Below are 72089 nucleotides of genomic sequence, written 5' to 3'. Positions count from 1 at the left end.
TATTGATGGGACCAGATATTACATTAAAACCGCAAGCAGTTTTAAATGAATTTTTTCCCTGTTAGAAATGTCATTTTGTGCAGGTACTCTTCTAAACACGGGAAACATGTGCCACTTCACAGGCATACTACAGACACCCCCCAGGCACGATAGTTAAAGGAATATTTCACTTTTTTCTACTTTAAACATCATTAAAATCAGTGCTCCTGAAAAAACAGCCGTTTTTAAAACTTTTTTTTGCATTGATACATGTCCCCTGGGGCAGGACCCGGGTACCCAAACCCTTTTTAGAACAATAACTTGCATATTAGCCTTTAAAATTAGCACTTTTGATTTTGAACGTTCGAGTCCTATTGATTTTAAAGGGGTTCTAAAGTTTGTGCAAATTTTCAGTCTGTTCGCAGGTTCTGGTGCGAACTGAACCTAGGGGTGTTCGGCTCATCCCTACTTAGCAGGTACACCATTCAGCTGCAGCACGGGTTTATTCTGACAGCAACAGAGTTTGCTCCCATGATATGTATAGCCGTGACTCCAGCGTTGTCAGAGGGGATTTCACCACCACAGTTAAAAAAAGAGCATATATGTTGAATTTGAGCTTGTTGTCGGAAAGTCCGACTGTGTGTATGCTCTATCGAACATTTGCTGTCGGACTTCCCACCAACAAATGCTTGTTAGCAGGTTCTCAAATTTTCCGCCAACAAAACTGTGTTTTCAGAAAGTCCGATTGTGTGTACACAAGTCCACGCACAAAAGTTTGAGCATGCTCGGAATCAAGTACGAGCCGGAAGGTCTTGTAAAACTAGCGTTCGTAATCGAGATATCACATTTGCCACGGGGCAAATTTTGATATCTCTCAATGCAGAGCATTTTTCTCAAGTCATCTTCCAGGACGGCACACCTGAGAGATGAGAGGCTCCTCCCTACAGGAAACACAATCAATCGACAGATCCCCTTGATCTTCAGTTTTTGATTGTGTTTCTCCCTACACAGCGAAACTGTTTGTTTTTTTCCAAATTACCCGAAGCCTGGGGTGGGTGGTCTCCCCCTGGGAGCCGGACCACAAGCTTGGGAAGCCTCTGGGTGTCATGTAACTGGTGGCTGAGCCCACGGATGCTAGGAGCGGCAACTCGTATTCCTCTGGCTCAAGAAATCCTGATAGAGAGGACAGATGTTCAAGAGCGCAGAAGGGGCACAAGCGCCTAGCAGGTCACTGATGCAAGGGCTAGTCCGGCTCCAGGAACAGAGGGAAACCAGATGCAGGCTGGAACTGAGGTCAACAAGGAACAGGAGCTGCAGGAACACACACACGGTATAGGAGGGGAAGGTGTTTTGTAATACGGCACACTCTGCGGACCTTCAAGCAGATGGAGTAGGATGCAGGAAGGCAGGAACAACAGCAGGACGGCAAGCTAGTCGTAGACAGGCCGGGTCAAGTACAGGCAGACGGGTATGGCACCAAATCAGCAGGCAGGAGAATCGTCAGACAAGCCAGGGTCATAGGCAGGCAAGGGGTCGTCAGAGGCAAGCCGTGTAACAAGAGTCAAGCAGAAGTCAAACAGGTTCAGGGGGGTCTCTCAGGAACGCTGTAGACCAGACAGCAAGGAGGCAAAGAAACAGGTCCCTTTAAATAACCCCTTTGGCGCCAACAACTGTAATGCTGCGCGCCCGCGTGCACACACCAACCTTTCCATGCACCCGCGTGTGCCCAACATCACTAGCGCACACCCGCATGCACCCGGCAGCAACAGCGCACACCCGCGTGCGCCCACCAGCGTTAATGCGCACCCACGTGCGCCCATCAGAGAAAACGCGCACACGCGTGCGCCCATCCACGTTAGCGCGCACCCGCGTGCGCTGACTGGCACTTTTACAAAAGACTTCACGGATAGAACTTCCGGGGACAGCCGGACGATCAGAACGACCTTCTTGACACTGGGTCTGGTAGGATATTCTTGTCCTTGGGGGTTCCCCTATCTTTTCCTCAGGGGGGGCAGGAGAAATTGGAAGAGCCCCCCTGAGAGCTTAAGGTCCCTGGGTACAGTGGTGTACTCAGAACTTCTTCAGGGGCCATCATCCTGTCTCCCCTCCTTACCTGTCCAGGTGGCTGTTCAGACGGGGTGCTGGCCATCGGTTCTTTCCAGGGGGATCGTGTCCCCGACTCCTGGGCCCCCGGTAGCTCGCGTGGGCTGCCGGAGCGGGCGCGGCAACAAGCACCCGTGTCATTTTCAAACTTCGGGAAAATGGCGGCGGCATTCTTACCCAGGAGGGAAGGCTGAGAGTCAGCAGGAGCAGGCGCCCACATCCTCCTTTCGCTAGAGCGAGGAGGCACCAGTTCACTACGGTGGATGTCTGCCTTAACCACCTGAGATGGGAATGAGGAATGGAAGGCATTGCCCCCCCCCCCATGTGTATATACTGACTGGTACAGTGCAGGACACAGCCTAACCTTGCACCTCCCTATGGGGACAGTAGTTGGGGGGGGCACTTTGGCAGCTCACCTCCTTGCGTGTGGACCATAAGGATGGAAAAGCAAGCCCGCTGGCCGTGGCAAAGGGGGAAGACGACAACGGTGAGTACTTTCCTTTGCCTTGGGAATTTATCTGCAAAATCCCCAATTCCAGACAGAGGGTTTCTGGGCATTTGAGATAATCTCCCCTGGGATCTGGATTCAAATAGCCCTGAAGCTTCTGCTAAAAACACCAGCCACAACTCCTCTTACATCAGAGACGCTGTATGGTGGACAGGTGGTACAGAGGAACAAGTGTGCCTAAACCACCTCAGATGGGAAAGAGGTAGGTAGGCCATTGCTCCCCTTCCCCATGTATATACTGACTGGTGCAGTGCAGAACCTGGGGTCGGGATACAAATAGCCCAGACGGCGCTGCTAAAACCACCAGCCACAGCTCCCTCTTACAGCAGAGACACTGTGGTTATCGCAGCAGTAGGTTGCCAGCCTCTCCCTACATGCCCAGTTGTGGTACATTAGTAGGGATGAATATAGCGTACAGAGGGGACCTGGTAGATACAAAGTTACTTACAGGCCAGGTATACCACTGAATAAGTTATTAAATGGGCAGTGGTTGGTGGATTCAGAAGCTCCCCTGATCAGCAGGTGCACTAGGTTACCGACCCTATTAGCCCAGCTGCTAGGAATCTGAAGTTGCTTCAAGATGCTTAAAAGCTGACCTAACATTCAAGGATGGGCAGGGACCAAGCTTCTGTGTGGCACAGTAGTGGTTCCCTTGTGACAGATCCTCCTTTTGGGGGTTGCTTGCTATAGGTAACTTTGATATACTCCAAACTCCAACTTCACCTTTACAATGTGGTTATATTATAGTGTAGGAGGTAAGAAAAACATTTTTTGTTGGTTTGGGCTACAATCCACCCAGTGGCAGATCTAAAGGCGATTCACCATAGATCGCTTCCTACATCCTTTTAATTGAGGATTTTCTGTGCAAACCTATGCAAGAGCTACATAATTGCTTGTTTGAAGCCTGCAAGTAGCTATTTACCCCCAGGATAAATTGGTAACCACCTCTTCTAGAGGCTGTCTTAAATTGGTCTCTAGGGCTGGGCTCATTGAGACTTTAGTTGCTAATCAGCCCCACCTGGGTATGAGCTGGCTAGCGTTTGCTCTGTCTATGGAGGTAAGGTATGACAACAACTACTATAGTAGGGTGTCCAACCATTTTAGGATTTGTTCCTTCACTGGTGGTGAAGGTTTAGTATCTACAGCCCAGGCTATGCCTATGAAATAAATTGCCTGTTTGGTTATTTCATAAAGGGATAGACCATGGCCCTTCATTGGCTGCACACCAGTAGACCTCAGTAGTGAAGGTTTGTCCTTGCTGGGATGTTTTTGTGGCACAGCAGAAATACACATTGAGATTTGTGACATCTCTGCTCATAAGGGCTATATTGCTGTACATCAGAAATGTACTGCACTGAAGCTTGTTTGCTGTCCTTTATATCCGAAAGGTACTGCTTTGTTTGGCTACAGATCAGAAAAATACAACAGTGAAGGTGGTCTGTACTTTCTGGTTTTGTGCTACACAGCAGAAATGCACATCATCGAGTCTGGTGACATCTCTGCTCATAATGGTTATATTGCTGCACATCAGACATATACAGGATTAAGGTCTGTGGGGTTTTGTGTCCTGTATTACTGCCTTATCAGAAAGGCAGCAGTGAAAATTGATGGTTCGAATTTGTTGGGCTACATAGCAGAAATACAAATTGAACCCCTGCCAGGTGTAGTGGTGTCGTGCCGATTTTAGCCATGCGATTTGACATGTTGAGTCGCAAGGCCAAATCGCTTCAATATGGATGTGCTATCTCCATTCAGAATTGTTATATTGTTGCACATCAGACATATATAAGATTGAAGCTTGTCTGTCCTTTTTTATGTCTTGCATATACTGCCTTATTGGCTGCATATCAGAAAGGACACAGCAGTGAAGGTTGCTTGTCTTTTTCTGATTTTGTTTTTGCTGCTCAGCTGAGACACATTGAGGATGGTGGCATCTCTGCTCAGTAATGGTATATTGCTACACATCAGACACAAAGATTGAATGTTTGTGTCCTGTATGTCCTATATTTACTGCCTTATCGTTTGTATATCAGGCACAGCAGTGAGCAGTGTTTCTCATTAATCTACCTTTCTGCATCTTAGGGATACACAGCAGGGGGTTGTTGGCTGCACTCCTTCAGGGAGTCCCAGCATTGGGGACCCCTCACTTGTTCAACCTGAAAATTGCTATATTTTTTTTACCTGTGACCTGTGTAATCTTGAGGTCTGTGGATCCAGGAATTGGGGACTGCTGGAGTCGCACAGACATAAATGGTACCCATTGGAAGCCATAGTGTATGACTTCTCATGCATCTTGCAGTCCCAAGTCGCAGGTTGGGTCGCACAGGTGTGGGAGCCCTAAGCTTATCTGTCCCTTCTGGTTGAGGTTTTGCTACACAGCAGGAATACTCATCATGGCGTTATTGTCTTATTTTACAGCAGACCAGAAAGATTGCAGCTGTAAAGGCTTTCTGTCTTTTTCCTCAGTGTCTGCTTTTATGTTGTTGCACAGCAGAAATACTCAAGATTGAAGCTTGTTGGTGCTTTCTGTTACATATTGCCTTGCTTTACTGCTCTTCAGAAAAACGCAATGCTGCAGGTTGCTTGTGTCCTTTCTCAGTGTTGGTTCTATCTGAACTACACTACAGAAGTGCATGACAGAAAGGATTGTCTTGTGTTCTATATTTTACCCTGTGGCATAGCAGAAATGCACAACACGGGAGTTAGTGTTCATATTGATCTTATAACTGTATTTGGTGGTTTGTCAGAAATACGCAACATAGAAGTTTGGGTCTTTCTGTCTTTATATTTATAGCCTTGTTTTGCTGTACATCAGTAAAACACAACAGTAAAGGGGGTTCCTGTCCTTTCTGTATTTTATATATCAGTTATGACCTAGCTAGCTGCACTTCAGAAATACGCAGCATTTAGGGTTTGCTTTTGTCTTAATGTTTTACATCTTGGCAGCACATCAGAAAACCAGACTGTGAGGACTGTTTGACTACATTGAGGTTCAGATTTGGGTTTCTTCCCATATTTGATATATCGGTTTAGCTAGTCACACTCAGGTACACAACATTGTTGTCTATGCTTGTGTCCTTTCTGTCTAAATCTATTGTGCCGTGCCAACAATCTATGATCTTTTTATTTGTGATATTAATAATACATGTATCACCTTTTGTATTTCAGCCTTCTTTTCCATGGAGGGGCCAGGAGTTCGGGCTGCAGATGCCACATGTCAGAAAACCTCAACCCCCTTACATTCAGGGATGCCAGAACCATTTCCTAGGGTTGAAGCCCTGTAGGGTTATGGGACACTGGAGGAAGGGGATAATGATTCGCCCTGTTTAGTAAGAACTTGGAGAGCTCTGTTCCGAGGAGTATTAGGGCCTGAGGGGGAAGTATAAAGATGTATACCCGATCGAATAGGTTTCGGCTCGGTGCATGGCCTTCATTTCACCCTTTTAGCAAAACTAGACATAGCAATATGGGTAGCCTACTCCTGCTAGGGACTTTAATCTCCTGAAGTTGGCTCTCAGGAGTAAGTAAAGCCATAGATTGGGCATGCCTTAAACCCAGGGATCAAGCTTCTGTTAATCTATTACCTTTAAGTAGTCTTCCCTTTAGTCTTTGCTGACATAAAGATAAAAAAGAACAAAAAAGGTTGTCTGTCAGGGCCCTCTTATTGATTAACGTAGTGTCCTTGTCTTACAACACAGGTCTCTGATTTATCTTTTTAGTGGTACTAAGTAGCACCTACAGGCACAATAGGCCATGGTTGTTAGATGTGTGAGACAGGCAACATTGCTAACCTACTGTCATGGTTATGCAGTGATCTTCCTGTGTTTGCTTACCTCCCCACATGTGTTCAGACTAAGAGGCCAGCCACGTCCACCGGGTGGTTTTTATAACCTCTCCTCTAAGCATGGCTCCACCCCAGGCCCTATCAGGGAGCCCTATATTAACCTGTGCACTGCAGGCCATCAGTGCTGATCAACCATTGTGTATTCCTTTGTGTGTTTAGCTTCCTGTTACCTGCCGTGTGCTCTTCTCCTGTTTTCCGTTACCGATGTCTTTGACTATCCCTGTTTGCCTGTGATCCTGACCTTTTGGCGTGTCCCCGACTATTCTTGTCTGCTTGTGGCCCCGACCTTGGCTTTGTCCCTCACCATCCCTATCCCCCTGTTGCCTACTGTGGGTGTGAGCTGGGGGACCCTGGGGGTCGCGACCTGGAGCCAGTTGCAGCCAAGTCCATCCTCACCACTTGAGCCTCTGGTGAACCCCTGCTGGCTCTTAGACTCCGCGCCCCAGGGAATCCTACGCTCTAACCCCGGTGGGACCTGTCTCCCGTCCGCAGCAGTCAGCCGTAGGGTCCACAACCTTGCGGTGCACTCCTGATTCCTACGGTGTGCATCTGTCACCTCGACTCAAGGTGACCTGACACCTACAAGTTTAAAATATTTTCTGATTCCATCTTTAAGAGCCCATTCCACCTAGATACTGCATCCGAAGCGGAAAAGGGAGGGACATCTGTGGAGCAGACCTGCAGATCAGCCGCATGATCCAGCTAAGATACCTTCATCAAGCATATGAGCATATGATGTGGAGGTAAAGCTCACTGCAGAACCAAGGTTTGCCAAGAGGGTTTTGCAGTGGCCCCACCCAAAGGTAGGCCTGAGGTACTTGTTTATCCTCTCAGGTGTGCCGTCCTGGAAGATGACTTGAGAAAGGTACCAGTTACTTACCGGTAACTGTCTTTCTGGGAAATCTTCCAGGACGGCAGACCTACTTCCCACCCATTTGGAGGAGAGAAAATTGTAGAACACTAGAAGGTGAGTGCCTATGAGGAATGATTTCCCTTGTGAACCCGGGTTCAGGAGTTACTTCTCAACAAACTGAGGATCAAGGGGAAGGGTGGGGACTTAAAACAGCTGTCGATTGATTGTGCTTCCTGTAGGGAGGAGCCTCTTATCTCTAAGGTGTGCCGTCCTGGAAGATTTCCATGAAAGACAGCTACCGATAAGTAACTGGTACCTTTTTTCTTCTTTATAATGCTATAAAAATGAAGTTGCTTTGCTGCTGATATTCACAGCATCAAAAGCATTTTTTATTATTTCTCCTGATCTCCTGAATGTTTGTTTTTGTTGGTTTTTTTCTTGTGATCTCCAGAATCTTTTTGTCATTTTGTGTGTCAAGTTCCAACTCACACAGGTGGGTTTGAGTTGTTAGTTGGCCTCTTGTCCCCTTGTTTAGGGTCTTCAGAACTATTTCATCGCAGATTGTGTGTTGGCCCTCCATGTATTCGAGCTTGCACAAACACAAGTGCACTTGTAGTGCAAAGTGCCTTTTCCTTTAGTATGTAGTGGCCATAACCCGTTGCAGGGTGGCCTTGACTTTATGGGCTTACCAGTTACCTTCTCCTGGCCTGCTCTTCCATTTCTAGGGGTTCCTAGGGTTGATACCCAATGACTTGAACACTGACACAGATGAAGTCCTCTTTAAAAGGTTTTATTTTGCAGTAAGAACTCTCAATTAACACAGTCTCTTAGGGAACAGAGGGCATGGGTGAAGAACTCAGGCATCTTGAACTGCAGGTCTAGCAAAGTCTCTATTTCCACCCAGAGAGTAGCCACTCGCAGCTGGGCACTTCAAGGCTGAACAGATCTCTAGCCAGAGATCATGGCAGTCAGCACGTTGACTCAAACTTGAACAATCACCTAAAGGTAAACAGGAACCTTTTTCCTCCGTACCTGGAATGTTTCCCGTCTCCCCAATGGTACTGGAAAAGTATGAATTCGTCAATGTCCTTCTCAACTCAGTAAGCAGGCATTTCTCAGGATGCCACTTGCCTGCCCTCCTCCGAAGAGTCCTCCCCCGGTCACCTCCACGAGCTGCGGTGTCCCTCCAATCCGAGAGCACACCCGGACACTTTGAATCCTTTCTCAGTTACTGCGCCTCGGACCAGCAGGTTCCGAGACTAGGGAACGGACGGATCCCTACCCCAGACCAAACAAGTCTATCAGGGGCCTGATACATAAGTACATAAGTACTTGTTCTGACAAGAACAAGTAAATAATTTTATAATAAAAATAATAAATTTGCCCAAATCAGGCCATTTTAGGGACTACAAGCAATTAATTCATGTAGCTGAAAAGGATGATTACTTTTATCATTAATGCATTACATAAATATTACATTACATTACATTACATACAACAAAAACATTGTGTGTGTGTGTAGCAGACCCACAGCACAACATAACATAATAGTTAGCTAAAGAAGAGATTGTCACCTCATGTATCAAATAAGTTACGTTTGCACTATTGAAGAAAACGGGCAAAAATAAAAGGCCACAGGAGAACCTAGGAGGCAGATAATTAAACTCATATTTTATTTTATTTGTTTCTTATCACATACCTGGTAGTAGAGCATAATTAGACGAGGACAGACACCTCTGACTCAGGGCCTCTGATAATGTGAACAAGAAGGCGATGGAGTGCAGAGTCGCACGAGTGCCAAGGAATCTTGCAGGCAGCAGGGTGGATGTCCTGGATAGCTGGAGAAGATACCACAAGGTCTTGGCAGGTGTGCAACTGGTGCAGGTGACAGCAACAGATAGCAAGGTCAGCCACGCTGGGTCATACACGGCAAGACAATCAGATTCAGGGTGCAGGCAAGAACCTAGTCAGGAGGCAAGCCAGGTCTGGAACCAGATGAGTGCAAACAGGAGCCAAGCGAGAAGGCAGAAGAAAGGTCACAGGACAAGCCGAGGTCAATGCAGGTGAAGGTCAAGACAAGCCGGGTTAACACAGAGATCAGGACACAGGTTTCCCAGGTAACAGGGTAACAGGAGCTGAAGAGGAAGCAGCACTGGAGCCAGTCACTGGCTGGGTTTAAATAGACTATTTTGGCACCAGCGTCAATCACAAATGCACGCAAGCGTTGGCACGCACAGGGATGCACGACGGCTTCTGTTTGAGCATTGGTTTGCGCATGTGCGCCAATGCCCCTTTCCTACGAGCAAAGGTAATAAGTGTTCTTCTGCACTTTGAAGTACTTCTAGAGGGGCAAACTTGTCTGCTGGCATGTGCACCCTGACATTGCCCCCTTCCAATGGGCAGCTTCCGGATGCCCAACTGGGCTAGTTTTTCAGGATGATTCTGGCAAAAAGCTTGAATAAGTCTCTCAGCATGAATATTGCCATCAGGTTTCCAAGAGTTCTCCTCAGGTCCGTACACCCTCCATTTGACCAAGCACTGGATTTGATTCAATTTCTTCATGCAGTCCATGATAGCCTCTACTTCATATTCTTCTTCACCATTTACCATTACAGGCTCAGGAGGACCACTATTCTATTCGGGAAATGAGTCCCAACATGCAGGTTTCAGAAGAGAAATATGAAAAACTAGGTTGATCTTAAAGGACTCTGGTAGTGGCAATTGATAGGCCACGTTGTTAATCCTCTTCTTTACTGAGAATGGACCCACAAATTTAGAGCCCAATTTTTTAGATGGGCAAGCTAACTTTAGATTGGTTGTAGCTAATCAAACCTGATCACCAGGTTCCAGGATCAAATCTTCCCATTTATACTTGTCAAAAGACTTCTTCTAGTCTTCCTGGGCTTTGGCCATGGTTATTTGCAACAGTTGGTTGTTAGAACTGAAGAAATTCATTGTATCTTGAACTGCTGAGATGGGACATTCAGGGGCTGTGGTGGTCAGGAATGAAGAGTGAAACCCGTAGTTGGCAAAAAAGGGGGATTGCTTGATGGCATAATGTTCTGAGTTGTATGCAAACTCTGCTAATGTTAGTAGTACCACCTAATCGTCCTGCAAAAAGGAATAAAAACAGCGTAAATACTGTTCCAGCATTTGGTTGGTCCTTTCAGTTTCAGCATTGGTCTGTGAGTGGTACGCTGAAGAAAAGGATCTTTAGGACTTCACACAAGGCTCTCCAAAATCTAGACGTGAACTAGACTCCGTGGTCTGATACTATATTTACAGGAAGTCCATGCAGTCTCACAATTTCTTTAACAACTTCAGCCCGGACCATTTTGCTGGCCAAAGACCAGACCACTTTTTGCGATTCGGCACTGCGTCGCTTTAACTGACAATTGCAAGGTCATGCGACATGGCTCCCAAACAAAATTGACGTCCTTTTTTTTCCCACAAATAGAGCTTTCTTTTGGTGGTATTTGTTTACCCCTGCAATTTTTATTTTTTGCGCTATAAACAAAAATAGAGCGACAATTTTGAAAAAACGCATTATTTTTTACTTTTTGTTATAATAAATATCCCCCAAAAAATATATAAAATTTTTTTTTTCCCTCAGTTTAGGCCGATACGTATTCTTCTACATATTTTTGGTAAAAAAATCGCAATAAGCGATTATTGATTGGTTTATAGCGTTTATAGGTTTAAAGTTATAGCGTTTACAAAATAGGGGATAGTTTTATGGCATTTCTATTAATTTTTTTTACTAGTAATGGTGGCGATCGGCGTTTTTTTTTATTATTGTAACGGCGACATTATGGCGGACACATCGGACATTTTTGACACATTTTTGGGACCATTGTCATTTATACAGCAAGACTCTATGCACTTTTTACAGTCTTCCCTTAAGCTGGGCCACCAAAAGGTGCGTTGTAAGAGTTCGGATATCTTATGGATTCCAAAATGTCCTGTAAGGGCATGGTTGTGGCAGAGACCTAGGGTGGCAACTTGCACCTTTTCAGGTACAAAAATTATGTTATTGTGCCATAACAGTCTATCCCTTGCTTGTAACACCACCCCAGAAGAAGATGATATACCAATAGAGGCTTGTTTAATCTGGGACAGGAAATCTTCTTGTAGCAAGAGAAAATTCGCAGGGGAAAGAATGGTGTCTGGAGGGGCAGGTTCCTCTGACACACCGAACATTTTTTGTTCTTTGACCATGGACTGTAAGTGATGTGGAAGACAAATCTAGTGAAGAATAGTGCCCACCTGGCCTGTCGAGGTTTCAGACATCTTGTGGCTCGTATGTATTCCATGTTTCGGTGGTCAGTAAATATCAAGATTGAAGATACTTGCTGGAAGGGGCAGCTCACCCACTCTTCAAAGGCAGCTTTAATTGCCAAGAGTTCTCTGTCTCCTATATCATAAATTTTTTTCAGCCGGGAGAACTTGTGAGAAAAAAATAGCCACTGGGTATAATAAGGCTTTGGCCCCTTGACGTTGAGACAGAACTGCTCCCACTGCCGTCTCTGAAGCATTTACCTCTAAGCCCTTGTACACACGGTCAGATATTCCGACGGAAAATGTCCAATCGGACCGTGTTGTCGGATAATCCGACCATCTGTGGGCTCCATCGGACTGTTTTCGTCGGAATATCCGACCAACCAAGTTTGAGAGCTTGGCTATAACATTTTCTGACAACATGATCTAATGCGTGTCAGTTCCGATCGTGTGTAGCCTAGTCCGACGGACAAGGTGCCACGCATGCTCAGAATAAATTCTAAGACGGAAGCGCTCGGTCAGGTAAAACTACCACTCATAATCAATATAGCACATTCGTCACGCTCTTTTTCTTTACAATGCTACAAGAATGAAGTTGTTTTGCTGCTCATATTCACACACATTTCTCCCAAACGTATTTCTTTATTCTTTTTCCTCATTTCATGAATACAATATTTTAATTCGTCACATCTCCCCAATCATTTTTTTTTTGGTTTTAAATTTTGTGGTTGGTTTTTTAATCAAGATTTCCTTTTTTGACAGTTTTCTCATCATCGCAATTTTTTTGGTGTGTTTTGTGTGTCAACTTACCACAACACCATTATTATCTTTTTATTTTATTGTTTTCTTTTTTAATCTAGAGGAGGTTGTTTGGTGTTGGTGCCCCTTGTTATTAATTTGACTTTGTATTTTTGAAATGTACCTGCCTACTCACAAATAAACTGTCTTTTTTTAAGTAAAACACATAGGCGAGTATTTCTTGAACCACAAAAAACATTTATTTAGGTGTCAAACAAATAAACAGGAAGGCAACGCTGGAGAAACTGGTCAATTTGGTGAAGCCTTTAGCCCCCAGGGCAGACATGAAATAATTTGAAAATGCTAAATTGGTGGCCTGAGGAGTAAATATCTCAGGGAGAGCAGTCTGGTCCAGAAGTCCAAGAGATCATGAAGAGCAGATGCCATCTATGTCCCCAGGCTGTGGTCCTATAAGAGGCTGCATCTTCTGTCAGACCAGACTGAACCCAGGCCATCACTCTCTGGTCTTCCTTACGCATTTCCCTCCAGGCTTCCTTCCAGGCTGTGGCTCGGCTCCTGTAGTTGTGGCAGGAGGAGGAGGAGGAGGGTGATGGTCGACCTCCCGGTTGCCACTTGCCACAGCCTCCTCCTGGCTGAGGTCTTCCTGTGTATGAAAATGGGACATCGTTTTATTTTTTTGGTCATCAATCACACAATTTTGTGCTCATGACTGTTGCAAATTGAATGTTAACAAATAGAACAGACTATCATTCTGAGCCCAGCATTTTTCATTCTTGTCCCAATCATTTTTGGTCACTACTGTCTATTGATATGTAAACCCCTTTGTTAAATCACAACTTACTGATTAATAATAACATCTAGCTAACATCATTAAATGTACGACAGGAAATATGTTGAACAATGCTATACCTGTCTCAAGCTGGGCCCCTCCACATGTTGCTGCCTGGAAGGCCCAGGTTGGACATGACATTGGAAGCCTCAGCTGGCCTGGGTTCCCCCTGGTCTGCCAGAAAATGAAAACCCTAATAATAATGTCAGGCTAAACTCTCCTAATCTTGTCCCAACATAGGCCTATATAGAAGCAGTATAGGATAGTGATGTACCAAGTTAAAATTGTACCTTCGTGTGAACGATCGACGCGTCAGCTCCTCACTCTGCTCACAGATCGTACGTACGACACACGCGTGTTGCGTTTTATATACAGTGCGCATGCCTGAAACTCCGCCCATTCCTGACGTTCATTCTAGACTATTCCCCACCCCCTTCTCTTTCAGCACAGTGAGGAGAGCACATGGCGGAGACACAGCAGGTGTGCACTAATAATTCCACGAACGAGGAGAAGGACGAGGAAAGCCCAGAGCCTGAAACGTCCCGATCCCGAGAAGATTTAAGGCCTCAAATATGTCTTTTGGAGAGATGTTGGAGATGGTGGACATATTGAAGAGGAACGACTATGATGGGAAGTATGGACCTTACCCAAACCCAAATGTCAGAAAGGCCAAGATCATATCTAACGTGAAGAGTCTTCAGAAGAATTTTGAGGTACGACGATCCAAGGATCAACTAAGAAAACGCCGGTCAGACCTGAAACTGAGGGAGCACGATCAGTACAGAAGGATCAAGTGAGTTCTTCAAAAAAGTAAATAGTTGTGTGTTCATATTATTATTATTGCTTGCATACTGCTCCATGTGCTTTGATTTAATGTTGTACAGTTTAAAATGGCCACTTTCATGTTCATGGGTTCAATCATTTGTAATAAACATCGTTCGTTAGCCCACTCCAAAAATGATGTTTTGCCAACTTGCACTTGACTACATTTGTTCACACAAAAGGTAAGTATTCCAGCTTTAGAAAGTGTCAAAAATAATGTTTTCACCTTTGAACTCTGCCAAAAAACACAATTGTACGACACTTCCAAGCAATGTTTCATATTCCTATTTCTGCCCTCAAATATCTGTGTGCTAAGTATTCCTTTTTACATTCTCATTGGGGAGAGAAGACTCTGGACGTCTGAGGACACCAGGGACCCCACACCTCACAAAGGGGAAATACCAAAAGCACAAACAGAGGAGGAGGAGGAAGGAGAGATTGTCGAAATTGGCGAAATTGTCACCACAACAGGTGAGTGTCAGAGACCACAGCTTCAGGTAAGCTAATCAATGTATGCCTGCATATTTATAATACATGGTGTGGTTTTTTTTGGTTTCTTTTTAGGTGATATGGATGCTGCAGAAGAAGAATCACATTGGGGAGATAATGGGGTCCAATTGTGATTTACAGAATATACAGAAAAACATCAATGATGTTCAACAAAAAATGAAGAACATCGTTGATGTTTTAGGGAGAGTCTGAAACACCCAAAACTAGCTAGCATCCATTTAAAAAACAAAACAAAAAAAACAAACATTTTTATATTTTTAGAAAAGCCAAATTTGAAAGATGCACACAGCACAGTGTGTCAACATGTGCTATCTCCCATCATGGGGGATCAATGTACGCACGTTTTGTGGGTGCAACCCCTTCCTTGCTACTAAAGTGGCTGAGATGAAGGGGTTGCACCCCCAAAACACGTACATTGATACCTCATGATGGGAGATAGCACATGTTGACATTAGGCATAGGAACAGGAGGAAACTGGCCACTTTACGATTCTCAATTTGTGTGCATCTTCCAAATTTGGCTTTTCCAGGGGTGACGCCCCATCTGATGAAGGCAATATCAGCACAGTTTGTACATACTCATGTCTGATATTGTCTTCACTTTTCAAAGTTGAACTTTGTAAGTTCCTGTGTTCTGTATGTTATGCTTTGATACATGCCTGTTTACACAAAAACGCCAAGTTAAAAAAATGTTACCAAAAATAATGTTTTATATACACCAAATATGTTGGTTTGTTGTAAAACCCTTTTCTAAACGCACATGTGAATGTGCTTTGAGTAAAAAGTTAAATTATCAACAATGTGTGGCTTCCTTTTTCAATGTGCAAAAGCAGTATTTGTAGTAAAGTTGTTGTTTTCTGTGGCAATGGGTGGTATTTACTAAAGGCAAATCCACTTTGCACTCCAAGCGCAGTTTCAGTTGCACTTTTGGAGTGCACTTGTAGTGCATAGTGGATTTGCCTTTAGTAAATAACACCCACGGTGATGTTTAAATTTCCCCAATCATGCCATTTTCATGACCCCATATATTTCTGCCATGGTGCTGAAAATGATCAATATTTTTGTCAGTAACGTACTACATACATTATCAACAAAAACAAGGTGTGTGTGTAGCAGACCCTCAACATAATGAGATTATCGGAATATAGGGTTTGCACTGTTGTAGAAAAAGGCCCCAAAAAACACAAATCAAACCTAGGAGACACCTAAAACAAAGCCAAGCAGTAAATGAAAACAAAGATTATTGGAGTTCCAAAGACAAATTTATTTAAAAAATGCCTCTCAGACATTGTCTGGCATATCAATGGCTCCCCTACCCACAAAGTACTCCACATATCTGGATCTGACCTCGCGGGCGCTTTGGGGGGGGCAAGCCAGGACGAGCAGCTTCAAGGGCCGTGAGGTTTACATTTTCCGTCAAGTCTGCATCAGGGCCAACTGAGGCCACATAGTTTGCTGAATGTTTATTCAAAAAATTGTGCAGAACGCAGTAGGCAAGCACAATATGATGAGTTTATATTCCGCCATGTGTATTGGAGTCAAAAATAGGCAGAACCGGCTGGCCATTATCCCGAAAGTGTTCTCCACTACTCTTCTGTCTCTGGCCGGCCGCACATTAAAGATCCTCAGATCCGGGGTGAGGGTCCTCATCGGGAAAGGCCACAACAGATGATTTTCCAGAGCAAATGCCTCATCCACTAAGAAAACGAAGGGGAGTCCTTTTACATTCTCCTCTGGAGGTGGCAAGCCCAGACTGCCACTCTGGAGACACCAGTAGAACTCCTTTCACGCGAACACTCCACCATCCCACATACAGCCATTTTTCCTCACGTCCAATTACAGGAAGTCATACGTCGCTGACACCACCGCCAACATCACAATACTATTATACCGCTTGTAATTATAATAGTAGGACCCCGAGTTGGGGGGCAGGACGATGCGGACGTGTTTCCCATCAATTGCGCCTCCACAATTGGGAAAGTCCCAACGGCTGGCAAAGTGGGAGGCCACAGTCTGCCATTCCTGTGGCGTTGAAGGAAACTGTGGAGTCAAACAAGAAAAAAAAATGGTCATTTTGCACATCAACATTGCAAGGAGGGATGTTTTGGACAGCTAACCCTCTCCACTTCATTGAGAGCTGAATGCATAAATAATGTGTGATACTTTGGCAAGCCCCTCCTTACTTACACTATTGGCAGCCCATCGGACAGGTAAGAAGTGTCATAATACAAAAAAAAAGGAACAAATGGAAGCACATTTTGACATTCTGCTATTACCTATCAAGATAATAATAGAAGAAAAAAAAACTTTAAATTGTAGCATTTGAAAGTATTGAGGCAGGCCCTTGCACTACATGCTTTGGTGAATTCATCCATAAATCGGACCAGAAAAAGGTTGGTATAGTGTGTATTGGGTTTGGCAGTCAGCAGATAGAGGATTGCTATCAACTGACCTAGAAGTTGGGGGGAGGGGGGTTTCTAATGAGTTTGGCCCACCAAAAAAAAATATCTGGCACTCTGCATGAATTTAAGCACACACATAACATTTGTACTCATTTTAGGGGGTGTTTAGGGGAAAACAATACTATGGAGCTGAAAAAATACATTGCTAAGTGACTAGGCTATAGGTTTATGGCCCCAGAAGAGCATGCTGGGGAAGTTAGTGAAGGAAAATATGCATGAAGGACAAAAAAGGAACTTGAAAAGCTTCCAGCATGCAGGAGAACAAAGGGGCATAGCATATCAATTACAGCATATTGCAATCATGGTAATTAGGGAATGAGGAAAGACATCCAATACATTAGCAAACATTAAATACATAGAATGTGATGTTAAAGGAAAAAACTTACCTTAATATAGTCCTTCTGCAGAACCTGAATTATGGCAGAACAGGTCTCTGGAATAATGATTCCCAGAGCCTGGGGGAGATGCCTGTTGAGAACTTGAGGTCCTGAAGACTTCTCCCTGTCGCCAAGTACCGCAACGTGGCGATGAGCCTCTGCTCCAGAGTGATGGCTTGCCGCATGCAGGTATCCTGCCCGCTGATATAAGGGGACAGTAAAGCCAGCAGACGGTGAAAAACGGGGTCTGTCATCCGGAGATAATTCCTGAAATCATCAGGATTATTCTCCCAGATCTCACGAAAGCAAAGGCATGTGCGAGAACTGGTCACACTGGAGCAACCAATTCTTGGTCCAAAAACGTCTCCTCGTCCTGTTCATGGACCAGGCTTGTGTCAAAGCTAAAAGCCCAACACCAAGCCCCTGCACAGCACAAACTCTAAGATGAGTATGTACATGAAACATGGCTTAAAACGGTCAGCTGGTCAGAACGGACAACAGAAGGCACCGATAAACAGCAAGGCCTGAAAGAACGAACTGAAAACAAGAAACGAGTGGACCATAAGCACTGCAAATCAAAGCGTACTATATACCAAGATATAGTCCACAATGACCAACAATGCTAACTGACTACACACACTGATAAGCAGATACGCACCGACTAGAAAAAACTGAAGAGCATTAACGATCTGAAGCACAAGTCTGAAAAGCGCGAATCGTCTCTAACCAAACTTCTACTAACACGCAATAAACACAAGATCAGCAGAAGGAGCCCAAAGGATGCCGAACGTGGTGCTGAACTTCCCTTTTCTAGTCCCGTCGTACACGGCTAACGTCACCGCGTTCTTGGCGGTCGGAAATTCCGACAACTTAGTCTGACCGTGTGTATGCAACACCACTTCCGGACTAAATCCGTCAGAATTTATCCGACAGATTTTGTTGTCGGAATGTCCGACCGTGTGTACAAGGGCTAAGACAAATGGTAGAACAGGATCTGGATGCCAGAGTATAGGTGCAGATGTAAAAAGTCCTTTCAGAGTTTCAAATGCAGACTGTGCTTCTGAAGACCACTGAAAATGCTTGCATTGTCTTGTCAACTGAGTAATGGGGGAAATTATTGCAGAGAATCACTTAATAAATTTCCTATAGAAATGTATGAATCCTATAAAGCGTTGTACCCACTTCTTGTCTATGGGAGCTGGCCAATCCAGGATGGCAGAGACTTTCTGGGGATCCATCTTGATGCTGTCTGTGAACAAGATAAGGCCCAGGAACTGGATATTATCAAAAGGTGTGTACTAATGCGCTAACAAAGCAATCTTTGCTGACTATGAGGTATATACAAATAAATAGATAAAGTGCTAAATGGAAATAAAAAGCAGATAAACTTCTAAAGTGTTACCAACACCCATAAAAACAGTGTATAAAAAATAAAGTAGCACTAATTAAACCAATCTAGTAAACAGGTGAATACATATCTCACCAATTATTCACAAGGGATATACGTATCCATAAACAGTGATAAGTACGTTCAAAAAATACTAATTATCCCACAACACACGATCTAAATCAATATAAATATAAATGCAATAAAGGCTGATGTGAGGGAAAAAAATCCATTTGTGATGGGATAGCCTTTTCCTGATTGTTTTTTAAATCTATATATGATCAGGCCAAAAATGCATAAAGCGATCATTAGTCTTTGCTTTATATATCTATTTGTTGCCATATTCTTTACTTATTTATCTATTATTTGACATTCCTTTTTCCCCTTAACTTAGTTATTTAAAATCGTGAGATTTTAGTCCGTGTATTTAGTAAAGTCAATTAGTGGAAAGGAAACAAGAATATATATATATATATATATATATATATATATATATATATATATATATATATATATATATAATTGGATACATGATGGACTATTATACATTTTTAATTAATTTATTGAATAGGGAATTTTCATCTTTGTCCTGTTTTATGGATCATATATTGATCTAGAGATAGGAGATATTAAAAATCTAGTGCATTATCCTTCTTTTTCCCTTTTTTTTGTATGTTTCAGCAAAACCCACCTATCTAGCTTGGATATTTATTGTCCTATATGCAGGTGCCATCTTGTGTTCATTTTGTATACTTCTCTCCAAGTAAGTAAATCCCATGCACATTTAAAGAACATCAGGGTTGTCTTCTACGCACCTATGCTATATGGATTATGGCGCCGTTGTACCCAATCATTTTTTCATCATTACATTTTTTTTTATATATTTCTATGCAGTAGCTTTCTGCCTTTCTAAATTATTTCTCTTTATTGTTAGCCTGGTCATTGTGTGTCCTCTATGGGCGCATGGTACCTGCTCTCTTCGGTGGTGCTGTTCCAAATGGTGACTGCCTGGGGGCTTGCTGGGGTAAGCTGTGGGATGGATGGACAATGGCAAATGGTGTCCATACTTTATGTGTAGTTATACTTTTATGTATATATTCTGATATATTTATACGTTTTCTGATAATGTATTTTTCTATATTTCCCTGTACGTTTTCACGTTTTGCGGTGGTTCATAAATCCTCTGATGAAGCCAACATTGGTGAAACATGTTGGGATAACATATGAACCTGTAGCTACCATTTAACCAGAAATTTATTTGCTCGACCACCAATATGGAGATGAAGAGTAAGTGATTTTATGTGGAACATCTTTTAACCATGTCTATATTAAATTTGATGTTTTAATTATTTTTTGTTTCTATTATTATATATTGGCACAGTCATAATCCCACCCCAACCCTTTTCCAATACATGAGATGGGATGTTTGTTTCCATCAGGACTCAATATAGATAAATTGTTACATCTCCAACCGTTGAATTGCTAGATTTTAGCCTTTGTATATACTGTATATGCTAGTTATTGATCGTATTCTATTCTGGTGTGACTAATAAGGATTTTAAGTCACCCTTGGATCAATAATTTAATTTTAACCACTTCAGACCGAAAGAATTGGCCCCCTTCCTGACCAGGCCATGTTTTGCGATATGGCACTGTGTCTATTTAACTGACAATTACACAGTTGTGCGATGTTGTACCCAAACAAAACCTTTTTTCTCCACAAATAGAGCTTTCTTTTGGTGGTATTTGATCACCTCTGTGGTTTGGTTTTTATTTTGTGCGCTATAAAACAAAAAAAGAGCGACAGTTTTAAAAAAAACACAATATTTTGTAGTTTGTGCTATAATAAAGATCCCAAAAACGTAAAAAAATAAATAATTTCTTCATCAGTTTAGGCTGATATGTATTCTTCTACATATTTTTGTTAAAAAAAATCACAATAAGCGTATATTGATTGGTTTGCGCAAAAGTTATAGTGTCTATAAAATAGGGGATAGATTTATGCCATTTTTATTATTATTATTTTTTTTTTGTAATGGCGGCAATCTGCGATTTTTATCGGGACTGAAACATTGCGACAGAAAAATCTGACACTTTTTTGGGACCATTGACATTTATACAGCGACCAGAGCTAAAAATAGCCACTGATTACTGAATAAATGTATATCTATATATATATAATATTAAAACAAGTTAATTTGCATTAAAATACAAAAACATACAGGCTCAGTACATGGTTTACATAACAGAGAGAAATCACATTACATACATGTGCGTACCTAATCTCCTAAGTGACTAGAAACAGAGGCCACATTTATTTATATTTAGTAATTCCCCTGAGTCGCTCCATGCTACACACCACCCACATAAGTGTCTACTTCGATCAATCCAAACCAAGTTTTCTTGCCCATCCACGTATCATCAAGCTCCATATATACATGCCAGTGTAATAGGCCTATGCCGTACAGGTGTCCGAGGTATCGAGACACCTATCCTAGACCTTGTCATATTTATCGGGACACTCCGTGTTGGTATATGACTTTCTTGTGCGGTAATGTTGAATTGATTTCCCCTATCCATGCTTGGACCGTGGGGAAGGCACATCCAGAGCCTTGCTATCATCTTCCTAGCGCAAAATAGTGTCTCATGCAGGAAGATGGCTTGGAACTTGTCAATCGATGTGTCTGGGAGTAAGCCCAACAAACAAGTTTTGGGATCTAGTTTTATGGGTGAGCCCATGCGGTCATGTAAAAAAATTGTATTACTTGTGTCCAATAGGTCTGGATGGGCACACCCATATTAGGTGGTAAAATGAACAACAGCGATCTCCACATCTTGGACACCGCTCGTTCTGTGTGGCCTGATATTTGGCAATCGTTACAGGTGTGAGATAGGATTTGTGTATAATATATAGTTGGGTCAATTGGTCGGACAGTTCAGGGGAAACTTTTTTAGTGTTTTCAAGAATCTCCTCCCAGTCCTCATCCTCTATGGGGCCCATCTCCTCCTCCCATCTATTCTTAGCCGTATATTCAGACCGAGCTACTGAGCAGGTTCTTAGTATGTTATATAAAGTAGAGATCAATTTAGAAGGGTCTACACCTGTTATTACGTCCGTCATGGGTAAGGTTTGTGGATTAGGGAGACCATCATTGAATTGGGCCAGGAGGACATGATGCATCTGTGCATACCTATATGCCATGTGTGGTGGTAGCTCAAATTCATCCTCCAATGTTTGGAAACTACGTAATCCCAATGGGGTGATCACCTGGTACAAGTAAACCACGCTCTTAGATGCCCGCAAATTGGCACCGGGCAGTGTCCTCAGTTCCATCGGTTGAGGATTATTCCAGAGAGGCATATGTGAGTGCACAAAATCGGCACCAGTCATTTGAAGTGCAATTTCCCATATACGTCTGTGGTGCGTAAGCAATAGGTTACAGCCCTCCCCTCCTACCCTCCCCGCCCCTGAGCAGCACCTGCAAAGGGGAATGTGTACAACTGTTTGGCTTTCTGCATGTCAAGGCTTGGTACCTAGGTCTGCCCGTCTTATGCAGGTGGTAGAAGTGGGATAGTTGAGCAGCAATATAGTACATGCGGGTCATATGAGAGTGTGAGAGAATGTGAGGTGGCTGTCTCCATGCTCTCCCCCTGTGATGGATAAGCTGGCGCGCGCTGATTGAGAAGGCGGAGAAGGTGGAGTGGGCTGAGCTGTGTAGAGGAAGAGAGGATCGCAGAGGATTGCCGGAACTCGCCGGGAACTACCGAGTACTGCCGAGGATTGCCGAGCAAGACCGATTGTTCGCAGCGGGATACCACGGGAGGACGAACACGCAGAGTGCACAGGGTCAGGTTTTGGGAGCCCGTGAGTAGCCGGGAGGGAGACCCCCCTGGAGTGTGAGGGGGGCTGGACTGAAAGGCGGAAAACACCGGATGAATGCTCTGCATACTCGGCAACAAGGGAGAGGCAGACCGGCTTGAGAGTATAGGAGAGACAGCTGAGCATGGAAAAGTACTCCTTTGGAGTGAGTGAATCAAACAGGTCAGCTCTTTTCTCCTTTTTCATTTGCCGCTGTTTGGTGTAGTCTGGTTATAAGGATATCAGGGCACCTCGAAGACCCAAAAAAAGGGGAGATCGGCAGTTATTTCCCTCCGAAGGGACCTCACCACAGGACCATGCCAGCCTCCAAGATGGCGTCGACCCGCTCGGCGGCAGCACAGGCAGCACACACTGCCTCTAAGGTACTAGCCTCACAACCTGCACCCTCTCCTCGTTCCCCTGGCCCAGAGAACCGGAGCCCCAGGTAGTGATGGACGAACTTCCGACGGGACGTTTCGCGAACGCGGACCGCGAACGCGGCCGATAGTTCGCGAACCGGAACGTTCGCGGCGGACCCCATTGACTTCAATGGGAGGCGAACTTCGCAAACCTACAGGTCAAATTTGCAGCCACAAAATAATTAATAGCTGTGCAAACATAGTCCCACCACATGGCCAATGACATAACACATGTATGAGGTGAATCTGCGATCGACAACTACAAGCATTCTTTTTTTTATATGGGAAATTGTTGTGACAATTCAGGACTGTGGAGCGCATGAAGGCAATGGAGGAGAGGGAAGGTCAGGGACCAGGGTAGGCAAAGAAGAGGGTGCAGGAGATGATCACCAGCAGCATGACATACAGCAATGACACCTGCACCGTGATAGAGTCATCTGACAACAGCACCGTGATAGAGAGCACTGACATCAGCAGCGTGACATAAAGCACTAACACCAGCACCGTGAAATGCAGCACTGACAGCAGCACCGTGATAAAGAGCACTGACATCAGCAGCGTGACATAAAGCACTAACACCAGCACCGTGATATACAGCACTGACAGCAGCACCGTGATAGAGAGTACTGACATCAACACCGTGATATACATCACTGACACCTGCACCGTAAGCAGCCCCAGGAGGAAGTCAGCATAGCACAGGGATGGTGGGAGCCCTTCATAATGAGCATAGCACAGGGATGGTGGGAGCCCCTCATAATGAGCATAGCATGGGGATGGTGGGAGCCCCTCATAATGAGCATAGCACAGGGATGGTGTGAGCCCCTCATAATAAGCAGCCCCAGGTGGATGTCAGCATAGCACAGGGATGGTGGGAGCCCCTCATAATAAGCAGCCCCAGGAGGAAGTCAGCACAGCACAGGGATGGTGGGAGCCCCTCATAATGAGCATAGCACAGGGATGGTGGGAGCCCCTCATAAGGAGCATAGCACAGGGATGGTGGGAGCCCCTCATAATGAGCATAGCACAGGGATGGTGGGAGCCCCTCATAATAAGCAGCCCCAGGAGGATGTCAGCATAGCACAGGGATGGTGGGAGCCCCTCATAATAAGCAGCCCCAGGAGGAAGTCAGCACAGCACAGGGATGGTGGGAGCCCCTCATAATAAGCAGCCCCAGGAGGAAGTCAGCACAGCACAGGGATGGTGGGAGCCCCTCATAATAAGCAGCCCCAGGAGGAAGTCAGCACAGGGATGGTGGGAGCCCCTCATAATGAGCATAGCACAGGGATGGTAGGAGCCCCTCATAATATGCACAGCAGAGGTACAGCCCCAGGAGGATGTCAGCACAGCACAGGGATGGTGGGAGCCCCTCATAATAAGCAGCTCCAGTAGAAATATGACACCGCTCAACCTCTTCAAAGAGGAGGGTACGGGCATATAGTACGGTGTGCTTTTTTTGGACAAGGAAGTGAGCCAAATGAAGAAAGAAAGTCTCTGTGCTCGATTAAAAAAATTGTTTATAGACATATACATGGTCTACTGGCCACATGTGTTGAATTCCTCCGAGATCCATGCCTCATTCATTTTTAGAAATGTGAGGTAGTTAACACTGTCGTGAGCTAGGCGAGTACGCTTATCGGTCACGATCCCCCCTGCTGCGCTGAACGTCCTTTCGGACAGGACACTGGATGAGGGGCAAGCCAACAGGTCGATTGCAAATTGGGCAAGCTCTGGCCAGAGTTCAAGCCTGCCCACCCAGTAGTCCAGGGGTTCATCACTCCTCAGAGCGTCTACATCGGGCGTTAACCCGATGTAGTCGGACACATTCCCTGATGCTGGATCCGGATGACACCTGTCGATGGGTCGGCTGAAAGAATGACCTCATATCCGAAGTCACCAACACATCTTCAAACCGGCCTCTTCTTGCAGGCGCTGTTGTATTGGTACCCGTAACTTCTTCTCTGGGAGTGGGAATTGCTCCTCTGCCAGCGCAGAATTTCTCGAAGCAAGGCCTGGAAGTGCTGCATTCTGCCAGCCCTCTGTGATGGCAGTAAAATTTCCGCCATTTTGTGTTTGTACCGGGGGTCTAAGTACGTTGCCACCCAGTACTGGTCCTTGAAGCTTATGCTTTTTATACGGGGGTCCCTATTAAAACACTGGAGCATGAAGGCCCCCATTTGCACTAAAGTGGAAGCGGTGTGGTGGCCTGGCTCCTGCTCATCATCCAGGATAATGTCGTCCTCTTCATTCTCCTCTCCCCATCCACGCACAACAGGGATCCCAGAAAGGTTTAAAGCATGCTCTTCTTGCTCCTCCTCATCTGTCCTGGCACCCTCCTCCTCTGACTCCTCTTCAGACTCCTGTTGTTCACTTGTCTCAGATAGAGTAGCCCCCCTGGGAATTCATCCAGCATTACGACTTCCTCATCTTCCCGCTCCTGCTCCTCCACAGCTTGATCAATGATACGACGCAATGCACACTCCATAAAGAAGGCATAAGGTACCATGTCACTGATGGCGCCATGGCTGCGACTGACCAGTTTGGTGATCTCCTCAAATGGGCGCAGGAGTCTGCATGCGTCGCGCATGAGCAGCCACAGGCGCAGTGAAAAAAAAAACCAGCTCCCCAGAACCTGTTCTGCCGCAGAGTTCATACAGGTAGACGTTAACTGCAGGTTTCTGCTGGAGCAGCCTATCAAGCATATAGAAGGTTGAGTTCCATCGCGTCGGGCAATCGCAAATAAGACGTCTGACCGGCAGATTGTGTCGCAGCTGAATGTCAGCAAGGCGAGCCATGGCCGTGTAAGATCTTCTGAAATGGGCCGAGATTTTCCTTGCCTGCCGCAAGATGTCCTGGACCCCAGGGTATTTGACAACGAATCGCTGCACTACCAAGTTTAAGACGTGTGCCATGCATGGCACGTGCGTGATTTTGCCCTGTTTCAATGCGCTAAGCAGATTGGCACCGTTGTCACACACCACTTTACCAACTGTCAAATTGAGCGGTGTTAGCCACTGATCTGCCTGTGAACGCAAAGCTGAAAGGAGTGCCGGGCCAGTGCGGCTCTTGGCTTCCAGGCACAACAGACGCAGCATGGCATGGCAACGTCCCACCTGGCATGTCGAATAGGTTCTGGGGAGCTTGGGCGGCGCAGCGGCAGAGACGCAAGCAGCGGAAAAGGAGGAGTCAGCCGAGGAGGAGAGGGAGGAGGATGGAGTAGGAGGAGGAGGAGAAGAAGAGTCAGGCCTGCACGCAATCCGTGGCGGTAAAACCAAATCTACACGGGTGCCACGGGTTACATGCTTGACGGCCGTCAGAAGGTTCACCCAGTGGGCAGTAAAAGTGATATACCTTCCCTGCCCGTGTTTGCTAGACCACGTGTCTGTGGTCAGATGTATCTTGGCACCGACACTGTGTGCCAGAGATACATTCACTTGCCGCTGAACATGGCCATATAGCTCTGGGATGCCCTTCTGTGAGAAATACTTCCTTCCTGGGACTAGTGATGGCCGAACGGTTCGCCCGGCGGTCGTTTCGCGGCGAATTTCCGACTTTCGCCGTCCGCGGGTTCGAACGCCTTTTTCCGTCGTTCGCCCCGGCGGACTTACGTGTTTAATGTATACAAGAACTTTAACCTTTCGTGACACGTTTATCATGTGTTACAGGACAACCAATTGAGACATGACAGCTCATGGACACTTGGACATTCCCCCTAACCTATAAATACACCCGATCCGGTGGCCATTTTACATTCTTTCTTCTGTCACTGTAGGGAAAGGATCCTGTGTGGAGTAGGGACAGAGAAAACGCTAGCTATTTGGTACACAAAAGTTCTTTTCAGGACTGGTATAGGTGTTAGGTCAGCAGCCTGAGTTTCTTTTGTCAGTTTAGATAAAGGGACAGAGCGCTGTATGCTGCTATTTTAGGGACAGCTCAGCCAGATTAGTCTTTCTTCATCATCATCATCATCATCATCATTAGCTGTTACTATCAGGTCCACAAAAGAGCTGTTCCAGCTAATCGTTCCAGCCTACTCTTTTTTGCCAATTTGTATAGGGACAGGCAGGAAGCAGTGTGTCAGGCAGTGAGGATAATTTTAAAGACTTGCTGTTACTATTAGTTCCACAAAGGTTCTTTTCAGGACTGGTATCAGTGGTACGGTAATAGGCTTGTACACGTATAATATTCTTTCTTCCAAATATAGAAAGAATATTATACTTGACTGCTGCCCTTCTGCTGCAGTCTGCTAATCATTCACAACTCACTTGTTCCACAAAGCTCTTTATCAGGACTGGTAACTTGGTCTGTCTAGGGTGCTACGGTACATAGGCTTGGGTGCGGTACAGTCTGCTGTTCTGTAAGGACCGCTATCGGTCCACAATACATAGGGTTGCCGTGCACTACTGCTGACCGCTGCCCTATACTGCAGCAGTCCTTCATTGGTATAGGGACTGACGTACAGTCTGCTAATCACTAACACACAACCTGCTTGGTCCACAAAAGTTCTTATAAGGACTGGTAACTTGGTATAGGGTGCTACGGTACATAGGCCTGAGTGCGTTACAGTCTGCTGTTCTGTAAGGACCGCTATCGGTCCACAATACATAGGGTTGCCGTGCACTACTGCTGACCGCTGCCCTATACTGCAGCAGTCCTTCAGCGGTATAGGGACTGACGCACAGTCTGCTAAACACTAACACACAACCTGCTTGGTCCACAAAAGTTTTTATAAGGACTGGTAACTTGGTATAGGGTGCTACGGTACATAGGCCTGAGTGCAGTACAGTCTGCTGTTCTGTAAGGACCGCTATCGGTCCACAATACATAGGGTTGCCGTGCACTACTGCTGACCGCTGCCCTATACTGCAGCAGTCCTTCATTGGTATAGGGACTGACGTACAGTCTGCTAATCACTAACACACAACCTGCTTGGTCCACAAAAGTTCTTATAAGGACTGGTAACTTGGTATAGGGTGCTACGGTACATAGGCCTGAGTGCGTTACAGTCTGCTGTTCTGTAAGGACCGCTATCGGTCCACAATACATAGGGTTGCCGTGCACTACTGCTGACCGCTGCCCTATACTGCAGCAGTCCTTCATTGGTATAGGGACTGACGTACAGTCTGCTAATCACTAACACACAACCTGCTTGTTCCACAAAAGTTCTTATAAGGACTGGTAACTTGGTATAGGGTGCTACGGTACATAGGCCTGAGTGCGTTACAGTCTGCTGTTCTGTAAGGACCGCTATCGGTCCACAATACATAGGGTTGCCGTGCACTACTGCTGACCGCTGCCCTATACTGCAGCAGTCCTTCATTGGTATAGGGACTGACGTACAGTCTGCTAATCACTAACACACAACCTGCTTGGTCCACAAAAGTTCTTATAAGGACTGGTAACTTGGTATAGGGTGCTACGGTACATAGGCCTGAGTGCGTTACAGTCTGCTGTTCTGTAAGGACCGCTATCGGTCCACAATACATAGGGTTGCCGTGCACTACTGCTGACCGCTGCCCTATACTGCAGCAGTCCTTCAGCGGTATAGGGACTGACGCACAGTCTGCTAAACACTAACACACAACCTGCTTGGTCCACAAAAGTTTTTATAAGGACTGGTAACTTGGTATAGGGTGCTACGGTACATAGGCCTGAGTGCGTTACAGTCTGCTGTTCTGTAAGGACCGCTATCGGTCCACAATACATAGGGTTGCCGTGCACTACTGCTGACCGCTGCCCTATACTGCAGCAGTCCTTCATTGGTATAGGGACTGACGTACAGTCTGCTAATCACTAACACACAACCTGCTTGTTCCACAAAAGTTCTTATAAGGACTGGTAACTTGGTATAGGGTGCTACGGTACATAGGCCTGAGTGCGTTACAGTCTGCTGTTCTGTAAGGACCGCTATCGGTCCACAATACATAGGGTTGCCGTGCACTACTGCTGACCGCTGCCCTATACTGCAGCAGTCCTTCATTGGTATAGGGACTGACGTACAGTCTGCTAATCACTAACACACAACCTGCTTGTTCCACAAAAGTTCTTATAAGGACTGGTAACTTGGTATAGGGTGCTACGGTACATAGGCTTGAGTGCGGTACAGTCTGCTGTTCTGTAAGGACCGCTATCGGTCCACAATAGATAGGGTTGACGTGCACCACTGCTGACCGCTGCCCTATACTGCAGCAGTCCTTCAGCGGTATAGGGACTGACGTACAGTCTGCTAAACACTAATACACAACCTGCTTGGTCCACAAAAGTTCTTATAAGGACTGGTAACTTGGTATAGGGTGCTACGGTACATAGGCTTGAGTGCGGTACAGTCTGCTGTTCTGTAAGGACCGCTATCGGTCCACAATAGATAGGGTTGACGTGCACCACTGCTGACCGCTGCCCTATACTGCAGCAGTCCTTCAGCGGTATAGGGACTGACGCACAGTCTGCTAAACACTAACACACAACCTGCTTGGTCCACAAAAGTTTTTATAAGGACTGGTAACTTGGTATAGGGTGCTACGGTACATAGGCCTGAGTGCGTTACAGTCTGCTGTTCTGTAAGGACCGCTATCGGTCCACAATACATAGGGTTGCCGTGCACTACTGCTGACCGCTGCCCTATACTGCAGCAGTCCTTCATTGGTATAGGGACTGACGTACAGTCTGCTAATCACTAACACACAACCTGCTTGGTCCACAAAAGTTCTTATAAGGACTGGTAACTTGGTATAGGGTGCTACGGTACATAGGCCTGAGTGCGTTACAGTCTGCTGTTCTGTAAGGACCGCTATCGGTCCACAATACATAGGGTTGCCGTGCACTACTGCTGACCGCTGCCCTATACTGCAGCAGTCCTTCAGCGGTATAGGGACTGACGCACAGTCTGCTAAACACTAACACACAACCTGCTTGGTCCACAAAAGTTTTTATAAGGACTGGTAACTTGGTATAGGGTGCTACGGTACATAGGCCTGAGTGCAGTACAGTCTGCTGTTCTGTAAGGACCGCTATCGGTCCACAATACATAGGGTTGCCGTGCACTACTGCTGACCGCTGCCCTATACTGCAGCAGTCCTTCATTGGTATAGGGACTGACGTACAGTCTGCTAATCACTAACACACAACCTGCTTGTTCCACAAAAGTTCTTATAAGGACTGGTAACTTGGTATAGGGTGCTACGGTACATAGGCTTGAGTGCGGTACAGTCTGCTGTTCTGTAAGGACCGCTATCGGTCCACAATAGATAGGGTTGACGTGCACCACTGCTGACCGCTGCCCTATACTGCAGCAGTCCTTCAGCGGTATAGGGACTGACGTACAGTCTGCTAAACACTAATACACAACCTGCTTGGTCCACAAAAGTTCTTATAAGGACTGGTAACTTGGTATAGGGTGCTACGGTACATAGGCTTGAGTGCGGTACAGTCTGCTGTTCTGTAAGGACCGCTATCGGTCCACAATAGATAGGGTTGACGTGCACCACTGCTGACCGCTGCCCTATACTGCAGCAGTCCTTCAGCGGTATAGGGACTGACGCACAGTCTGCTAAACACTAACACACAACCTGCTTGGTCCACAAAAGTTTTTATAAGGACTGGTAACTTGGTATAGGGTGCTACGGTACATAGGCCTGAGTGCAGTACAGTCTGCTGTTCTGTAAGGACCGCTATCGGTCCACAATACATAGGGTTGCCGTGCACTACTGCTGACCGCTGCCCTATACTGCAGCAGTCCTTCATTGGTATAGGGACTGACGTACAGTCTGCTAATCACTAACACACAACCTGCTTGTTCCACAAAAGTTCTTATAAGGACTGGTAACTTGGTATAGGGTGCTACGGTACATAGGCTTGAGTGCGGTACAGTCTGCTGTTCTGTAAGGACCGCTATCGGTCCACAATAGATAGGGTTGACGTGCACCACTGCTGACCGCTGCCCTATACTGCAGCAGTCCTTCAGCGGTATAGGGACTGACGTACAGTCTGCTAAACACTAATACACAACCTGCTTGGTCCACAAAAGTTCTTATAAGGACTGGTAACTTGGTATAGGGTGCTACGGTACATAGGCTTGAGTGCGGTACAGTCTGCTGTTCTGTAAGGACCGCTATCGGTCCACAATAGATAGGGTTGACGTGCACCACTGCTGACCGCTGCCCTATACTGCAGCAGTCCTTCAGCGGTATAGGGACTGACGCACAGTCTGCTAAACACTAACACACAACCTGCTTGGTCCACAAAAGTTTTTATAAGGACTGGTAACTTGGTATAGGGTGCTACGGTACATAGGCCTGAGTGCGTTACAGTCTGCTGTTCTGTAAGGACCGCTATCGGTCCACAATACATAGGGTTGCCGTGCACTACTGCTGACCGCTGCCCTATACTGCAGCAGTCCTTCATTGGTATAGGGACTGACGTACAGTCTGCTAATCACTAACACACAACCTGCTTGGTCCACAAAAGTTCTTATAAGGACTGGTAACTTGGTATAGGGTGCTACGGTACATAGGCCTGAGTGCGTTACAGTCTGCTGTTCTGTAAGGACCGCTATCGGTCCACAATACATAGGGTTGCCGTGCACTACTGCTGACCGCTGCCCTATACTGCAGCAGTCCTTCAGCGGTATAGGGACTGACGCACAGTCTGCTAAACACTAACACACAACCTGCTTGGTCCAAAAAAGTTCTTATAAGGACTGGTAACTTGGTATAGGGTGCTACGGTACATAGGCTTGAGTGCGGTACAGTCTGCTGTTCTGTAAGGACCGCTATCGGTCCACAATAGATAGGGTTGACGTGCACCACTGCTGACCGCTGCCCTATACTGCAGCAGTCCTTCAGCGGTATAGGGACTGACGTACAGTCTGCTAAACACTAATACACAACCTGCTTGGTCCACAAAAGTTCTTATAAGGACTGGTAACTTGGTATAGGGTGCTACGGTACATAGGCTTGAGTGCGGTACAGTCTGCTGTTCTGTAAGGACCGCTATAGGTCCACAATAGATAGGGTTGACGTGCACCACTGCTGACCGCTCACCTATACTGCAGCAGTCCTTCAGCGGTATAGGGACTAAGAGTTTTGTCACAGGGTCATTTAAAAAATGACATGCAGAGGAAGAGGCAGGCCCTTCCGCAGGGGTGGTAGGGGTAGGGCAGGAGCAACAGGCTTGAGCCAAAGTGGGAAGTTGCAGAAGGTGCGTTCAATTACTTTAAAGGATGCACCAGACTAGGTTGAGTGGCTCGCTCAGCCTTACTCTTCTGCACCCTCCTCATCCTCTCGATCTGCACCCTCTTCTTCACTCTCTGCTATGTGCACCCCCAAAGACACTACCACCAACAACACGACCACCACCACCACCACCACATACCTTCCGCTTGAGTCACTGGAATTATTTTCCGATCCATATCAAGAGGACATTTCTGATGCGCAGCCACTCTTGGTATTGGATCAGGAAGAGGAGGTAGCAACAAGCGCTACTCAGCAGTCTGACGCCAGTACCCAGATCAGCCCAAGGAGGAGGTTGGTCCCCGGTGTTGCTGCCTACTCTACTTATAGCGGTGGGGAAGGTGACGTTGATGATGACGTGTCTAGTGATGTCACGTGGGTGCCCACAAGAGAGGAAGAGGAGGGGAGTTCAGAGGGAGATATGGACCAGCAGATAGGGAGGAGAAGCAGCAATGACTTACATTGCACAGCAGGGACAAAGCAGACTGCAAATGTATCAGGAGCGAGTCATCGACCATGTACGGTCACATCTGGCGCTCCCAGGACACCGGCACATGGCTCCGCAGTGTGGGCTTTTTTTAACGTGTCCGCTGCTGACAATAGCGTTGCCATCTGCAATCTTTGCAGTCAACGCGTTAGTCGCGGTAAGCCCAATACTCACCTAGGGACGACCGCCTTAAGAAGGCACATGAGCAGCCATCACCGAGCCCAGTGGGAGCAACGGAACACACAAAGCCACACTGCAGGCTCTCACCGTCCAGCCTCGTCTTCTACTTCTCCTTCTCCTCTCTCCTCACAATTGTCCTCCACTCCACCTTCCATCACGCCAAGCTCACATTTTTCTGCAAAAAGGCAGGCTTCCGTGGGCCTAATGTTTGAGCGTAAAAAAATGATGACGCCGGATAACCCTCTTGCCCAACGGTTGGCGGCTGGCTTGTCAGAACTCATAGCCCGCCAACTACTGCCATATAAACTGGTGGACTCGGAGGCCTTTCGCAAATTTGTGGCCATTGGAACACCACAATGGAAGGTCCCAGGAAGGAAGTATTTCTCAGAGAAGGGCATCCCAGAGCTATATGGCCATGTTCAGCGGCAAGTGAATGTATCTCTGGCACACAGTGTCGGTGCCAAGATACATCTGACCACAGACACGTGGTCTAGCAAACACGGGCAGGGAAGGTATATCAGTTTTACTGCCCACTGGGTGAACCTTCTGACGGCCGTCAAGCATGTAACCCGTGGCACCCGTGTAGATTTGGTTTTACCGCCACGGATTGCATGCAGGCCTGACTCTTCTTCTCCTCCTCCTACTCCATCCTCCTCCCTCTCCTCCTCAGCTGCCTCCTCCTTTTCCGCTGCTAGCGTCTCTTCCACTGCACCGCCCAAGCTCCCCAGAACCTATTCCACATGCCAGGTGAGACGTTGCCATGCCGTGCTGCGTCTGTTGTGCCTGGAAGCAAAGAGCCACACTGGCCCGGCACTCCTTTCAGCTTTGCGTTCACAGGCAGATGAGTGGCTAACACCGCTCAATTTGACAGTTGGTAAAGTGGTGTGTGACAACGGTGCCAATCTGCTTAGCGCATTGAAACAGGGCAAAATCACGCACGTGCCGTGCATGGCACACGTCTTAAACTTGGTCGTGCAGCGATTCCTTGTCAAATACCCTGGGGTCCAGGACATCTTGCGGCAGGCAAGGAAAATCTCGGCCCATTTCAGAAGATCTTACACGGCCATGGCTCGCCTTGCTGACATTCAGCGGCGACACCATCTGCCGGTCAGACGTCTTATTTGCGATTGCCCGACGCGATGGAACTCAACCTTCTATATGCTTGATAGGCTGCTCCAGCAGAAACGTGCAGTTAACGTCTACCTGTATGAACTCTGCGAAAGAAACGGTTCTGGGGAGCTGGGTTTTTTTTCACCGCGCCAGTGGCTGCTCATGCGCGACACATGCAGACTTCTGCGGCCATTTGAGGAGATCACCAAACTGGTCAGTCGCAGCCATGGCGCCATCAGTGACATGGTACCTTATGCCTTCTTTCTGGAGCGTGCATTGCGTCGTGTCATTGATCAGGCTGTGGAGGAGCAGGAGCGGGAAGATGAGGAAGTCGCAATGCTGGATGAATTCCCAGGGGGGGCTACTCTATCTGAGACAAGTCAACAACAGGAGTCTGATGAGGAGTCAGAGGAGGATGGTGCCGGGGCGGATGAGCAGGAGCAAGAAGAGCATGCTTTAAACCTTTCTGGGATCCCTGTTGTGCGAGGATGGGGAGAGGAGAATGAAGAGGACGACATTATCCTGGATGATGAGCAGGAGCCAGGCCACCACACCGCTTCCACTTTAGTGCAAATGGGGGCCTTCATGCTCCAGTGTTTTAATAGGGACCCCCGTATAAAAAGCATGAGGGTCAAGGACCAGTACTGGGTGGCAACGTACTTAGACCCCCGGTACAAACACAAAATGGCGGAAATGTTACCGCCGTCGCAGAGGGCTGTCAGAATGCAGCACTTCCAGGCCTTGCTTCGAGAAATGCTGCATTCTGCTTTTGCGTGCGCTGGCAGAGGAGCAATTCCCACTCCCAGAGAAGGATTTGCGGGTACCAATCCAACAGCGCCTGCAAGAAGAGGCCGGTTTGAAGATGTGTTGGTGACTTCGGATATGAGGTCATTCTTTCAGCCGACCCATCGACAGGTGTCATCCGGATCCAGCATCAGGGAACGCCTAGACCGTCAGGTGTCCGACTACATTGGGTTAACGGCCGATGTGGACGCTCTGAGGAGTGATGAACCCCTAGACTACTGGGTGGGCAGGCTTGACCTCTGGCCAGAGCTTGCCCAATTTGCAATCGAACTGTTGGCTTGCCCCTCATCCAGTGTCCTGTCCGAAAGGACGTTCAGCGCAGCAGGGGGGATTGTGACCGATAAGCGTACTCGCCTAGCTCACCACAGTGTTAACTACCTCACATTTCTAAAAATGAATGAGGCATGGATCTCGGAGGAATTCAACACATGTGATCAGTAGACCATGTATATGTCTATAAACAATTTTTGGAATCAAGCACACAGACCTTCTTAATTCATTTGGCTCACTTCCCTGACCCAAAAAAGCACACCGTACTATATGCCCCTACCCTCCTCTTTGAAGAGGTTGAGCGGTGTCATATTTCTACTGGGGCTGCTTATTATGAGGGGTTCCCACCATCCCTGTGCTGTGCTGACTTCCTCCTGGGTGTTCTTATTATGAGGGGCTCCCACCATCCCTGTGCTGTGCTGACTTCCTCCTGGGGGTTCTTATTATGAGGGGATCACACCATCCCTGTGCTGTGCTGACTTCCTCCTGGGGCTGCTTACGGTGCTGCTGTCAGCGCTGTATGTCACGGAGCTGCTGTCAGCGCTGTATGTCACGGAGCTGCTGTCAGCGCTGTATGTCACGGAGCTGCTGTCAGCGCTGTATGTCACGGAGCTGCTGTCAGCGCTGTATGTCACGGAGCTGCTGTCAGCGCTGTATGTCACGGAGCTGCTGTCAGCGCTGTATGTCACGGAGCTGCTGTCAGCGCTGTATGTCACGGAGCTGCTGTCAGCGCTGTATGTCACGGAGCTGCTGTCAGCGCTGTATGTCACGGAGCTGCTGTCAGCGCTGTATGTCACGGTGCTGCTGTCAGCGCTGTATGTCACGGAGCTGCTGTCAGCGCTGTATGTCACGGAGCTGCTGTCAGTGCTGTATGTCACGGAGCTGCTGTCAGCGCTGTATGTCACGGAGCTGCTGTCAGCGCTGTATGTCACGGAGCTGCTGTCAGCGCTGTATGTCACGGTGCTGCTGTCAGCGCTGTATGTCACGGAGCTGCTGTCAGCGCTGTATGTCACGGAGCTGCTGTCAGCGCTGTATGTCACGGAGCTGCTGTCAGCGCTGTATGTCACGGAGCTGCTGTCAGCGCTGTATGTCACGGAGCTGCTGTCAGCGCTGTATGTCACGGTGCTGATGTCAGTGCTCTGTATTACGGTGCTGCTGTCAGTGCTCTGTATCTCCTGCACCCTCTTGTTTGCCTACCCTGGTCCCTGACCTTCCCTCTCCTCCATTGCCTTCATTAGCTCCATAGTCCTGAATTGTCAGAACAATTTCCCAAATAAAAAAAAAATGCTTGTAGTTATCGATCCCAAATTCACCTCATACATGTATTATGCTATTGTCCAGGTGGTGGGACTACGTGCTACCCCCTAATAATTACCCCGTGGCCGCAAATTCGACCTAAAGGTTTGCGAAATTCGCCTCCCATTGAAGTCAATGGAGCCCGCGGCGAACGGTCGTTTTCGCGAACGTTTGTGTCCGTTCGCGTTTCGCGTTCGCGAAACGTCCCGTCGGAAGTTCGTCCATCACTACCTGGGACCTTCCATTGTGGTGTTCCAATGGCCACAAATTTGCGAAAGGCCTCCGAGTCCACCAGTTTATATGGCAGTAGTTGGCGGGCTATCAGTTCTGACAAGCCAGCCGTCAACCGTTGGGCAAGAGGGTTATCCGGCGTCATCATTTTTTTACGCTCGAACATTAGGCCCATGAAAGCCTGCCTTTTTGCAGAAAAACGTGAGCTTGGCGTGATGGAAGGTGGAGTGGAGGACAATTGTGAGGAGAGAGGAGAAGGAGAAGTAGAAGACGAGGCTAGACGGTGAGAGCCTGGAGTGTGGCTTTGTGTGTTCCATTGCTCCCACTGGGCTCGGTGATGGCTGCTCATGTGCCTTCTTAAGGCGGTCGTCCCTAGGTGAGTGTTGGGCTTACCGCGACTAATGCGTTGACTGCAAAGATTGCAGATGGCAACGCTATTGTCAGCAGCGGACACGTTAAAAAAGCCCACACTGCGGAGCCATGTGCCGGTGTCCTGGGAGAGCCAGATGTGACCGTACATGGTCGATGACTCACTCCTGATACATTTGCAGTCTGCTTTGTCCCTCCTGTGCAATGTAAGTTATTCCTGCTTCTCCTCCCTATCTGCTGGTCCATATCTCCCTCTGAACTCCCCTCCTCTTCCTCTCTTGTGGGCACCCACGTGACATCACTAGACACGTCATCATCGATGTCACCTTCCCCACCGCTATAAGTAGAGATCTCGGAGTAGGCAGCAACACCGGGGAACAACCTCCTCCTTGAGCTGATCTGGGTACTGTCGCCAGACTACTGAGTAGCGGTTGTTGCTACCTCCTCTTCCTGATCCAATACCAAGAGTGGCTGCGCATCAGAAATGTCTTGATATGGATCAGAAAATAATTCCTGTGACTCAAGCGGAAGGTATGTAGTGGTGGTGGTGGTGTTGTTGGTGGTAGTGTCTTTGGGGGTGCACATAGCAGAGAGTGAAGAAGAGGGTGCAGATCGAGAGGATGAGGAGGGTGCAGAAGAGTAAGGCTGAGAGAGCCACTCAACCAAGTCTGGTGCGTCCTTTAAAGTAATTGAACACACCTTCTGCAACTTCCCACTTTGGCTCAAGCCTGTTGCTCCTGTCCTACCCCTACCACCCCTGCGGAAGGGCCTGCCTCTTCCTCTGCCTGTCATTTTTTAAATGACCCTATGACAAAACTCTCAGTCCCTATACCAATGAAGGACTGCTGCAGTATAGGTCAGCGGTCAGCAGTATATATTGTGGACGTATACCAGTCCTTATAGAATGGCAGACTGTACCTCACTCAACCCTATGTACTGTAGCACCCTAGACAGACCAAGTTACCAGTCCTTATAAGGACCTTTGTGGAACAAGTAGGTTGTGAATGATTAGCAGACTGTACGTCAGTCCCTATACGATGAAGGACTGCTGCAGTATAGGGCAGCGGTCAGCAGTGGAGCACCTCAACCCTATGTATTGTGGAACTATACCAGTCCTTATAGAATGGCAGACTGTACCTCACTCAACCCTATGTACTGTAGCACCCTAGACAGACCAAGTTACCAGTCCTTATAAGGACCTTTGTGGAACAAGTAGGTTGTGACTCATTATCAGACTGTACGTCAGTCCCTATACCGATGAACGACTGCTGCAGTATAGGGCAGCGGTCAGCAGTAGTGCACCTCAACCCTATGTATTGTGGACCTATACCAGTCCTTATAGAATGGCAGACTGTACCTCACTCAACCCTATGTACTGTAGCACCCTAGACAGACCAAGTTACCAGTCCTTATAAGGACCTTTGTGGAACAACTAGGTTGTGACTGATTAGCGGACTGTACGTCAGTCCCTATACCGATGAAGGACTGCTGCAGTATAGGGCAGCGGTCAGCAGTAGTGCACCTCAACCCTATGTATGGTGGACCTATACAAGTCCTTATAGAATGGCAGACTGTACCTCACTCAACCCTATGTACTGTAGAACCCTATACCTTACCAGTCCTTATAAGGACCTTTGTGGAACAAGTAGGTTGTGACTGATTAGCAGACTGTATGTCAGTCCCTATACCGATGAAGGACTGCTGCAGTATAGGGCAGCAGTCAGCAGTAGTGCACCTCAACCCTATATATTGTGGACCTATACCAGTCCTTACAGAATGGCAGACTGTACCTCACTCAACCCTATGTACTGTAGCACCCAAGACAGACCAAGTTACCAGTCCTTATAAGGACCTTTGTGGAACAAGTAGGTTGTGACTGATTAGCAGACTGTACGTCAGTCCTTATACCGATGAAGGACTGCTGCAGTATAGGGCAGCGGTCAGCAGTAGTGCACCTCAACCCTATTTATTGTGGACCTATACTAGTCCTTATAGAATGGCAGACTGAACCTCACTCAACCCTATGTACTGTAGCACCCTAGACAGACCAAGTTACCAGTCCTTATAAGGACCTTTGTGAAACAAGTAGGTTGTGACTGATTATCAGACTGTACATCAGTCCCTATACCGATGAAGCACTGCTGCAGTATAGGGCAGCAGTCAGCAGTAGTGCACCTCAACCATATATATTGTGGACCTATACCACTCCTTATAGAATGGCAGACTGTACCTCACTCAACCCTATGTACTGTAGCACCCAAGAGAGACCAAGTTACCAGTCCTTATAAGGACCTTTTTTGGAACAAGTAGGTTGTGAATGATTAGCAGACTGTACTTCAGTCCCTATACCGATGAAGGACTGCTGCAGTATTGGGCAGCGGTCAGCAGTAGTGCACCTCAACCCTATGTATTGTGGACCTATACCAGTCCTTATAGAATGGCAGACTGTACCTCACTCAACCCTATGTACTGTAGCACCCAAGACAGACCAAGTTACCAGTCCTTATAAAGGACCTTTGTGGAACAAGTAGGTTGTGACTGATTAGCAGACTGTACGTCAGTCCCTATACCGATGAAGGACTGCTGCAGTATAGGGCAGCGGTCAGCAGTAGTGCACCTCAACCCTATTTATTGTGGACCTATACCAGTCCTTATAGAATGGCAGACTGTACCTCACTCAACCCTATGTACTGTAGCACCCTAGAGAGACCAAGTTACCAGTCCTTATAAGGACCTTTGTGGAAGAAGTAGGTTGTGACTGATTAGAAGACTGTACGTCAGTCCTTTTACTGATGAAGGACTGCTGCAGTATAGGGCAGCGGTCAGCAGTAGTGCACCTCAACCCTATGTATTGTGGACCTATACCACTCCTTATAGAATGGCAGACTGTACCTCACTCAACCCTATGTACTGTAGAACCCTAGACAGACCAAGTTACCAGTCCTTATAAGGACCTTTGTGGAACAAGTAGGTTGTGACTGATTAGCAGACTGTACGTCAGTCCCTATACCGATGAAGGACTGCTGCAGTATAGGGCAGCGGTCAGCAGTAGTGCACCTCAACCCTATGTATTGTGGACCTATACCAGTCCTTATAGAATGGCAGACTGTACCTCACTCAACCCTATGTACTGTAGCACCCTAGACAGACCAAGTTACCAGTCCTTATAAAGGACCTTTGTGGAACAAGTAGGTTGTGACTGATTAGCAGACTGTACGTCAGTCCCTATACCGATGAAGGACTGCTGCAGTATAGGGCAGCGGTCAGCAGTAGTGCACCTAAACCCTATGTATTGTGGACCTATACCAGTCCTTATAGAATGGCAGACTGTACCTCACTCAACCCTATGTACTGTAGTATCCTATACCTTACCAGTCCTTATAAGGACCTTTGTGGAACAAGTAGGTTGTGACTGATTAGCAAACTGTACGTCAGTCCCTATACCGATGAAGGACTGCTGCAGTATAGGGCAGCGGTCAGCAGTAGTGCACCTCAGCCCTATGTAGTGTGGACCTATACCAGTCCTTATAGAATGGCAGACTGTACCTCACTCAACCCTATGTACTGTAGAACCCTAGACAGACCAAGTTACCAGTCCTTATCAGGACCTTTGTGGAACAAGTAGGTTGTGACTGATTAGAAGACTGTACGTCAGTCCTTTTACCGATGAAGGACTGCTGCAGTATAGGGCAGCGGTCAGCAGTAGTGCACCTCAACCCTATGTATTGTGGACCTATACCAGTCCTTATAGGATGGCAGACTGTACCTCACTCAACCCTATGTACTGTAGCACCCTAGACAGACCAAGTTACCAGTCCTTATAAAGGACCTTTGTGGAACAAGTAGGTTGTGACTGATTAGCAGACTGTACGTCAGTCCCTATACCGATGAAGGACTGCTGCAGTATAGGGCAGCGGTCAGCAGTAGTGCACCTAAACCCTATGTATTGTGGACCTATAGCAGTCCTTATAGAATGGCAGACTGTACCTCACTCAACCCTATGTACTGTAGTACCCTATACCTTACCAGTCCTTATAAGGACCTTTGTGGAACAAGTAGGTTGTGACTGATTAGCAGACTGTACATCAGTCCCTATAAAGATGAAGGACTGCTGCAGTATAGGGCAGCGGTCAGCAGTAGTGCACCTCAACCCTATGTAATGTGGACCTATACCAGTCCTTATAGAATGGCAGACTGTACCTCACTCAGCCCTATGTACTGTAGCACCCTAGACAGACCAAGTTACCAGTCCTTATAAGGACCTTTGTGGAACAAGTAGGTTGTGACTGATTAGCAGACTGTACATCAGTCCCTATACCGATGAAAGACTGCTGCAGTATAGGGCAGCGGTCAGCAGTAGTGCATCTCAACCCTATGTATTATGGACCTATGCCAGTCCTTATAGAATGGCAGACTGTACCTCACTCAACCCTATGTACTGTAGAACCCTAGACAGACCAAGTTACCAGTCCTTATAAGGACCTTTGTGGAACAAGTAGGTTGTGACATATTAGCAGACTGTACATCAGTCCCTATACCGATGAAGGACTGCTGCAGTATAGGGCAGCAGTCAGCAGTAGTGCACCTCAACCCGATATATTGTGGACCTATACCAGTCCTTATAGAATGGCAGACTGTACCTCACTCAACCCTATGTACTGTAGCACCCAAGACAGACCAAGTTACCAGTCCTTATAAAGGACCTTTGTGGAACAAGTAGGTTGTGACTGATTAGCAGACTGTACGTCAGTCCCTATACCGATGAAGGACTGCTGCAGTATAGGGCAGCAGTCAGCAGTAGTGCACCTCACACCTATATATTGTGGACCTATACCAGTCCTTATAAAATGGCAGACTGTACCTCACTCAACCCTATGTACTGTAGAACCCTAGACAGACCAAGTTACCAGTCCTTATAAGGACCTTTGTGGAAAAAGTAGGTTGTGACTGATTAGCAGACTGTACATCAGTCCCTATACCGATGAAGGACTGCTGCAGTATAGGGCAGCGGTCAGCAGTAGTGCACCTCAACCCTATGTATTGTGGACCTATACCAGTCCTTATAGAATGGCATACTGTACCTCACTCAACCCCATGTACTGTAGCACCCTAGACAGACCAAGTTACCAGTCCTTATAAAGGACCTTTGTGGAACAAGTAGGCTGTGACTGATTAGCAGACTGTACGTCAGTCCCTATACCGATAAAGGACTGCTGCAGTATAGGGCAGCGGTCAGCAGTAGTGCACCTAAACCCTATGTATTGTGGACCTATACCAGTCCTTATAGAATGGCAGACTGTACCTCACTCAACCCTATGTACTGTAGTACCTTATACCTTACCAGTCCTTATAAGGACCTTTGTGGAAAAAGTAGGTTGTGACTGATTAGCAGACTGTACGTCAGTCCCTATACCGATGAAGGACTGCTGCAGTATAGGGCAGCGTTCAGCAGTAGTGCACCTCAACCCTATGAATTGTGGACCTATACCAGTCCTTATAGAATAGCAGACTGTACCTCACTCAACCCTATGTACTGTAGCACCCTAGACAGACCAAGTTACCAGTCCTTATAAGGACCTTTGAGGAGCAAGAAGGCTGTGACTGATTAGCAGACTGTACATCAGTCCCTATACCGATGAAGGATTGCTGCAGTATAGGGCAGCAGTCAGCAGTAGTGCACCTCAACCCGATATATTGTGGACCTATACCAGTCCTTATAGAATGGCAGACTGTACCTCACTCAACCCTATGTACTGTAGCACCCAAGACAGACCAAGTTACCAGTCCTTATAAAGGACCTTTGTGGAACAAGTAGGTTGTGACTGATTAGCAGACTGTACGTCAGTCCCTATACCGATGAAGGACTGCTGCAGTATAGGGCAGCAGTCAGCAGTAGTGCACCTCACACCTATATATTGTGGACCTATAACAGTCCTTATAAAATGGCAGACTGTACCTCACTCAACCCTATGTACTGTAGAACCCTAGACAGACCAAGTTACCAGTCCTTATAAGGACCTTTGTGGAAAAAGTAGGTTGTGACTGATTAGCAGACTGTACATCAGTCCCTATACCGATGAAGGACTGCTGCAGTATAGGGCAGCGGTCAGCAGTAGTGCACCTCAACCCTATGTATTGTGGACCTATACCAGTCCTTATAGAATGGCATACTGTACCTCACTCAACCCCATGTACTGTAGCACCCTAGACAGACCAAGTTACCAGTCCTTATAAAGGACCTTTGTGGAACAAGTAGGCTGTGACTGATTAGCAGACTGTACGTCAGTCCCTATACCGATAAAGGACTGCTGCAGTATAGGGCAGCGGTCAGCAGTAGTGCACCTAAACCCTATGTATTGTGGACCTATACCAGTCCTTATAGAATGGCAGACTGTACCTCACTCAACCCTATGTACTGTAGTACCTTATACCTTACCAGTCCTTATAAGGACCTTTGTGGAAAAAGTAGGTTGTGACTGATTAGCAGACTGTACGTCAGTCCCTATACCGATGAAGGACTGCTGCAGTATAGGGCAGCGTTCAGCAGTAGTGCACCTCAACCCTATGAATTGTGGACCTATACCAGTCCTTATAGAATAGCAGACTGTACCTCACTCAACCCTATGTACTGTAGCACCCTAGACAGACCAAGTTACCAGTCCTTATAAGGACCTTTGAGGAGCAAGAAGGCTGTGACTGATTAGCAGACTGTACATCAGTCCCTATACCGATGAAGGATTGCTGCAGTATAGGGCAGTGGTCAGCAGTAGTGCACCTCAACCCTATGTATTGTGGACCTATACCAGTCCTTATAGAATGGCAGACTGTACCTCACTCAACCCTATGTACTGTAGCACCCTCGACAGTCCAAGTTACCAGTCCTTATAAAGGACCTTTGTGGAACAAGTAGGTTGTGACTGATTAGCAGACTGTACGTCAGTCCCTATACCGATGAAGAACTGCTGCAGTATATGGCAGCGGTCAGCAGTAGTGCACCTCAACCCTATTTATTGTGGACCTATACCAGTCCTTATAGAATGACAGACTGTACCTCACTCAACCCTATGTACTGTAGTACCCTATACCTTACCAGTCCTTATAAAGGACCTTTGTGGAACAAGTAGGTTGTGACTGATTAGCAGACTGTACGTCAGTCCCTATACCGATGAAAGACTGCTGCAGTATAGGGCAGCAGTCAGCAGTAGTGCACCTCAACCCTATATATTGTGGACCTATACCAGTCCTTATAGAATGGCAGACTGTACCTCACTCAACCCTATGTACTGTAGCACCCAAGACAGACCAAGTTACCAGTCCTTATAAGGACCTTTGTGGAACAAGTAGGTTGCAAATGATTAGCAGACTGTACGTCAGTCCCTATACCAATAAAGGACTGCTGCAGTATAGGGCAGCGGTCAGCAGTAGTGCACCTCAACCCTATGTATTGTGGACCTATACCAGTCCTTACAGAATGGCAGACTGTACCTCACTCAACCCTATGTACTGTAGCACCCTAGACAGACCAAGTTACCAGTCCTTATAAAGGACCTTTGTGGAACAAGTAGGTTGTGACTGATTAGCAGACTGTACGTCAGTCCCTATACCGATGAAGGACTGCTGCAGTATAGGGCAGCGTTCAGCAGTAGTGCACCTCAACCCTATGAATTGTGGACCTATACCAGTCCTTATAGAATAGCAGACTGTACCTCACTCAACCCTATGTACTGTAGCACCCTAGACAGACCAAGTTACCAGTCCTTATAAAGGACCTTTGTGGAACAAGTAGGTTGTGACTGATTAGCAGACTGTACGTCAGTCCCTATACCGATGAAGAACTGCTGCAGTATATGGCAGCGGTCAGCAGTAGTGCACCTCAACCCTATTTATTGTGGACCTATACCAGTCCTTATAGAATGGCAGACTGTACCTCACTCAACCCTATGTACTGTAGTACCCTATACCTTACCAGTCCTTATAAAGGACCTTTGTGGAACAAGTAGGTTGTGACTGATTAGCAGACTGTACGTCAGTCCCTATACCGATGAAAGACTGCTGCAGTATAGGGCAGCAGTCAGCAGTAGTGCACCTCAACCCTATATATTGTGGACCTATACCAGTCCTTATAGAATGGCAGACTGTACCTCACTCAACCCTATGTACTGTAGCACCCAAGACAGACCAAGTTACCAGTCCTTATAAGGACCTTTGTGGAACAAGTAGGTTGCAAATGATTAGCAGACTGTACGTCAGTCCCTATACCAATAAAGGACTGCTGCAGTATAGGGCAGCGGTCAGCAGTAGTGCACCTCAACCCTATGTATTGTGGACCTATACCAGTCCTTACAGAATGGCAGACTGTACCTCACTCAACCCTATGTACTGTAGCACCCTAGACAGACCAAGTTACCAGTCCTTATAAAGGACCTTTGTGGAACAAGTAGGTTGTGACTGATTAGCAGACTGTACGTCAGTCCCTATACCGATGAAGGACTGCTGCAGTATAGGGCAGCGGTCAGCAGTAGTGCACCTAAACCCTATGTATTGTGGACCTATACCAGTCCTTATAGAATGGCAGACTGTACCTCACTCAACCCTATGTAATGTAGTACCCTATACCTTACCAGTCCTTATACGGACCTTTGTGGAACAAGTAGGTTGTGACTGATTAGCAGACTGTACGTCAGTCCCTATACCGATGAAGGACTGCTGCAGTATAGGGCAGCGGTCAGCAGTAGTGCACCTCAACCCTATGTATTGTGGACCTACACCAGTCCTTATAGAATGGCAGACTGTACCTCACTCAACCCTATGTACTGTAGCACCCTAGACAGACCAAGTTACCAGTCCTTATAAGGACCTTTGTGGAACAAGTAGGTTGTGACTGATTAGCAGACTGTACGTCAGTCCTTATACCGATGAAGGACTGCTGCAGTATAGGGCAGCGGTCAGCAGTAGTGCACCTCAACCCTATATATTGTGGACCTATACCAGTCCTTATAGAATGGCAGACTGTACCTCACTCAACCCTATGTACTGTAGAACCCTGTACCTTACCAGTCCTTATAAGGACCTTTGTGGAACAAGTAGGTTGTGACTGATTAGCAGACTGTACGTCAGTCCCTATACCGATGAAGGACTGCTGCAGTATAGGGCAGCGGTCAGCAGTAGTGCACCTCAACCCTATGTATTGTGGACCTATACCAGTCCTTATAGAATGGCAGACTGTACCTCACTCAACCCTATGTACTGTAGCACCCTAGACAGACCAAGTTACCAGTCCTTATAAGGACCTTTGTGGAACAAGTAGGTTGTGACTGATTAGCAGACTGTACGTCAGTCCTTATACCGATGAAGGACTGCTGCAGTATAGGGCAGCGGTCAGCAGTAGTGCACCTCAACCCTATATATTGTGGACCTATACCAGTCCTTATAGAATGGCAGACTGTACCTCACTCAACCCTATGTACTGTAGAACCCTATACCTTACCAGTCCTTATAAGGACCTTTGTGGAACAAGTAGGTTGTGACTGATTAGCAGACTGTATGTCAGTCCCTATACCGATGAAGGACTGCTGCAGTATAGGGCAGCAGTCAGCAGTAGTGCACCTCAACCCTATATATTGTGGACCTATACCAGTCCTTACAGAATGGCAGACTGTACCTCACTCAACCCTATGTACTGTAGCACCCAAGACAGACCAAGTTACCAGTCCTTATAAGGACCTTTGTGGAACAAGTAGGTTGTGACTGATTAGCAGACTGTACGTCAGTCCTTATACCGATGAAGGACTGCTGCAGTATAGGGCAGCGGTCAGCAGTAGTGCACCTCAACCCTATTTATTGTGGACCTATACTAGTCCTTATAGAATGGCAGACTTTACCTCACTCAACCCTATGTACTGTAGCACCCTAGACAGACCAAGTTACCAGTCCTTATAAGGACCTTTGTGAAACAAGTAGGTTGTGACTGATTATCAGACTGTACATCAGTCCCTATACCGATGAAGCACTGCTGCAGTATAGGGCAGCAGTCAGCAGTAGTGCACCTCAACCATATATATTGTGGACCTATACCAGTCCATATAGAATGGCAGACTGTACCTCACTCAACCCTATGTACTGTAGCACCCAAGAGAGACCAAGTTACCAGTCCTTATAAGGACCTTTTTTGGAACAAGTAGGTTGTGAATGATTAGCAGACTGTACTTCAGTCCCTATACCGATGAAGGACTGCTGCAGTATTGGGCAGCAGTCAGCAGTAGTGCACCTCAACCCTATGTATTGTGGACCTATACCAGTCCTTATAGAATGGCAGGCTGTACCTCACTCAACCCTATGTACTGTAGCACCCAAGACAGACCAAGTTACCAGTCCTTATAAAGGACCTTTGTGGAACAAGTAGGTTGTGACTGATTAGCAGACTGTACGTCAGTCCCTATACCGATGAAGGACTGCTGCAGTATAGGGCAGCGGTCAGCAGTAGTGCACCTCAACCCTATTTATTGTGGACCTATACCAGTCCTTATAGAATGGCAGACTGTACCTCACTCAACCCTATGTACTGTAGCACCCTAGAGAGACCAAGTTACCAGTCCTTATAAGGACCTTTGTGGAAGAAGTAGGTTGTGACTGATTAGAAGACTGTACGTCAGTCCTTTTACTGATGAAGGACTGCTGCAGTATAGGGCAGCGGTCAGCAGTAGTGCACCTCAACCCTATGTATTGTGGACCTATACCACTCCTTATAGAATGGCAGACTGTACCTCACTCAACCCTATGTACTGTAGAACCCTAGACAGACCAAGTTACCAGTCCTTATAAGGACCTTTGTGGAACAAGTAGGTTGTGACTGATTAGCAGACTGTACGTCAGTCCCTATACCGATGAAGGACTGCTGCAGTATAGGGCAGCGGTCAGCAGTAGTGCACCTCAACCCTATGTATTGTGGACCTATACCAGTCCTTATAGAATGGCAGACTGTACCTCACTCAACCCTATGTACTGTAGCACCCTAGACAGACCAAGTTACCAGTCCTTATAAAGGACCTTTGTGGAACAAGTAGGTTGTGACTGATTAGCAGACTGTACGTCAGTCCCTATACCGATGAAGGACTGCTGCAGTATAGGGCAGCGGTCAGCAGTAGTGCACCTAAACCCTATGTATTGTGGACCTATACCAGTCCTTATAGAATGGCAGACTGTACCTCACTCAACCCTATGTACTGTAGTATCCTATACCTTACCAGTCCTTATAAGGACCTTTGTGGAACAAGTAGGTTGTGACTGATTAGCAAACTGTACGTCAGTCCCTATACCGATGAAGGACTGCTGCAGTATAGGGCAGCGGTCAGCAGTAGTGCACCTCAGCCCTATGTATTGTGGACCTATACCAGTCCTTATAGAATGGCAGACTGTACCTCACTCAACCCTATGTACTGTAGAACCCTAGACAGACCAAGTTACCAGTCCTTATCAGGACCTTTGTGGAACAAGTAGGTTGTGACTGATTAGAAGACTGTACGTCAGTCCTTTTACCGATGAAGGACTGCTGCAGTATAGGGCAGCGGTCAGCAGTAGTGCACCTCAACCCTATGTATTGTGGACCTATACCAGTCCTTATAGGATGGCAGACTGTACCTCACTCAACCCTATGTACTGTAGCACCCTAGACAGACCAAGTTACCAGTCCTTATAAAGGACCTTTGTGGAACAAGTAGGTTGTGACTGATTAGCAGACTGTACGTCAGTCCCTATACCGATGAAGGACTGCTGCAGTATAGGGCAGCGGTCAGCAGTAGTGCACCTAAACCCTATGTATTGTGGACCTATAGCAGTCCTTAAAGAAAGGCAGACTGTACCTCACTCAACCCTATGTACTGTAGTACCCTATACCTTACCAGTCCTTATAAGGACCTTTGTGGAACAAGTAGGTTGTGACTGATTAGCAGACTGTACATCAGTCCCTATAAAGATGAAGGACTGCTGCAGTATAGGGCAGCGGTCAGCAGTAGTGCACCTCAACCCTATGTAATGTGGACCTATACCAGTCCTTATAGAATGGCAGACTGTACCTCACTCAGCCCTATGTACTGTAGCACCCTAGACAGACCAAGTTACCAGTCCTTATAAGGACCTTTGTGGAACAAGTAGGTTGTGACTGATTAGCAGACTGTACATCAGTCCCTATACCGATGAAAGACTGCTGCAGTATAGGGCAGCGGTCAGCAGTAGTGCATCTCAACCCTATGTATTATGGACCTATACCAGTCCTTATAGAATGGCAGACTGTACCTCACTCAACCCTATGTACTGTAGAACCCTAGACAGACCAAGTTACCAGTCCTTATAAGGACCTTTGTGGAACAAGTAGGTTGTGACATATTAGCAGACTGTACATCAGTCCCTATACCGATGAAGGACTGCTGCAGTATAGGGCAGCAGTCAGCAGTAGTGCACCTCAACCCGATATATTGTGGACCTATACCAGTCCTTATAGAATGGCAGACTGTACCTCACTCAACCCTATGTACTGTAGCACCCAAGACAGACCAAGTTACCAGTCCTTATAAAGGACCTTTGTGGAACAAGTAGGTTGTGACTGATTAGCAGACTGTACGTCAGTCCCTATACCGATGAAGGACTGCTGCAGTATAGGGCAGCAGTCAGCAGTAGTGCACCTCACACCTATATATTGTGGACCTATACCAGTCCTTATAAAATGGCAGACTGTACCTCACTCAACCCCATGTACTGTAGCACCCTAGACAGACCAAGTTACCAGTCCTTATAAAGGACCTTTGTGGAACAAGTAGGCTGTGACTGATTAGCAGACTGTACGTCAGTCCCTATACCGATAAAGGACTGCTGCAGTATAGGGCAGCGGTCAGCAGTAGTGCACCTAAACCCTATGTATTGTGGACCTATACCAGTCCTTATAGAATGGCAGACTGTACCTCACTCAACCCTATGTACTGTAGCACCCAAGACAGACCAAGTTACCATTCCTTATAAGGACCTTTGTGGAAAAAGTAGGTTGTGACTGATTAGCAGACTGTACATCAGTCCCTATACCGATGAAGGACTGCTGCAGTATAGGGCAGCGGTCAGCAGTAGTGCACCTCAACCCTATGTATTGTGGACCTATACCAGTCCTTATAGAATGGCATACTGTACCTCACTCAACCCCATGTACTGTAGCACCCTAGACAGACCAAGTTACCAGTCCTTATAAAGGACCTTTGTGGAACAAGTAGGCTGTGACTGATTAGCAGACTGTACGTCAGTCCCTATACCGATAAAGGACTGCTGCAGTATAGGGCAGCGGTCAGCAGTAGTGCACCTAAACCCTATGTATTGTGGACCTATACCAGTCCTTATAGAATGGCAGACTGTACCTCACTCAACCCTATGTACTGTAGTACCCTATACCTTACCAGTCCTTATAAGGACCTTTGTGGAAAAAGTAGGTTGTGACTGATTAGCAGACTGTACGTCAGTCCCTATACCGATGAAGGACTGCTGCAGTATAGGGCAGCGTTGAGCAGTAGTGCACCTCAACCCTATGAATTGTGGACCTATACCAGTCCTTATAGAATAGCAGACTGTACCTCACTCAACCCTATGTACTGTAGCACCCTAGACAGACCAAGTTACCAGTCCTTATAAGGACCTTTGAGGAGCAAGAAGGCTGTGACTGATTAGCAGACTGTACATCAGTCCCTATACCGATGAAGGATTGCTGCAGTATAGGGCAGTGGTCAGCAGTAGTGCACCTCAACCCTATGTATTGTGGACCTATACCAGTCCTTATAGAATGGCAGACTGTACCTCACTCAACCCTATGTACTGTAGCACCCTCGACAGTCCAAGTTACCAGTCCTTATAAAGGACCATTGTGGAACAAGTAGGTTGTGACTGATTAGCAGACTGTACGTCAGTCCCTATACCGATGAAGGACTGCTGCAGTATAGGGCAGCGGTCAGCAGTAGTGCACCTCAACCCTATTTATTGTGGACCTATACCAGTCCTTATAGAATGGCAGACTGTACCTCACTCAACCCTATGTACTGTAGTACCCTATACCTTACCAGTCCTTATAAAGGACCTTTGTGGAAGAAGTAGGTTGTGACTGATTAGAAGACTGTACGTCAGTCCTTTTACTGATGAAGGACTGCTGCAGTATAGGGCAGCGGTCAGCAGTAGTGCACCTCAACCCTATGTATTGTGGACCTATACCACTCCTTATAGAATGGCAGACTGTACCTCACTCAACCCTATGTACTGTAGAACCCTAGACAGACCAAGTTACCAGTCCTTATAAGGACCTTTGTGGAACAAGTAGGTTGTGACTGATTAGCAGACTGTACGTCAGTCCCTATACCGATGAAGGACTGCTGCAGTATAGGGCAGCGGTCAGCAGTAGTGCACCTCAACCCTATGTATTGTGGACCTATACCAGTCCTTATAGAATGGCAGACTGTACCTCACTCAACCCTATGTACTGTAGCACCCTAGACAGACCAAGTTACCAGTCCTTATAAAGGACCTTTGTGGAACAAGTAGGTTGTGACTGATTAGCAGACTGTACGTCAGTCCCTATACCGATGAAGGACTGCTGCAGTATAGGGCAGCGGTCAGCAGTAGTGCACCTAAACCCTATGTATTGTGGACCTATACCAGTCCTTATAGAATGGCAGACTGTACCTCACTCAACCCTATGTACTGTAGTATCCTATACCTTACCAGTCCTTATAAGGACCTTTGTGGAACAAGTAGGTTGTGACTGATTAGCAAACTGTACGTCAGTCCCTATACCGATGAAGGACTGCTGCAGTATAGGGCAGCGGTCAGCAGTAGTGCACCTCAGCCCTATGTATTGTGGACCTATACCAGTCCTTATAGAATGGCAGACTGTACCTCACTCAACCCTATGTACTGTAGAACCCTAGACAGACCAAGTTACCAGTCCTTATCAGGACCTTTGTGGAACAAGTAGGTTGTGACTGATTAGAAGACTGTACGTCAGTCCTTTTACCGATGAAGGACTGCTGCAGTATAGGGCAGCGGTCAGCAGTAGTGCACCTCAACCCTATGTATTGTGGACCTATACCAGTCCTTATAGGATGGCAGACTGTACCTCACTCAACCCTATGTACTGTAGCACCCTAGACAGACCAAGTTACCAGTCCTTATAAAGGACCTTTGTGGAACAAGTAGGTTGTGACTGATTAGCAGACTGTACGTCAGTCCCTATACCGATGAAGGACTGCTGCAGTATAGGGCAGCGGTCAGCAGTAGTGCACCTAAACCCTATGTATTGTGGACCTATAGCAGTCCTTAAAGAAAGGCAGACTGTACCTCACTCAACCCTATGTACTGTAGTACCCTATACCTTACCAGTCCTTATAAGGACCTTTGTGGAACAAGTAGGTTGTGACTGATTAGCAGACTGTACATCAGTCCCTATAAAGATGAAGGACTGCTGCAGTATAGGGCAGCGGTCAGCAGTAGTGCACCTCAACCCTATGTAATGTGGACCTATACCAGTCCTTATAGAATGGCAGACTGTACCTCACTCAGCCCTATGTACTGTAGCACCCTAGACAGACCAAGTTACCAGTCCTTATAAGGACCTTTGTGGAACAAGTAGGTTGTGACTGATTAGCAGACTGTACATCAGTCCCTATACCGATGAAAGACTGCTGCAGTATAGGGCAGCGGTCAGCAGTAGTGCATCTCAACCCTATGTATTATGGACCTATACCAGTCCTTATAGAATGGCAGACTGTACCTCACTCAACCCTATGTACTGTAGAACCCTAGACAGACCAAGTTACCAGTCCTTATAAGGACCTTTGTGGAACAAGTAGGTTGTGACATATTAGCAGACTGTACATCAGTCCCTATACCGATGAAGGACTGCTGCAGTATAGGGCAGCAGTCAGCAGTAGTGCACCTCAACCCGATATATTGTGGAACTATACCAGTCCTTATAGAATGGCAGACTGTACCTCACTCAACCCTATGTACTGTAGCACCCAAGACAGACCAAGTTACCAGTCCTTATAAAGGACCTTTGTGGAACAAGTAGGTTGTGACTGATTAGCAGACTGTACGTCAGTCCCTATACCGATGAAGGACTGCTGCAGTATAGGGCAGCAGTCAGCAGTAGTGCACCTCACACCTATATATTGTGGACCTATACCAGTCCTTATAAAATGGCAGACTGTACCTCACTCAACCCTATGTACTGTAGAACCCTAGACAGACCAAGTTACCAGTCCTTATAAGGACCTTTGTGGAAAAAGTAGGTTGTGACTGATTAGCAGACTGTACATCAGTCCCTATACCGATGAAGGACTGCTGCAGTATAGGGCAGCGGTCAGCAGTAGTGCACCTCAACCCTATGTATTGTGGACCTATACCAGTCCTTATAGAATGGCATACTGTACCTCACTCAACCCCATGTACTGTAGCACCCTAGACAGACCAAGTTACCAGTCCTTATAAAGGACCTTTGTGGAACAAGTAGGCTGTGACTGATTAGCAGACTGTACGTCAGTCCCTATACCGATAAAGGACTGCTGCAGTATAGGGCAGCGGTCAGCAGTAGTGCACCTAAACCCTATGTATTGTGGACCTATACCAGTCCTTATAGAATGGCAGACTGTACCTCACTCAACCCTATGTACTGTAGTACCCTATACCTTACCAGTCCTTATAAGGACCTTTGTGGAAAAAGTAGGTTGTGACTGATTAGCAGACTGTACGTCAGTCCCTATACCGATGAAGGACTGCTGCAGTATAGGGCAGCGTTCAGCAGTAGTGCACCTCAACCCTATGAATTGTGGACCTATACCAGTCCTTATAGAATAGCAGACTGTACCTCACTCAACCCTATGTACTGTAGCACCCTAGACAGACCAAGTTACCAGTCCTTATAAGGACCTTTGAGGAGCAAGAAGGCTGTGACTGATTAGCAGACTGTACATCAGTCCCTATACCGATGAAGGATTGCTGCAGTATAGGGCAGTGGTCAGCAGTAGTGCACCTCAACCCTATGTATTGTGGACCTATACCAGTCCTTATAGAATGGCAGACTGTACCTCACTCAACCCTATGTACTGTAGCACCCTCGACAGTCCAAGTTACCAGTCCTTATAAAGGACCTTTGTGGAACAAGTAGGTTGTGACTGATTAGCAGACTGTACGTCAGTCCCTATACCGATGAAGGACTGCTGCAGTATAGGGCAGCGGTCAGCAGTAGAGCACCTCAACCCTATTTATTGTGGACCTATACCAGTCCTTATAGAATGGCAGACTGTACCTCACTCAACCCTATGTACTGTAGTACCCTATACCTTACCAGTCCTTATAAAGGACCTTTGTGGAACAAGTGGGTTGTGACTGATTAGCAGACTGTACGTCAGTCCCTATACCGATGAAAGACTGCTGCAGTATAGGGCAGCAGTCAGCAGTAGTGCACCTCAACCCTATATATTGTGGACCTATACCAGTCCTTATAGAATGGCAGACTGTACCTCACTCAACCCTATGTACTGTAGCACCCAAGACAGACCAAGTTACCAGTCCTTATAAGGACCTTTGTGGAACAAGTAGGTTGCAAATGATTAGCAGACTGTACGTCAGTCCCTATACCAATAAAGGACTGCTGCAGTATAGGGCAGCGGTCAGCAGTAGTGCACCTCAACCCTATGTATTGTGGACCTATACCAGTCCTTATAGAATGGCAGACTGTACCTCACTCAACCCTATGTACTGTAGCACCCTAGACAGACCAAGTTACCAGTCCTTATAAAGGACCTTTGTGGAACAAGTAGGTTGTGACTGATTAGCAGACTGTACGTCAGTCCCTATACCGATGAAGGACTGCTGCAGTATAGGGCAGCGGTCAGCAGTAGTGCACCTAAACCCTATGTATTGTGGACCTATACCAGTCCTTATAGAATGGCAGACTGTACCTCACTCAACCCTATGTAATGTAGTACCCTATACCTTACTAGTCCTTATACGGACCTTTGTGGAACAAGTAGGTTGTGACTGATTAGCAGACTGTACGTCAGTCCCTATACCGATGAAAGACTGCTGCAGTATAGGGCAGCGGTCAGCAGTAGTGTTCCTCAACCCTATGTATTGTGGACCTACACCAGTCCTTATAGAATGGCAGACTGTACCTCACTCAACCCCATGTACTGTAGCACCCTAGACAGACCAAGTTACCAGTCCTTATAAAGGACCTTTGTGGAACAAGTAGGCTGTGACTGATTAGCAGACTGTACGTCAGTCCCTATACCGATAAAGGACTGCTGCAGTATAGGGCAGCGGTCAGCAGTAGTGCACCTAAACCCTATGTATTGTGGACCTATACCAGTCCTTATAGAATGGCAGACTGTACCTCACTCAACCCTATGTACTGTAGTACCCTATACCTTACCAGTCCTTATAAGGACCTTTGTGGAAAAAGTAGGTTGTGACTGATTAGCAGACTGTACGTCAGTCCCTATACCGATGAAGGACTGCTGCAGTATAGGGCAGCGTTCAGCAGTAGTGCACCTCAACCCTATGAATTGTGGACCTATACCAGTCCTTATAGAATAGCAGACTGTACCTCACTCAACCCTATGTACTGTAGCACCCTAGACAGACCAAGTTACCAGTCCTTATAAGGACCTTTGAGGAGCAAGAAGGCTGTGACTGATTAGCAGACTGTACATCAGTCCCTATACCGATGAAGGATTGCTGCAGTATAGGGCAGTGGTCAGCAGTAGTGCACCTCAACCCTATGTATTGTGGACCTATACCAGTCCTTATAGAATGGCAGACTGTACCTCACTCAACCCTATGTACTGTAGCACCCTCGACAGTCCAAGTTACCAGTCCTTATAAAGGACCTTTGTGGAACAAGTAGGTTGTGACTGATTAGCAGACTGTACGTCAGTCCCTATACCGATGAAGGACTGCTGCAGTATAGGGCAGCGGTCAGCAGTAGTGCACCTCAACCCTATTTATTGTGGACCTATACCAGTCCTTATAGAATGGCAGACTGTACCTCACTCAACCCTATGTACTGTAGTACCCTATACCTTACCAGTCCTTATAAAGGACCTTTGTGGAACAAGTAGGTTGTGACTGATTAGCAGACTGTACGTCAGTCCCTATACCGATGAAAGACTGCTGCAGTATAGGGCAGCAGTCAGCAGTAGTGCACCTCAACCCTATATATTGTGGACCTATACCAGTCCTTATAGAATGGCAGACTGTACCTCACTCAACCCTATGTACTGTAGCACCCAAGACAGACCAAGTTACCAGTCCTTATAAGGACCTTTGTGGAACAAGTAGGTTGCAAATGATTAGCAGACTGTACGTCAGTCCCTATACCAATAAAGGACTGCTGCAGTATAGGGCAGCGGTCAGCAGTAGTGCACCTCAACCCTATGTATTGTGGACCTATACCAGTCCTTATAGAATGGCAGACTGTACCTCACTCAACCCTATGTACTGTAGCACCCTAGACAGACCAAGTTACCAGTCCTTATAAAGGACCTTTGTGGAACAAGTAGGTTGTGACTGATTAGCAGACTGTACGTCAGTCCCTATACCGATGAAGGACTGCTGCAGTATAGGGCAGCGGTCAGCAGTAGTGCACCTAAACCCTATGTATTGTGGACCTATACCAGTCCTTATAGAATGGCAGACTGTACCTCACTCAACCCTATGTAATGTAGTACCCTATACCTTACTAGTCCTTATACGGACCTTTGTGGAACAAGTAGGTTGTGACTGATTAGCAGACTGTACGTCAGTCCCTATACCGATGAAGGACTGCTGCAGTATAGGGCAGCGGTCAGCAGTAGTGTTCCTCAACCCTATGTATTGTGGACCTACACCAGTCCTTATAGAATGGCAGACTGTACCTCACTCAACCCTATGTACTGTAGCACCCTAGACAGACCAAGTTACCAGTCCTTATAAGGACCTTTGTGGAACAAGTAGGTTGTGACTGATTAGCAGACTGTACGTCAGTCCTTATACCGATGAAGGACTGCTGCAGTATAGGGCAGCGGTCAGCAGTAGTGCACCTCAACCCTATATATTGTGGACCTATACCAGTCCTTATAGAATGGCAGACTGTACCTCACTCAACCCTATGTACTGTAGCACCCAAGACAGACCAAGTTACCAGTCCTTATAAGGACCTTTGTGGAACAAGTTGGTTGTTACTGATTAGCAGACTGTACGTCAGTCCTTATACCGATGAAGGACTGCTGCAGTATAAGGCAGCGGTCAGCAGTAGTGCACCTCAACCCTATTTATTGTGGACCTATACCAGTCCTTATAGAATGTCAGACTGTACCTCACTCAACCCTATGTACTGTAGCACCCTAGACAGACCAAGTTACCAGTCCTTATAAGGACCTTTGTGAAACAAGTAGGTTGAGACTGATTATCAGACTGTACATCAGTCTCTATACCGATGAAGGACTGCTGCAGTATAGGGCAGCAGTCAGCAGTAGTGCACCTCAACCCTATATATTGTGGATCTATACCAGTCCTTATAGAATGTCAGACTGTACCTCACTCAACCCTATGTACTGTAGCACCCTAGACAGACCAAGTTACCAGTCCTTATAAGGACCTTTGTGAAACAAGTAGGTTGAGACTGATTATCAGACTGTACATCAGTCTCTATACCGATGAAGGACTGCTGCAGTATAGGGCAGCAGTCAGCAGTAGTGCACCTCAACCCTATATATTGTGGATCTATACCAGTCCTTATAGAATGGCAGACTGTACCTCACTCAACCCTATGTACTGTAGCACCCAAGACAGACCAAGTTACCAGTCCTTATAAGGACCTTTGTGGAACAAGTAGGTTGTGAATGATTAGCAGACTGTACGTCAGTCCCTATACCGATGAAGGACTGCTGCAGTATAGGGCAGCAGTCAGCAGTAGTGCACGTCAACCTATATATTGTGGACCTATACCAGTCCTTATAGAATGGCAGACTGTACCTCACTCAACCCTATGTACTGTAGCACCTAAGACAGACCAAGTTACCAGTCCTTATAAGGACCTTTGTGGAGCAAGTAGGTTGTGACTGATTAGCAGACTGTACGTCAGTCCTTATACCGATGAAGGACTGCTGCAGTATAGGGCAGCGGTCAGCAGTAGTGCACCTCAACCCTATTTATTGTGGACCTATACCAGTCCTTATAGAATGGCAGACTGTACCTCACTCAACCCTATGTACTGTAGCACCCTAGACAGACCAAGTTACCAGTCCTTATAAGGACCTTTGTGAAACAAGTAGGTTGAGACTGATTATCAGACTGTACATCAGTCCCTATACCGATGAAGGACTGCTGCAGTATAGGGCAGCAGTCAGCAGTAGTGCACGTCAACCCTATATATTGTGGATCTATACCAGTCCTTATAGAATGGAAGACTGTACCTCACTCAACCCTATGTACTGTAGCACCCAAGACAGACCAAGTTACCAGTCCTTATAAGGACCTTTGTGGAACAAGTAGGTTGTGAATGATTAGCAGACTGTACGTCAGTCCCTATACCGATGAAGGAACGCTGCAGTATTGGGCAGCGGTCAGCAGTAGTGCACCTCAACCCTATGTATTGTGGACCTATACCAGTCCTTATAGAATGGCAGACTGTACCTCACTCAACCCTATGTACTGTAGTACCCTATACCTTTCCAGTCCTTATAAGGACCTTTGTGGAACAAGTAGGTTGTGACTGATTAGCAGACTGTACGTCAGTCCCTATACCGATGATGGACTGCTGCAGTATAGGGCAGCGGTCAGCAGTAGTACACCTCAACCCTATGAATTGTGGACCTATACCAGTCCCTATAGAATGGCAGACTGTACCTCACTCAACCCTATGTACTGTAGCACCTTAGACAGACCAAGTTACCAGTCCTTATAAAGGACCTTTGTGGAACAAGTAGGTTGTGACTGATTAGCAGACTGTACATCAGTCCCTATACCGATGAAGGACTGCTGCAGTATAGGGCAGCGGTCAGCAGTAGTGCACCTCAACCCTATGTATTGTGGACCTATGCCAGTCCTTATAGAATGGCAGACTGTACCTCACTCAACCCTATGTACTGTAGCACCCTCGACAGACCAAGTTACCAGTCCTTATAAAGGACCTTTGTGGAACAAGTAGGTTGTGACTGATTAGCAGACTGTACGTCAGTCCCTATACCGATGAAGGACTGCTGCAGTATAGGGCAGCGGTCAGCAGTAGTGCACCTCAACCCTATTTATTGTGGACCTATACCAGTCCTTATAGAATGGCAGACTGTACCTCACTCAACCCTATGTACTGTAGAACCCTAGACGGACCAAGTTACCAGTCCTTATAAGGACCTTTGTGGAACAAGTAGGTTGTGACTGATTAGCAGACTGTACGTCAGTCCCTATACCGATGAAGGACTGCTGCAGTATAGGGCAGCGGTCAGCAGTAGTGCACCTCAACCCTATGTATTGTGGACCTACACCAGTCCTTATAGAATGGCAGACTGTACCTCACTCAACCCTATGTAATGTAGTACCCTATACCTTACTAGTCCTTATACGGACCTTTGTGGAACAAGTAGGTTGTGACTGATTAGCAGACTGTACGTCAGTCCCTATACCGATGAAGGACTGCTGCAGTATAGGGCAGCGGTCAGCAGTAGTGCACCTCAACCCTATGTATTGTGGACCTACAACAGTCCTTATAGAATGGCAGACTGTACCTCACTCAACCCTATGTACTGTAGCACCCTAGACAGACCAAGTTTCCAGTCCTTATAAGGACCTTTGTGGAACAAGTAGGTTGTGACTGATTAGCAGACTGTACGTCAGTCCTTATACCGATGAAGGACTGCTGCAGTATAGGGCAGCGGTCAGCAGTAGTGCACCTCAACCCTATATATTGTGGACCTATACCAGTCCTTATAGAATGGCAGACTGTACATCACTCAACCCTATGTACTGTAGAACCCTGTACCTTACCAGTCCTTATAAGGATCTTTGTGGAACAAGTAGGTTGTGACTGATTAGCAGACTGTACGTCAGTCCCTATACCGATGAAGGACTGCTGCAGTATAGGGCAGCGGTCAGCAGTAGTGCACCTCAACCCTATGTATTGTGGACCTATACCAGTCCTTATAGAATGGCAGACTGTACCTCACTCAACCCTATGTACTGTAGCACCCTAGACAGACCAAGTTACCAGTCCTTATAAGGACCTTTGTGGAACAAGTAGGTTGTGACTGATTAGCAGACTGTACGTCAGTCCTTATACCGATGAAGGACTGCTGCAGTATAGGGCAGCGGTCAGCAGTAGTGCACCTCAACCCTATATATTGTGGACCTATACCAGTCCTTATAGAATGGCAGACTGTACCTCACTCAACCCTATGTACTGTAGAACCCTGTACCTTACCAGTCCTTATAAGGACCTTTGTGGAACAAGTAGGTTGTGACTGATTAGCAGACTGTACGTCAGTCCCTATACCGATGAAGGACTGCTGCAGTATAGGGCAGCAGTCAGCAGTAGTGCACCTCAACCCTATATATTGTGGACCTATACCAGTCCTTATAGAATGGCAGACTGTACCTCACTCAACCCTATGTACTGTAGCACCCAAGACAGACCAAGTTACCAGTCCTTATAAGGACCTTTGTGGAACAAGTTGGTTGTTACTGATTAGCAGACTGTACGTCAGTCCTTATACCGATGAAGGACTGCTGCAGTATAAGGCAGCGGTCAGCAGTAGTGCACCTCAACCCTATTTATTGTGGACCTATACCAGTCCTTATAGAATGTCAGACTGTACCTCACTCAACCCTATGTACTGTAGCACCCTAGACAGACCAAGTTACCAGTCCTTATAAGGACCTTTGTGAAACAAGTAGGTTGAGACTGATTATCAGACTGTACATCAGTCTCTATACCGATGAAGGACTGCTGCAGTATAGGGCAGCAGTCAGCAGTAGTGCACCTCAACCCTATATATTGTGGATCTATACCAGTCCTTATAGAATGTCAGACTGTACCTCACTCAACCCTATGTACTGTAGCACCCTAGACAGACCAAGTTACCAGTCCTTATAAGGACCTTTGTGAAACAAGTAGGTTGAGACTGATTATCAGACTGTACATCAGTCTCTATACCGATGAAGGACTGCTGCAGTATAGGGCAGCAGTCAGCAGTAGTGCACCTCAACCCTATATATTGTGGATCTATACCAGTCCTTATAGAATGGCAGACTGTACCTCACTCAACCCTATGTACTGTAGCACCCAAGACAGACCAAGTTACCAGTCCTTATAAGGACCTTTGTGGAACAAGTAGGTTGTGAATGATTAGCAGACTGTACGTCAGTCCCTATACCGATGAAGGACTGCTGCAGTATAGGGCAGCAGTCAGCAGTAGTGCACGTCAACCTATATATTGTGGACCTATACCAGTCCTTATAGAATGGCAGACTGTACCTCACTCAACCCTATGTACTGTAGCACCTAAGACAGACCAAGTTACCAGTCCTTATAAGGACCTTTGTGGAACAAGTAGGTTGTGACTGATTAGCAGACTGTACGTCAGTCCTTATACCGATGAAGGACTGCTGCAGTATAGGGCAGCGGTCAGCAGTAGTGCACCTCAACCCTATTTATTGTGGACCTATACCAGTCCTTATAGAATGGCAGACTGTACCTCACTCAACCCTATGTACTGTAGCACCCTAGACAGACCAAGTTACCAGTCCTTATAAGGACCTTTGTGAAACAAGTAGGTTGAGACTGATTATCAGACTGTACATCAGTCCCTATACCGATGAAGGACTGCTGCAGTATAGGGCAGCAGTCAGCAGTAGTGCACGTCAACCCTATATATTGTGGATCTATACCAGTCCTTATAGAATGGAAGACTGTACCTCACTCAACCCTATGTACTGTAGCACCCAAGACAGACCAAGTTACCAGTCCTTATAAGGACCTTTGTGGAACAAGTAGGTTGTGAATGATTAGCAGACTGTACGTCAGTCCCTATACCGATGAAGGAACGCTGCAGTATTGGGCAGCGGTCAGCAGTAGTGCACCTCAACCCTATGTATTGTGGACCTATACCAGTCCTTATAGAATGGCAGACTGTACCTCACTCAACCCTATGTACTGTAGTACCCTATACCTTTCCAGTCCTTATAAGGACCTTTGTGGAACAAGTAGGTTGTGACTGATTAGCAGACTGTACGTCAGTCCCTATACCGATGATGGACTGCTGCAGTATAGGGCAGCGGTCAGCAGTAGTACACCTCAACCCTATGAATTGTGGACCTATACCAGTCCCTATAGAATGGCAGACTGTACCTCACTCAACCCTATGTACTGTAGCACCTTAGACAGACCAAGTTACCAGTCCTTATAAAGGACCTTTGTGGAACAAGTAGGTTGTGACTGATTAGCAGACTGTACATCAGTCCCTATACCGATGAAGGACTGCTGCAGTATAGGGCAGCGGTCAGCAGTAGTGCACCTCAACCCTATGTATTGTGGACCTATGCCAGTCCTTATAGAATGGCAGACTGTACCTCACTCAACCCTATGTACTGTAGCACCCTCGACAGACCAAGTTACCAGTCCTTATAAAGGACCTTTGTGGAACAAGTAGGTTGTGACTGATTAGCAGACTGTACGTCAGTCCCTATACCGATGAAGGACTGCTGCAGTATAGGGCAGCGGTCAGCAGTAGTGCACCTCAACCCTATTTATTGTGGACCTATACCAGTCCTTATAGAATGGCAGACTGTACCTCACTCAACCCTATGTACTGTAGAACCCTAGACGGACCAAGTTACCAGTCCTTATAAGGACCTTTGTGGAACAAGTAGGTTGTGACTGATTAGCAGACTGTACGTCAGTCCCTATACCGATGAAGGACTGCTGCAGTATAGGGCAGCGGTCAGCAGTAGTGCACCTCAACCCTATATATTGTGGACCTACACCAGTCCTTATAGAATGGCAGACTGTACCTCACTCAACCCTATGTAATGTAGTACCCTATACCTTACTAGTCCTTATACGGACCTTTGTGGAACAAGTAGGTTGTGACTGATTAGCAGACTGTACGTCAGTCCCTATACCGATGAAGGACTGCTGCAGTATAGGGCAGCGGTCAGCAGTAGTGCACCTCAACCCTATGTATTGTGGACCTACAACAGTCCTTATAGAATGGCAGACTGTACCTCACTCAACCCTATGTACTGTAGCACCCTAGACAGACCAAGTTACCAGTCCTTATAAGGACCTTTGTGGAACAAGTAGGTTGTGACTGATTAGCAGACTGTACGTCAGTCCTTATACCGATGAAGGACTGCTGCAGTATAGGGCAGCGGTCAGCAGTAGTGCACCTCAACCCTATATATTGTGGACCTATACCAGTCCTTATAGAATGGCAGACTGTACATCACTCAACCCTATGTACTGTAGAACCCTGTACCTTACCAGTCCTTATAAGGATCTTTGTGGAACAAGTAGGTTGTGACTGATTAGCAGACTGTACGTCAGTCCCTATACCGATGAAGGACTGCTGCAGTATAGGGCAGCGGTCAGCAGTAGTGCACCTCAACCCTATGTATTGTGGACCTATACCAGTCCTTATAGAATGGCAGACTGTACCTCACTCAACCCTATGTACTGTAGCACCCTAGACAGACCAAGTTACCAGTCCTTATAAGGACCTTTGTGGAACAAGTAGGTTGTGACTGATTAGCAGACTGTACGTCAGTCCTTATACCGATGAAGGACTGCTGCAGTATAGGGCAGCGGTCAGCAGTAGTGCACCTCAACCCTATATATTGTGGACCTATACCAGTCCTTATAGAATGGCAGACTGTACCTCACTCAACCCTATGTACTGTAGAACCCTGTACCTTACCAGTCCTTATAAGGACCTTTGTGGAACAAGTAGGTTGTGACTGATTAGCAGACTGTACGTCAGTCCCTATACCGATGAAGGACTGCTGCAGTATAGGGCAGCAGTCAGCAGTAGTGCACCTCAACCCTATATATTGTGGACCTATACCAGTCCTTATAGAATGGCAGACTGTACCTCACTCAACCCTATGTACTGTAGCACCCAAGACAGACCAAGTTACCAGTCCTTATAAGGACCTTTGTGGAACAAGTTGGTTGTTACTGATTAGCAGACTGTACGTCAGTCCTTATACCGATGAAGGACTGCTGCAGTATAAGGCAGCGGTCAGCAGTAGTGCACCTCAACCCTATTTATTGTGGACCTATACCAGTCCTTATAGAATGTCAGACTGTACCTCACTCAACCCTATGTACTGTAGCACCCTAGACAGACCAAGTTACCAGTCCTTATAAGGACCTTTGTGAAACAAGTAGGTTGAGACTGATTATCAGACTGTACATCAGTCTCTATACCGATGAAGGACTGCTGCAGTATAGGGCAGCAGTCAGCAGTAGTGCACCTCAACCCTATATATTGTGGATCTATACCAGTCCTTATAGAATGGCAGACTGTACCTCACTCAACCCTATGTACTGTAGCACCCAAGACAGACCAAGTTACCAGTCCTTATAAGGACCTTTGTGGAACAAGTAGGTTGTGAATGATTAGCAGACTGTACGTCAGTCCCTATACCGATGAAGGACTGCTGCAGTATAGGGCAGCAGTCAGCAGTAGTGCACGTCAACCTATATATTGTGGACCTATACCAGTCTTTATAGAATGGCAGACTGTACCTCACTCAACCCTATGTACTGTAGCACCTAAGACAGACCAAGTTACCAGTCCTTATAAGGACCTTTGTGGAACAAGTAGGTTGTGACTGATTAGCAGACTGTACGTCAGTCCTTATACCGATGAAGGACTGCTGCAGTATAGGGCAGCGGTCAGCAGTAGTGCACCTCAACCCTATTTATTGTGGACCTATACCAGTCCTTATAGAATGGCAGACTGTACCTCACTCAACCCTATGTACTGTAGCACCCTAGAAAGACCAAGTTACCAGTCCTTATAAGGATCTTTGTGAAACAAGTAGGTTGAGACTGATTATCAGACTGTACATCAGTCCCTATACCGATGAAGGACTGCTGCAGTATAGGGCAGCAGTCAGCAGTAGTGCACGTCAACCCTATATATTGTGGATCTATACCAGTCCTTATAGAATGGAAGACTGTACCTCACTCAACCCTATGTACTGTAGCACCCAAGACAGACCAAGTTACCAGTCCTTATAAGGACCTTTGTGGAACAAGTAGGTTGTGAATGATTAGCAGACTGTACGTCAGTCCCTATACCGATGAAGGAACGCTGCAGTATTGGGCAGCGGTCAGCAGTAGTGCACCTCAACCCTATGTATTGTGGACCTATACCAGTCCTTATAGAATGGCAGACTGTACCTCACTCAACCCTATGTACTGTAGTACCCTATACCTTTCCAGTCCTTATAAGGACCTTTGTGGAACAAGTAGGTTGTGACTGATTAGCAGACTGTACGTCAGTCCCTATACCGATGAAGGACTGCTGCAGTATAGGGCAGCGGTCAGCAGTAGTGCACCTCAACCCTATGAATTGTGGACCTATACCAGTCCCTATAGAATGGCAGACTGTACCTCACTCAACCCTATGTACTGTAGCACCTTAGACAGACCAAGTTACCAGTCCTTATAAAGGACCTTTGTGGAACAAGTAGGTTGTGACTGATTAGCAGACTGTACATCAGTCCCTATACCGATGAAGGACTGCTGCAGTATAGGGCAGCGGTCAGCAGTAGTGCACCTCAACCCTATGTATTGTGGACCTATGCCAGTCCTTATAGAATGGCAGACTGTACCTCACTCAACCCTATGTACTGTAGCACCCTCGACAGACCAAGTTACCAGTCCTTATAAAGGACCTTTGTGGAACAAGTAGGTTGTGACTGATTAGCAGACTGTACGTCAGTCCCTATACCGATGAAGGACTGCTGCAGTATAGGGCAGCGGTCAGCAGTAGTGCACCTCAACCCTATTTATTGTGGACCTATACCAGTCCTTATAGAATGGCAGACTGTACCTCACTCAACCCTATGTACTGTAGTACCCTATACCTTACCAGTCCTTATAAGGACCTTTGTGGAACAAGTAGGTTGTGACTGATTAGCAGACTGTACGTCAGTCCCTATACCGATGAAAGACTGCTGCAGTATAGGGCAGCAGTCAGCAGTAGTGCACCTCAACCCTATATATTGTGGACCTATACCAGTCCTTATAGAATGGCAGACTGTACCTCACTCAACCCTATGTACTGTAGCACCCAAGACAGACCAAGTTACCAGTCCTTATAAGGACCTTTGTGGAACAAGTAGGTTGTGAATGATTAGCAGACTGTACGTCAGTCCCTATACCAGTAAAGGACTGCTGCAGTATAGGGCAGCGGTCAGCAGTAGTGCACCTCAACCCTATATATTGTGGACCTATACCAGTCCTTATAGAATGGCAGACTGTACCTCACTCAACCCTATGTACTGTAGAACCCTGTACCTTACCAGTCCTTATAAGGACCTTTGTGGAACAAGTAGGTTGTGACTGATTAGCAGACTGTACGTCAGTCCCTATACCGATGAAGGACTGCTGCAGTATAGGGCAGCAGTCAGCAGTAGTGCACCTCAACCCTATATATTGTGGACCTATACCAGTCCTTATAGAATGGCAGACTGTACCTCACTCAACCCTATGTACTGTAGCACCCAAGACAGACCAAGTTACCAGTCCTTATAAGGACCTTTGTGGAACAAGTTGGTTGTTACTGATTAGCAGACTGTACGTCAGTCCTTATACCGATGAAGGACTGCTGCAGTATAAGGCAGCGGTCAGCAGTAGTGCACCTCAACCCTATTTATTGTGGACCTATACCAGTCCTTATAGAATGTCAGACTGTACCTCACTCAACCCTATGTACTGTAGCACCCTAGACAGACCAAGTTACCAGTCCTTATAAGGACCTTTGTGAAACAAGTAGGTTGAGACTGATTATCAGACTGTACATCAGTCTCTATACCGATGAAGGACTGCTGCAGTATAGGGCAGCAGTCAGCAGTAGTGCACCTCAACCCTATATATTGTGGATCTATACCAGTCCTTATAGAATGGCAGACTGTACCTCACTCAACCCTATGTACTGTAGCACCCAAGACAGACCAAGTTACCAGTCCTTATAAGGACCTTTGTGGAACAAGTAGGTTGTGAATGATTAGCAGACTGTACGTCAGTCCCTATACCGATGAAGGACTGCTGCAGTATAGGGCAGCAGTCAGCAGTAGTGCACGTCAACCTATATATTGTGGACCTATACCAGTCTTTATAGAATGGCAGACTGTACCTCACTCAACCCTATGTACTGTAGCACCTAAGACAGACCAAGTTACCAGTCCTTATAAGGACCTTTGTGGAACAAGTAGGTTGTGACTGATTAGCAGACTGTACGTCAGTCCTTATACCGATGAAGGACTGCTGCAGTATAGGGCAGCGGTCAGCAGTAGTGCACCTCAACCCTATTTATTGTGGACCTATACCAGTCCTTATAGAATGGCAGACTGTACCTCACTCAACCCTATGTACTGTAGCACCCTAGAAAGACCAAGTTACCAGTCCTTATAAGGATCTTTGTGAAACAAGTAGGTTGAGACTGATTATCAGACTGTACATCAGTCCCTATACCGATGAAGGACTGCTGCAGTATAGGGCAGCAGTCAGCAGTAGTGCACGTCAACCCTATATATTGTGGATCTATACCAGTCCTTATAGAATGGAAGACTGTACCTCACTCAACCCTATGTACTGTAGCACCCAAGACAGACCAAGTTACCAGTCCTTATAAGGACCTTTGTGGAACAAGTAGGTTGTGAATGATTAGCAGACTGTACGTCAGTCCCTATACCGATGAAGGAACGCTGCAGTATTGGGCAGCGGTCAGCAGTAGTGCACCTCAACCCTATGTATTGTGGACCTATACCAGTCCTTATAGAATGGCAGACTGTACCTCACTCAACCCTATGTACTGTAGTACCCTATACCTTTCCAGTCCTTATAAGGACCTTTGTGGAACAAGTAGGTTGTGACTGATTAGCAGACTGTACGTCAGTCCCTATACCGATGAAGGACTGCTGCAGTATAGGGCAGCGGTCAGCAGTAGTGCACCTCAACCCTATGAATTGTGGACCTATACCAGTCCCTATAGAATGGCAGACTGTACCTCACTCAACCCTATGTACTGTAGCACCTTAGACAGACCAAGTTACCAGTCCTTATAAAGGACCTTTGTGGAACAAGTAGGTTGTGACTGATTAGCAGACTGTACATCAGTCCCTATACCGATGAAGGACTGCTGCAGTATAGGGCAGCGGTCAGCAGTAGTGCACCTCAACCCTATGTATTGTGGACCTATGCCAGTCCTTATAGAATGGCAGACTGTACCTCACTCAACCCTATGTACTGTAGCACCCTCGACAGACCAAGTTACCAGTCCTTATAAAGGACCTTTGTGGAACAAGTAGGTTGTGACTGATTAGCAGACTGTACGTCAGTCCCTATACCGATGAAGGACTGCTGCAGTATAGGGCAGCGGTCAGCAGTAGTGCACCTCAACCCTATTTATTGTGGACCTATACCAGTCCTTATAGAATGGCAGACTGTACCTCACTCAACCCTATGTACTGTAGTACCCTATACCTTACCAGTCCTTATAAGGACCTTTGTGGAACAAGTAGGTTGTGACTGATTAGCAGACTGTACGTCAGTCCCTATACCGATGAAAGACTGCTGCAGTATAGGGCAGCAGTCAGCAGTAGTGCACCTCAACCCTATATATTGTGGACCTATACCAGTCCTTATAGAATGGCAGACTGTACCTCACTCAACCCTATGTACTGTAGCACCCAAGACAGACCAAGTTACCAGTCCTTATAAGGACCTTTGTGGAACAAGTAGGTTGTGAATGATTAGCAGACTGTACGTCAGTCCCTATACCAGTAAAGGACTGCTGCAGTATAGGGCAGCGGTCAGCAGTAGTGCACCTCAACCCTATGTATGGTGGACCTATACCAGTCCTTATAGAATGGCAGACTGTACCTCACTCAACCCTATGTACTGTAGCACCCTAGACAGACCAAGTTACCAGTCCTTATAAAGGACCTTTGTGGAACAAGTATGTTGTGACTGATTAGCAGACTGTACGTCAGTCCCTATACCGATGAAGGACTGCTGCAGTATATGGCAGCGGTCAGCAGTAGTGCACCTCAACCCTATGTATTGTGGACCTATACCAGTCCTTATAGAATGGCAGACTGTACCTCACTCAACCCTATGTACTGTAGCACCCAAGACAGACCAAGTTACCAGTCCTTATAAGGACCTTTGTGGAACAAGTAGGTTGTGACTGATTAACAGACTGTACGTCAGTCCTTATACCGATGAAGAACTGCTGCAGTATAGGGCAGCGGTCAGCAGTAGTGCACCTCAACTCTATTTATTGCGGACCTATACCAGTCCTTACAGAATTGCAGACTGTACCTCACTCAACCCTATGTACTGTAGAACCCTAGAAAGACCAAGTTACCAGTCCTTATAAGGACCTTTCAGGAACAAGTAGGTTGTGACTTATTAGCAGACTGTACGTCAGTCCCTATACCGATGAACGACTGCTGCAGTATAGGGCAGCGGTCAGCAGTAGTGCACCTCAACCCTATGTATTGTGGACCTATTCCAGTCCTTACAGAATGGCAGACTGTACCTCACTCAACCCTATGTACTGTAGCACCCTAGACAGACCAAGTTACCAGTCCTTATAAGGACCTTTGTGAAACAAGTAGATTGTGACTGATTATCAGACTGTACATCAGTCCCTATAACGATGAAGGACTGCTGCAGTATAGGGCAGCAGTCAGCAGTAGTGCACCTCAACCCTATGTATTGTGGACCTATACCAGTCCTTATAGAATGGCAGACTGTACCTCACTCAACCCTATGTACTGTAGCACCCTAGACAGACCAAGTTACAAGTCCTTATAAGGACCTTTGTGGAACAAATAGGTTGTGAATGATTAGCAGACTGCACGTCAGTCCCTATACCGATGAAGGACTGCTGCAGTATTGGGCAGCGGTCAGCAGTAGTGCACCTCAACCCTATGTATTGTGGACCTATACCAGTCCTTATAGAATGGCAGACTGTACCTCACTCAACCCTATGTACTGTAGCACCCAAGACAGACCAAGTTACCAGTCCTTATAAGGACCTTTGTGGAACAAGTAGGTTGTGACTGATTAACAGACTGTACGTCAGTCCTTATACCGATGAAGGACTGCTGCAGTATAGGGCAGCGGTCAGCAGTAGTGCACCTCAACCCTATTTATTGTGGATCTATACCAGTCTTTATAGAATGGCAGACTGTACCTCACTCAACCCTATGTACTGTAGCACCCTAGACAGACCAAGTTACCAGTCCTTATAAGGACCTGTGTGAAACAAGTAGATTGTGACTGATTATCAGACTGTACATCAGTCCCTATAACGATGAAAGACTGCTGCAGTATAGGGCAGCAGTCAGCAGTAGTGCACCTCAACCCTATGTATTGTGGACCTATACCAGTCTTTATAGAATGGCAGACTGTACCTCACTCAACCCTATGTACTGTAGCACCCAAGACAGAACAAGTTACCAGTCCTTATAAGGACCTTTGTGAAACAAGTAGGTTGTGACTGATTAGCAGACTGTACGTCAGTCCTTATACCGATGAAGGACCGCTGCAGTATAGGGCAGCGGTCAGCAGTAGTGCACCTCAACCCTATTTATTGTGGACCTATACCAGTCCTTATAGAATGGCAGACTGTACCTCACTCAACCCTATGTACTGTAGCACCCTAGACAGATCAAGTTACCAGTCCTTATAAGGACCTGTGTGAAACAAGTAGATTGTGACTGATTATCAGACTGTACATCAGTCCCTATACCGATGAAGGACTGCTGCAGTATAGGGCAGCAGTCAGCAGTAGTTCACCTCAACCCTATGTATTGTGGACCTATACCAGTCCTTATAGAATGGCAGACTGTACCTCACTCAACCCTATGTACTGTAGCACCCTAGACAGACCAAGTTACCAGTCCTTATAAGGACCTTTGTGGAACAAGTAGGTTGTGAATGATTAGCAGAATGTACGTCAGTCCCTATACCGATGAAGGACTGCTGCAGTATTGGGCAGCGGTCAGCAGTTGTGCACCTCAACCCTATTTATTGTGGACCTATACCAGTCCTTATAGAATGGCAGACTGTACCTCACTCAACCCTATGTACTGTAGCACCCTAGACAGACCAAGTTACCAGTCCTTATAAAGGACCTTTGTGGAACAAGTATGTTGTGACTGATTAGCAGACTGTACGTCAGTCCCTATACCGATGAAGGACTGCTGCAGTATATGGCAGCGGTCAGCAGTAGTGCACCTCAACCCTATGTATTGTGGACCTATACCAGTCCTTATAGAATGGCAGACTGTACCTCACTCAACCCTATGTACTGTAGCACCCAAGACAGACCAAGTTACCAGTCCTTATAAGGACCTTTGTGGAACAAGTAGGTTGTGACTGATTAACAGACTGTACGTCAGTCCTTATACCGATGAAGAACTGCTGCAGTATAGGGCAGCGGTCAGCAGTAGTGCACCTCAACTCTATTTATTGCGGACCTATACCAGTCCTTACAGAATGGCAGACTGTACCTCACTCAACCCTATGTACTGTAGAACCCTAGAAAGACCAAGTTACCAGTCCTTATAAGGACCTTTCAGGAACAAGTAGGTTGTGACTTATTAGCAGACTGTACGTCAGTCCCTATACCGATGAACGACTGCTGCAGTATAGGGCAGCGGTCAGCAGTAGTGCACCTCAACCCTATGTATTGTGGACCTATTCCAGTCCTTACAGAATGGCAGACTGTACCTCACTCAACCCTATGTACTGTAGCACCCTAGACAGACCAAGTTACCAGTCCTTATAAGGACCTTTGTGAAACAAGTAGATTGTGACTGATTATC

Source organism: Lithobates pipiens, unplaced genomic scaffold (genome assembly GCF_037356315.1).
Source record: "Lithobates pipiens isolate NorthernLeopardFrog02 unplaced genomic scaffold, aLitPip1_a1.2 Scaffold_19, whole genome shotgun sequence".
NCBI lineage: Eukaryota > Metazoa > Chordata > Amphibia > Anura > Ranidae > Lithobates > Lithobates pipiens.
Note: the sequence above shows the minus strand (reverse complement) of the source record.